General features: G+C 38.1%; 6 protein-coding genes across 7 annotated transcripts in view; 1 reads left to right on the forward strand and 5 right to left on the reverse strand.

Moving 5' to 3' along the window:
- Positions 1-628, forward strand: part of LOC112175288 (manganese-dependent ADP-ribose/CDP-alcohol diphosphatase) — a 2,626-nt gene extending 1,998 nt beyond the window's left edge. For both annotated transcript variants that reach the window (XM_024312963.2, XM_024312962.2), the window contains one exon: positions 1-628. This exon is cut by the window's left edge and continues 737 nt beyond it. In XM_024312963.2, the coding sequence (XP_024168731.1) occupies positions 1-286 (286 nt within the window). In that variant the 3' untranslated portion in view covers positions 287-628.
- Positions 629-1,422: 794 nt separating this feature from the next.
- LOC112175289 (high-affinity nitrate transporter-activating protein 2.1) lies at positions 1,423-2,439 on the reverse strand. The gene is made up of 2 exons (XM_024312965.2): positions 2,203-2,439; positions 1,423-2,036 (listed from the first exon to the last, which is right to left on the reverse strand). Exons 1-2 carry the CDS (start codon positions 2,342-2,344, stop codon positions 1,561-1,563), a joined length of 618 nt encoding a protein of 205 aa, XP_024168733.1. The 5' UTR covers positions 2,345-2,439; the 3' UTR covers positions 1,423-1,560.
- Positions 2,440-13,668: 11,229 nt separating this feature from the next.
- Positions 13,669-14,442, reverse strand: LOC112180808 (high-affinity nitrate transporter 3.2-like). Its single transcript, XM_040511321.1, has 3 exons — positions 14,307-14,442; positions 14,005-14,111; positions 13,669-13,893 (listed from the first exon to the last, which is right to left on the reverse strand). The coding sequence occupies exons 1-3, from the start codon at positions 14,440-14,442 to the stop codon at positions 13,669-13,671; spliced, it is 468 nt and encodes a 155-aa protein (XP_040367255.1).
- A 7,376-nt stretch (positions 14,443-21,818) lies between these two features.
- LOC112175452 (high-affinity nitrate transporter 3.2) lies at positions 21,819-22,738 on the reverse strand. Its single transcript, XM_024313132.2, has 2 exons — positions 22,600-22,738; positions 21,819-22,446 (listed from the first exon to the last, which is right to left on the reverse strand). Exons 1-2 carry the CDS (start codon positions 22,727-22,729, stop codon positions 21,935-21,937), a joined length of 642 nt encoding a protein of 213 aa, XP_024168900.1. The 5' UTR covers positions 22,730-22,738; the 3' UTR covers positions 21,819-21,934.
- Positions 22,739-41,163: 18,425 nt separating this feature from the next.
- Positions 41,164-47,291, reverse strand: LOC112180070 (high-affinity nitrate transporter 3.1-like). The gene is made up of 4 exons (XM_040511322.1): positions 47,065-47,291; positions 46,733-46,984; positions 46,590-46,653; positions 41,164-41,517 (listed from the first exon to the last, which is right to left on the reverse strand). The coding sequence occupies exons 1-4, from the start codon at positions 47,210-47,212 to the stop codon at positions 41,241-41,243; spliced, it is 741 nt and encodes a 246-aa protein (XP_040367256.1). The 5' UTR covers positions 47,213-47,291; the 3' UTR covers positions 41,164-41,240.
- A 1,539-nt stretch (positions 47,292-48,830) lies between these two features.
- LOC112180293 (high-affinity nitrate transporter 3.1) lies at positions 48,831-50,498 on the reverse strand. The gene is made up of 2 exons (XM_024318822.2): positions 49,873-50,498; positions 48,831-49,507 (listed from the first exon to the last, which is right to left on the reverse strand). The coding sequence occupies exons 1-2, from the start codon at positions 49,991-49,993 to the stop codon at positions 48,996-48,998; spliced, it is 633 nt and encodes a 210-aa protein (XP_024174590.1). The 5' UTR covers positions 49,994-50,498; the 3' UTR covers positions 48,831-48,995.
- Positions 50,499-63,799: the final 13,301 nt, after the last annotated feature.

A 63,799-nucleotide genomic window follows, 5' to 3' on the forward strand; every position in this document is an offset into this window, starting at 1 on the left:
GTGGAATTACGACAAAGTCATGGGTGTTATTCACAGATACAATTGCGTGAAGGTTTGCCTTGCTGGGCATGACCACAAAGGTGGTCACTCAATTGATTCCCGTGGAGTACATCACAGAGTTCTTGAAGCTGCCCTTGAGTGCCCACCTGGGACAGATGCCTACGGATATATAGATGTTTATGATGATAAGCTATTGCTTACTGGTACTGACCGGATGGCAAGCACTGACATGCAATTCAACCTCAATCAGACTTTCGAGAAAAACAGCATCAAAGGTTGTGATTAATTCTTCCGAGTCTGGTGCAGACTGTATGTAATGTTATTTTGACATCTGCGATTATGTACAAAGTTATGCACAAGCCTCAAAAGCCTCCGTCCCCTGCACATATTTGGGATTGTAGAAAAGCTATTCATGTTTCTGTAGTCCCATTGGAACGCCTCACAGAGAATTCTATGCCGGTCTGTTTTCTTGACACCACTGTACACAAGCATTTGTGATTGAACATCTTCGTCCTGATAGTTGTCAAAATAAAATTTTCCCATGAGCCTTGGAATGCAACTTTCTGAGCTGTGTATGCTTTTTTGGTGTTAATACTGATCAGTGAAACAAAATTTTACAATTTCTGTATGTTTGGTTGTTTGCTAATCTGAGTAGGTGACTTTAAGCAATCATCAAACTGAAAAAGCAATTGCAGCATGTTAACCAACCTTGATGTGGAAGCCTTTGCTAACAATTCTAGTTATTCATTTCCTTTATTTGAACATGTAAGAATGATAAAAATGCTTTGTGATATCGCCAATTAGCCACTTCTATACTTTACTCGGATTCTTAGGAAGTGAGATTGACAAAGATTGTGAACACCACTACTATACTCAGATTATTAGGAAGTATAATCTTGAACACCTTGCTTATTGTGAACATCCAAGCATTTAAAGAGCTGACCACTTCTGTTCGACCAAAAAAGATGGCCACTACTATACCATTCTGACTTTCTTAGATTGTTAACAAGTTAATTAAAATGCAGTAATGAGCCGACCTATACATATTTCAATATATTTAGCTTTCAATAATTTAGACTTTATAACCAAATCAATAGGCAATTGTTGGACATGGAGATCCCTAAATCTTTATAAACAGTCCCAATTTTTCAATGTAGGATTCATATTCTCAGCCGTCTGCGATTTTGGCTCCTTAGTAGAGCAAAGACCCATCATGGTAAAAGCCTTGTAATGTTGTTATATTTGCACAGCTGACCTTTATCTCTGGATCTCATACAGACAGAGAAAATGCATGATGAATGTACGCTAGCCTAACAAAAATTTGGGAACCAGAAAATCGGTGACCTTAGGCGACCGCCTATTAGACCAAGCACATGGCCAGCTGGTAATAATCATTACATATGCACAATTTTCACAGGCATCTTAGTGTTGCAATATTTATATCAGTATCTGATAGAAAGAAAATATCCATATCAAACACACAGGCAATATCCATATCAATATCTGATAGAAAAAAAATCAGGCAGAGCTGGCTTTTCCTTTATTCTGATTTCTTATCTTCTAAGCAACAAAGAAGAACAAAACGAAGACACTGAACCAAATCGACACCATCTTAGGCCTCTTGTGGCTTCCGCTAACCACAAATATATTGTAGTCCTTGTTCGGTCCGGTGCTTTGACCATAAGCCACCAGAACACCAGCAGAGTCGTTCACGTAGGCGCGTACGAAGTACGAGGCGTGAGGCACGTGGCGATCCAAAGTCGACTCGTAGTACTGCCACTTGATAGAGGCGTTGTAAGGTCCAGTATAGAACTCTATCTGGCATGTCTTGTCCTTGTCGAGGTCGTCCTCCGTCTTCCTCCCCGGCTTGCCCACTTGACTTACCGGCGCGTAGCAAAGCTTGATGTTGACCGTCTTATAGGCCGCGTCGGTACCAACTGGGAAATTCGTATTGTTCAGAGACCATACGACGCCGAGTTTATCTTCTCCGGCTATTATGTTTCCAACAAAATTTAACAACACTCCGGGTGTATTAACTAGAAAAACAGAGAAAAAAAATAAGTATAATAATAATAAAACTGTAAATTTCATGGATCATATTGAAAATTTAAAGAAACGTGATTGAAAGATTAGGATTTATTTTGGACAACAAAGCGCTGGAAATTTTTTTTATGGAAATTAGTTACATGCATACGTACGTACCCTGGTCTGGTTTGTGAGGCGAAGCAGAGACATTAAGAGTTTTGGGCAGAGAAGATAATAGAATGCCTCCATAAGCGGTTTCTGTTAAGCATGAAAGAAGAACGAGAAGAGAGGCCAAGAGCATCAGACCATGTAATGCCATCTGATAGTTTATGCAAGTTTCTGACTAATCCTTTTCAGTTGTATACTCATATTTATGTCACCCCGATGCAAAGTGCTTCTATTAATACAAATATTGGACGTATGGATGAACCAAGTTAGGCATTCTCAATGGGCGTTATCAAAAATAAAAAATACTCGTATTAGGGTCAAATATCTTTGTTTTTGATTTTCATTTTTCAATCCCTGGAAAAGTCTATCTTGGGTAAAGCGTAGCGTGTCATACTTTGCAGTTTGCACAGTTGCTTGGGGGGAATTTTCTTCAAGCTGACCTTTGACTGAAATCTTACACAACATAATTATACCCATCTCAAATAGCAACACCATCCATATCAATATAGACATATACAGAAACCCTTCAAAAAAAGAAAAAGAAAAAAAAAAGACATATATAGAAAGCGCAGGAAAGCATGGCTGAATCTTACATGCTTTCCACGGATAAATTTTTCACCAAGATTTTTTCCTCATCATGTTATGCACAATTAAACTGTTAGGATCACAATTAGTGAGATGGGTTATGTATTGGGCTTGTATGGTTTATATCTATTTGGGCCTGATAATTGTGTGGGGTATTGGGTCGGGTTATCATGCATACGGATCTTTAGGGATTGTTAACTATTCCGTTATATAAAGTCATAGCCGCATTGTAAGAAAGCTATCAATGAACAATCACAGTTGTTACGATCCCCGGGATCGAAACCGTGGAATGACATCGCAAGGAAAGGAATTAAAGGAAAGCTATAGAAAATAAGAAGATAAAAGATGATTGTTCATTGATAGCTTTCTTACAATGCGGCTATGACTTTATATAACGGAATAGTTAACAATCCCTAAAGATCCGTATGCATGATTGATAGGAGCATTTTAATGTGATATTTTAATAGTTAATTCCTCACATTTTGCTTAGTTAATTCCTTAACGAATCGATTTTTAACTCAATTTCTATTTTCTTAGGTACATTGGAGTAAATGATGGTGAAATGAGCATATGTCCACACTTACCTACAAATGGTGGAGATAAAATTGAAGTAAATGAGTAGGAAATCCATCATCATCATCACCCAAAAATATTCCATCTTTTAGGGTGTAATCATCATGTTTTCTCCATCATTTCTCACACTAATCCACCATCATCATCACCCAAAAACATTCCATGTTTTAGGGTGTAATCATCATGTTTTCTCCATCATTTCTCACACTAATCCACCATCATCATCACCCAAAAACATTCCATGTTTTAGGGTGTAATCATCATGTTTTCTCCATCATTACTCACACTAACATACTCCACTTTCATTATTTTTCTTCCACTCATCATTTCACTCTTCTTTTTCTTCCCTATATAAACACCTTCTCCTCTCATTCCAAAACATATTCCTTCATCCATTTCATCTCCTTGTCTCACCATTTCCTCTCCATTTCCCTTAGTTTTCATTTTCCCATAAATTCCTTCATCCATTTCATCTCCTTGTCTCACCATTTCCTCTCCATTTTCCTTAGTCACCAATTCCTTCATCCATCTCATCTTCTTTGTCTCTCCATTTCCTTTCCATTTTTCTCTCCATTCTCTAGTTCTTAGTTTTGCATTTTCAAGCAAGGAGAGGAGGAAGAAGAAGGAGCCGTGAAGATCATATTCTCCATCATCCACCTTGAAGGCTTGCTTCCAAGATTCAAGATCCAACCATCTAGCTCTCCATCTCCATCTCCACTCACGGTGTAATTCGTTCCTTTTCCTTGTAACCTTTTTGGTTTCCTTGTTTAATTTCGTATGAACTTGTTTCTAGTTAACAATAATGTTTAGGGCAAAGTTTAAGCCCAATTTCTATGTTTAAATAAAGTTTTCGAATTCTATAATTGTGATTCTAAGTTGCTTATGTGAGTTTGTTCGATTAAATTTGCTTTACAGAAAACTTTTATATGTTTATCTTATTTGGGTCGACACTTATAGGATTTGCATGTAATTGGTGCTAGGTTTAAGAACATGAAATCGACTTTTCGTTTTGTGTAACTTGAATCAAAAGTAGTAAAGGTTCTGGACAAGAATCGAATTTAATTGAAGAGGATTGCAATTAGGTGGACTTTTCCATAACTAAGTTGTACACTTGAGTTGATAGCCTTTCTCTATGTCTAATGCGTTGAACATGTCATGATTGACTAGCTTTCTAGGGCTTGATTGCATGTTTGATAGAATTAATCTAGGTGCTTTCGCTTAGGTTAATTAGCATTGAAAAGTAAAATATGGGAAATCATTTGCTTTCGAATATTTCACATGATCAACTCTTTTCACATGACTTGGAAGAACAATGTAGGGTTAATTCGAATTCAATGATAAACTTGGGTTTAATCTTTGTTCCTTATGTTTCATTCTTGTACATGTGTTTTTATATTTTCTTTATCTTAATTTTCAATTCTATAAATCCTAAACCCCCCTTATTTTTGTTCACTTGTATATATTTTTTCTTTATTTTATTTTTGTAAATAATACTTTATTATTTTAATTCTTTATTTGTTTATACAATTGTATATATTTTTATTCTTTATTTTATTTTTGTAAATAATACTTTTCTTTATTTGTTTCACAATTACAAGTGTACCCTCAATCCCCGGAATAGAACGATCCCTACTTGCTTATACTACTAACGACATTTCAGGGTTAAATTATGCGCGAGCGACACCAATTTTTGGCGCCGTTGCCGGGGATTGAAAAATTACTTGCTAAATTGTGTCATTTATTGTATATATTTGTTGTTTAAAAATTGTTTAAAACTTAGTTTAAATTAACTAGGATGTTATTTATATTATTGAACACGAATTTTAATTGTAGGTTGTAAATTGAGAGGAATAGGTGAAGTCTCTTTTGTTAATATTGGCCTAAACCCCTTACTGGTCCTAGCTCAGGTCCCTTAAGGTTGAGGGCGGCCTTTATTAACACAAGTTGAACTGTCTTCACACTTATAAACTTTTGCATCTTAGTAAGTATAGCCTATGTGGAATGGTGTCTAGGAAGGGGACAACGTTCATGACGGGTTTTTGAATCCAAAAGTGCTTGCAAATGGGCATAAACCACAATGTGGGAGTAGCTCATGCCAAAATGGATTTTTCCTCTCGTGTTCGTCCTCCCCCACCTGGCCATTTCAGTAAGGTTGCCCAAACGATTTGAAAGGGAGTTTGTGTCTAGGCGACTATACTTGGGCCGCACGTTCACTTGATTTACCGCTTGGAATTTGATTCGATATCAATAATGTTTATAACAAAAGAAATACTTGTGAATACTCTATACGTGTAAATTATTTTGTTGTCTCACACTTTAAACTTGTAAAAATACTTTTCACGTTTTATACTCACTTGAGTACTTAACTTGTGTCTTATGTACAATATACTTGTTAATTATACTTGTAGTTTGTAATTAATAGTTATACTTGTTTTTATTTTGTATTTCTTTGTTAATTATAGTTACTAACTTTATTTAATGTAGGTACCGTCTGGCTGCAAGACGTAAAATACAAGCGCTACTTGGGAGGCAACCCAATTCAGAATATAATCAGATTTGCTTTCTCTTTCCCTATTTCTTTTTATTTTTCATTTTTTCTCTATTGTTTTTATTTTAGGATTTGTTTTCGTAAATGTCTTCTATCTATGCTTACTTATTTCATTGCATGCTTTTAATTGATTACATTGAAGATAATGCAATATTTAAGTGTGGGGGAAGATATTTATATTTTTGTCTTTCATTTTGAGTTATATATTTATATTTGTCTTTTATTTTTGAGTCCTTTATATTTACAAAAAAAAAAATTAATAAAAAAAAAAACTGCATTCATTCAGTCTTATTAAATTCAGCTATTTACAAAAAAAAAAAAAAAAAAAAAAAAAATCCATACACTATACTAAGCCATGTCTGCATCTCCGTAGGAGTTGAGGCTGAGCTCAAGGGAAATGCGAGAGTCACCGCCATAGCCGCTACCTCCCTCGGAAGTAGTCTTCATGTTGCCAAAGATGTCCTCACCATGCATGGGGAACAGTGGAAGGGTTTCAATCTCCTGGTGATATTCTCCTCGTTGTTCCATGATCGATCCATCAACACCATATCCGACACGTGACCCAAAGTTTAGATCAATGGACCTACCATCATCAGTAGAACTAGTGGATCCAAAATTGAGATCGAGAGAGCCACCAACCCGAACGTTCTGAAATTCCTTCAACTTCTGCCTCTCACGAGCCTTGAGGTTCTGGAACCAAAAGAAGACGTTCTTGTCCTCGATCTGCCCATACTGTTTCAGATGAAGGCAGATCTCTTGAATCTGCTCTGGAGTTGGGTACTTAAAACCCTTATCATAGTAAAGGCCCTTGAGGATTCTTAGTTGAGGCGGTGTGGGAGCCCACCGGTTACTACTCCCGGCTGCTTGGATGCTTCCTCCCTCCTCGGTTGGTTGCTGGGCTTGTAATTCCATTTGTTGCTGGGTTTGTAACTCCATTAGTTGCAGAGTTCGTGGTTCCATGTTGATGAAGAAAAGATTTGAGTTTCGAAAGAAAGGCTGAAGCGTTGAGAGAGAAAGGCTGGAACTCGGAAGAATTTTCTTTTGGAGTGAACAGTCGCTCAGAATGCACCTATTTATAGAATGAGTGAGCAGATCTCCACCGTTGGATCGACGATCTCTGAGATTAAATCTACGCGTTGGATTAAAGTCACCCGAAAACACGGAAAAGCTGTTGGCTCGTGAAGGACACGTGGGGGAACCAAACTGATCTCGAGGAGCTGTGACAGATAAGCTACAGCCGAAAGCAGGTTTAATTGCCGTGAATCAAGGAAAAGAAAGGACGCGTGGGGGAATCAAACGAATCTCGAGGATCCGTGACAGACAAGCTATAGCCGAAAGCATGCCATAAATCCAGGAAAAGAAAGGAATATTTACACGTGGGGGAGTTTCTTGGGCCGTGAACTATCATAACTCTTCTCCTTCCCGGAGAAGCTTTGTTAAAACCGTGTGCCTTTTCAAATTCCTTCTACTTCCTCATGGCTCGAACCAAGGTTACCCCTCGCAGGGGCGTCAATCAACGCCGTGTTCTCTCTTTGGAGGAAGAAGGTCGTCAAGCGGCCACTAGAGCTGGGCTTACTCGTCCATGGGACCATCGTCCTATCCGTGAGCGTACCCGCAGTCCCCCTCCTCTGCCTCGTCGCTCTCCCAGACTGCATCCCGGAGAGTCTTCTTCCTCACCAACTCCTCGTGCTCCTCGGCCTATGGCCACCCTGGAAAGCTTGTCGGATTCGATTGATGATTTGCGTTCCTCTCTCCGCGATGGTATTATGGTGACAGATTGGAGAGTCAATTGCATGATCGATTACATCTCTGAGATGAACTGCTCTTTGATCCGCTGTCACACTGCAATAAACAAGCTTGCTCAGGAAGTCAATAACTTGCAAAGTTATCCTCCTGGGTTTCCTCGCAAGGACATTACTGCATCACAACATGAGGACCCGCCTCCGAAGGCTGAAACCAGCAAGAGGGCTGCCACTCGCCCGCAGACCGCTCCTCCAAAGGAGTAAATGGAGGTACAAGTCTAGGCTGAGAGACTTTAAACATTAAGCGCTGCATGGGAGGCAACCCATTTCAACCGTATCTGTGGAGGAGACTTCAAACGCAGATTTGCTTTCTTGAACTCTTCCTTCTATTTTATTTTCATGAATTTTAAGTTGTTTTAAGTTTCGTTGTGTTAACTTTCTCTTCTATGCTTGATTTATGCTTTGCATGATTTATATTTGTTTATACATTGAGGACAATGCATGAATTAAGTATGGGGGAAGGATTATTGCTTTATTGTGTTTTTAGTAGTTAGTATATAAAAAAAAAATGAAAAATAGTTGATGTTGGATTGTGTTTTTAATTGATGTTGTGATACACCAAGGTATATTGGATTAAACATAGTCTTGAAAAAGGGTAGCTGTTTCAGTCCCATTGCACATCGAGACTCTCTGTTCCCGTACCTAAGTGTTGAAATTAAATTAAATTGTAAAAAAAAAAAAAAAAAAAATTGTTGGTTTTAGAGTGTTTTTGTTTGTGTGTTTGAGTCTTAGGATGCTCCTAACGTCTAGGATGAACATGTCTCCGAATTCATGGCTGAAGGTTTTCACAATCAAAATAGGACTTAATTGAATTCTGTGGTTAATCGACATTGTGATGCTTGTATGAAGATTTGAGATAGGATTGTAACTTGGTTCATTAAGCATGCTAGGATTAAGTCTGATTCATTTGACCCAAGTGAGTTTTTGTGCTAAAATACTTTCTTTTCGAGTGCTTATTGATAATTCTAGAATTTCGTGGCTGTATTTGCAAAACCTCATCTTTCTTTGAAAATCCAATGATCATGTGCCATAGATTTTAATGGACTAGAGAGTACTAGAACTCGGCTGTTGTGACTGTCAAAACTTGTATGCCATAATATGCACTGATCCTGGATAGGATAGAAGGCATTAGGGTAACCACCAAAGCCAAACAAGCATGTGTCCCCAATTGTGCCCCTCGTGGGACTCCTTAGAATAAACCCCTTTGAGCCTACGTTGAAAACCTTTGTTTCATCACCCTCACTACCCTACCATGAGCTTAGTACAGGATATCTCTACCCTTGTCTTAAGGACTTAGTAGAGCATGACATAGTATGTAGGGGTGACGATGAAAGACAAGTATGGGGTGGGAAAAATCCAAGAAAAAAAAAATTTTGCCTTGAAAAAAAAAAGAAAGAAAGAAAGAAAGAAAAGCGGCAAAAGAGAAGAAAAATTGAAAAGAAAACTCTTGGGAAAATGTTGAAGTGTGGTTTTGGACTTGCAAATTTGTAGAAGGCTCAAAGTTGAAAATTATGCCTTTGTCCATTCCCATGTTGGTTAGAGTGAAGGTTTGGCCCAAAACAATGATATTTGGTCTACAAAAATGATGACATAAGGCGGTCCTTATATGCTCTGCTAGGTCCTTAGGATTTTTTTTGTATCCTTAATCTTCATTTCGAAAACCCTAGCTTAGCCCCATTACAACCTATTTTAAGTGCTGATTTGATCCTTGAGATGGGCAGTCTTTGGTTAGTGGAGTCAGTTACGCAGTCGAGCTTATGGTTTAGGTCCATTTGTGCACTTAGTCATTTCATGAGGTCTTTAAAAATTCTTCACAAAATGTGTTTATTGATGAAATATGCAAGCTGTTTGTTGCCTTACAATTTGTTCTCTTGCATATACTTGAGTGTGAAGGTTTTAAGCATAGCCATTTCTGAGAGAAAAATCGAGAGTATGCCCTGTAAGTTTGGATTGGACTTGTTCGAAACATGCTATCATTCACTGTATAACTTAAGTTCTCCATATCTTGCTTAGTCATATGAATGTCACAGGTTTATTAACCATGGAATTATCTTTGTGATTTTGATTAAGTGTTTAACGTGAAAGCCATGAGTTTGGAGTCTCTGAGACAACAGTTAGGAGCAATAGAGTCATTTTCTTGCTTTTTGTCAAGTCTTTGTTCTGTTTTGGATTTTTTTTTGTTTTGTTTTGCTAAGGGACTAGCAAAAGCTAAGTGTGGGGGAATTTGATAGGAGCATTTTAATGTGATATTTTAATAGTTAATTCCTCACATTTTGCTTAGTTAATTCCTTAACGAATCGATTTTTAACTCAATTTCTATTTTCTTAGGTACATTGGAGTAAATGATGGTGAAATGAGCATATGTCCACACTTACCTACAAATGGTGGAGATAAAATTGAAGTAAATGAGTAGGAAATCCATCATCATCATCACCCAAAAATATTCCATCTTTTAGGGTGTAATCATCATGTTTTCTCCATCATTTCTCACACTAATCCACCATCATCATCACCCAAAAACATTCCATGTTTTAGGGTGTAATCATCATGTTTTCTCCATCATTTCTCACACTAATCCACCATCATCATCACCCAAAAACATTCCATGTTTTAGGGTGTAATCATCATGTTTTCTCCATCATTACTCACACTAACATACTCCACTTTCATTATTTTTCTTCCACTCATCATTTCACTCTTCTTTTTCTTCCCTATATAAACACCTTCTCCTCTCATTCCAAAACATATTCCTTCATCCATTTCATCTCCTTGTCTCACCATTTCCTCTCCATTTCCCTTAGTTTTCATTTTCCCATAAATTCCTTCATCCATTTCATCTCCTTGTCTCACCATTTCCTCTCCATTTTCCTTAGTCACCAATTCCTTCATCCATCTCATCTTCTTTGTCTCTCCATTTCCTTTCCATTTTTCTCTCCATTCTCTAGTTCTTAGTTTTGCATTTTCAAGCAAGGAGAGGAGGAAGAAGAAGGAGCCGTGAAGATCATATCCTCCATCATCCACCTTGAAGGCTTGCTTCCAAGATTCAAGATCCAACCATCTAGCTCTCCATCTCCATCTCCACTCACGGTGTAATTCGTTCCTTTTCCTTGTAACCTTTTTGGTTTCCTTGTTTAATTTCGTATGAACTTGTTTCTAGTTAACAATAATGTTTAGGGCAAAGTTTAAGCCCAATTTCTATGTTTAAATAAAGTTTTCGAATTCTATAATTGTGATTCTAAGTTGCTTATGTGAGTTTGTTCGATTAAATTTGCTTTACAGAAAACTTTTATATGTTTATCTTATTTGGGTCGACACTTATAGGATTTGCATGTAATTGGTGCTAGGTTTAAGAACATGAAATCGACTTTTCGTTTTGTGTAACTTGAATCAAAAGTAGTAAAGGTTCTGGACAAGAATCGAATTTAATTGAAGAGGATTGCAATTAGGTGGACTTTTCCATAACTAAGTTGTACACTTGAGTTGATAGCCTTTCTCTATGTCTAATGCGTTGAACATGTCATGATTGACTAGCTTTCTAGGGCTTGATTGCATGTTTGATAGAATTAATCTAGGTGCTTTCGCTTAGGTTAATTAGCATTGAAAAGTAAAATATGGGAAATCATTTGCTTTCGAATATTTCACATGATCAACTCTTTTCACATGACTTGGAAGAACAATGTAGGGTTAATTCGAATTCAATGATAAACTTGGGTTTAATCTTTGTTCCTTATGTTTCATTCTTGTACATGTGTTTTTATATTTTCTTTATCTTAATTTTCAATTCTATAAATCCTAAACCCCCCTTATTTTTGTTCACTTGTATATATTTTTTCTTTATTTTATTTTTGTAAATAATACTTTATTATTTTAATTCTTTATTTGTTTATACAATTGTATATATTTTTATTCTTTATTTTATTTTTGTAAATAATACTTTTCTTTATTTGTTTCACAATTACAAGTGTACCCTCAATCCCCGGAATAGAACGATCCCTACTTGCTTATACTACTAACGACATTTCAGGGTTAAATTATGCGCTTGCCTTGAGCGCATCAATGATAACCCGACCCAATACCCCACACAATTATCAGGCCCAAATAGATATAAACCATACAAGCCCAATACATAACCCATCTCACTAATTGTGATCCTAACATAAACATGCATCATCAACAAAATCGAACTGACAAGTTGCAAATCGGAATAAACATTAAAATTACACGATGAAAGCTAGCTTGCCTAACAAAAATTGAAACGCTCAAGATCGGTGGCCTTAGGGGACGCCTATTTAGACAAACAACAGGTGGTCTCTAATGTTCCACAAGGATAGTTCTTCTCTAGAGATACAAGATTTTTCCTCATCAAGTTATGCGCAATTTTAAAAGAAAATCAAACTAAATAATTGTAAACCTTTAAAAAAAATTTAAGTAACAAATTTTACAAGTGTTATAATATCGTAGAAATTTAACTCACGGCAGATCGATCAATGGTTAACAATCATATTTAACATTACATAAGCCTCATAAAAATGAGGCGAATTGCTCAAAACAAAAGATAAACAATCAGGCAAAGCTACTGTTTGAACCCAAAATTAACATTTTTTCCCGACATGGGGGACTCGAAGAGATCCGGGCCAATATCTGTGGCCCAAGCTATATATTTCCTACAAGTCTGGAATATATTATTTAGAGGCTAAATAAGGCCTACTTGGAGGCCAAACAATTTTGAAGCAAATCTGGATATTCCTTGATTTACTATTAATTATCAAATCTTTGATAATTAATGATGACTTATTTGCTTGATTACCAACATTCCACAGCCATGCGAATCTTCATGTATTCCCATACAATTAATATATTCGCGAGGGGACGTAGCCTATGCGAATGGTTTATACAATTGCTTATGCATGGGTCAATTAAGCAAGAAATCAAGGGGTCACACATAGCCGTAATGGACGTGGAGCAGGTTGAGGAAGAATCAAGCATCATCGATGGCAGTAAACAAAGGGGTTTATATATATCATGTATGTATGGTGGTTCATGCATGGTGAGACAGTTAAGAAATAGCAAGGTGGCCCATCAACTGTTCGCTGCCAATAAGATGCAAGGAGTCATGGTCCTATACAATCAAGTTTGCTCGCGAACGTCAATAAGAAGATATATATATACAAGCTAATTGTATGCTGCGGGCTACAGAGTCCTCGCGACGATATATTTGCAATTAAGATACGTGCATACCCTACCGCATCCAAGAAGATTACGTCCAGGACTTCAAGAGGCAATTAATCCTTGCCTACATTCTAGCCACATACAGAGGATAATTATTACTTGTTGCTTACGGTAATTATCAAAACTATTTAGAGTTTTGATTTGATTCAAGGCCAATAACTGTGGCCTCAAATATAGTATTTCATTCCTACTTAGAGAGAGAATCTGCAGTAGCCTATATATAGAGGCTAAAGCGATATACGAGGACACAACTTTTCAATCAACTAATCACACAGATTATCAAAGCCTCTTCGGAGCAAACCTAACTGCAACCCAGTTGCAAACCAGCAAAGCAAGGGTGACGCCCTCGCAATCCAGCGAAGCTAAAGATACGCTTTAGCAAACCCGTGCTTTCTCCAAACTTTCCAATGATTGCTATGCTTAACCTACAACGTTAAGTATCGATTCGGTGAACGCAAGAGATCACAACCAAACCCCTTATCCGTAAGGCAAGAAGTCCTTTTCCGGAAGGCAAAAAAAAGAACCTTGTGACGAGGTTGGTGCTCTCCTCGTCCACAGCGTTTGAGAAGAAGTCAGGTCAAGGGATTCTCCGACGACTGCATCCCACGGTGTTGTCACGCCTGCGCACACACTCAAAAGAGACTGTTTGCAACCAGACTGATTTTGGAGCCAAACAGCTACTTACAGGATTGACTAATTTCTCTCTTCTTCTTTTTCTGATCGGAGACTTTTCCCCTTCTATACAACAAAGAACGCAACCAAGAACAAAACGGAGAAAGCACCGAAGCAAATATCGATCGTCTTGCGGCTTCCGCTGCTTGCCTCGACCTCAAGTATGTTGTAGTCTTTTTTCGGTCCCGTGCTTTGACCATAAGCCACCAGAACGCCGGCGGAGTCGTTCACGTAGGCGCGTACGAAGTATGATGCGATCGGCACGTGGCGGTCCAAAGTCGACTCGTAGTACTGCAACTTGCTAGAGGCGTTGTAAGGTCCAGTATAGAACTCTATCTAGCATGTCTTCTCCTCTTCGAGGTCGTCCTCCGTCTTCCTCCCCGGCTTGCCCACTTGACTTACCGGCGCGTAGCACAGCTTCAGGTTGACCGTCTTATACGCCGCGTCTGTCCCAACTGGGAAACTCCGATTGTTCAGAGACCATACAGCGCCGAGTTTATCTTCTCCGGCTATTATCAGAAAATTTAAATACCATGTCGTTCCGGGTGTTGGTGTAAATTCTCCAGCAAAAGAAAAACAGGAAAAACTGTTAATTCCATGGATCAAGTTGAAAAGTTAAAGAAACCTGATTGACAGATTAGGATATTTTGGAAAATAAAGCTGGAAAATTTGCATGGAAAATATTTACATGTATACGTACGTACCCTGGCCTGGTTTCTGAGCCGCAACAAAGACATCAAGAGTGTTGGGCAGAGAGGATAGTAGAATGCCTCCGTAAGCGGTTTCTGCCAGGAAAAGGAGAAGAAGAGAAGCCAACAGAATCCGACCGAGTGATGCCATTTGATAATTTTAGCAAGTTTTTGATTAATCCTTTCAGTCGTATGCTATATATTTATAGTAGGGGCGGAGCTAGCATAGTAGGAGGAGCCACAGCACCCCACGTTTGAGCAAAAAATTATTTTATACAGCTGGTATTAAATAAGTTTATATCCTGTATAATTTTTTCAAATTTGCCTTGTTCTTTTGCTTGATAGTTATCTTGTTAACATGAAATGATGCAAAAAAATGCTTTTACTAAGACCACCTTCTGTACTAGTCCGAGATTCTTCAGAAGTGAGAGTTAGGTGTTTGCTTCAGAATGAGATTACTTATTTTGCAACTTCATAGAATGTTTCTGAATCCATTTTAAGAGAAGACCGAATGTAACTAACTCTTAAAGTGGAGCAATATTAGGGTCAAATCCCATAGTTTATCATTTTCGATCTTCTAGTAGCAAAATGTAAGGCCTAGCGTTCGTAATTTGCGCACTCAACTGCGATCACTCGTATGTTAGGGGAAATTTCATCCTAGCTGACCTTTGAGGCTTTGACTGAACATTTAAAATGCAGAATATATATAATAAATGGTTGAATCTTAAAATGCTCCTCATGGAGAAGTTTTTCACTAGGGATACGTCATGAATTTTTCTTCATACGTTATGCACAATTTATATATACTAGGAATTGCCCCCGCGCGATGCTGCGGGTTTGCATGTTTTTTTCCTTCAAATTTCTTATGTAATAGTGTTTTTTAACAAATTTTGTATGTAATGCGGTTGCAATCATAAGCTAAGACACGTAGCTCAGAATTTTGTGTCTATAAATGAGATAATCATACTAAGGAAATGACGACAAATTTTGTGCTGTATTTTTATTGATATGCTTACAGAAGTTACAATTGTAGTAGAATTCGATCACTAAAGTGATGACAGAATATAAAGAGATCGATATGTACCAACAGCACAATTATGGGTGATTAAAAATATCATATGTTAGCTAAGGTCTCATACCCGTATCCTCCCAGAATCAAAGTTATCGAAATTGCAACATTTAATTACCATCAAAATCACTAACAATCACAAACATTTGTACTAATGTTGAAAAGATAAACTGAAATTGATACAAACCAAAGTCCCAATTTTGTTGACGTCAGATTTTTGTTTAAGATGAAATCAAAACATAAAAGATGATGGGGCACATGCAAAAGATAATTATTAGAACCCAGAAGTTATCTTGGCAATAACATAAAAATTGAAATCAAACACCGTCGGTAACCAAACAAAAAATTCAAACACCGTCTGGAAATAGAATTTTCTTGACAATTTATTACAAAATGTGCACATCAAAGCAAAGGGCAAACAACATTTCTCTCTCTCTCTCTCTCTCTCTCTCTCTCTCTCTCTCTCTCTCTCTCTCTCTCTCTCTCTCTCTCTCTCCTTCTGTAAGTGCAGCAAATAATACCAAACAACACTGTTAAGCGAGACGATGCTGATCTTAAAAAATCAGGGAAAGTAAATTGAAACAGCAAAATCCTTTGTCAAGAAAGTTTATGTTTTGAGAAGCAAAAAGTTCCTTTCCCTTCTTATTTTACTTTTTGGCTGATATTCAGGTATTCCCTTGCCAGTATCTTCTTTAATTCTCTTCAAGCCTTTCAATATCAGTAGAAATGCTACTCTTTCGTCAGTCAAACACGTTCGCATTACCAAACCACAGAAATCCATACTCCAACTATAAGCAAATTTCACTAACTCGACTATGAAAATAGACCAAATTCAGAGGCCAGAAAACAACATATAGCTGTTCTATTCTTTCAAATTCCCTTCAAGCCTCTCAATTTACATGAGAAAAAGACTCAATTTTAGTTTGACTATGATTGCACATTGGATTCTATAGTTTAGGTTTAATGCTCATATCCTTATAGTTTCTAATAGGTCAAATTCGTCCAAAACAGATGAAATTTCAGTTAAGTTAACTGAAAAGATGTGCCACTCAAAGATTTGGATAAGGACTAGATAGAATCTGGGGGAAAATATAGGAATTAAAGTTTGATTTCGGTAATAGAAAAGTGACGGCTCATTGCATTGTGTTAACAGAGATTGATGAATACCAATTTGACATGATTGCAACTTGGAAGTAATGGTAACCCTGTTGAGTTTTAAACTGTAGGAATTAGAGCCAAATTTTGTAAAAACACAAAAGTGAATTTGGCCAAAACAATTGTTGCTTCACAGCTTAGTAGCCTAAATATATACTATAGATGGTAAACCAACAACTCAGCAGTGGAAAAACTTGCTATTCCAATCACTTTCCAACCCGGATTGAAGGAGATGGGAGCTCAAGCCTGCTTGAAAGTTCTTATGCAAATCCTTTCACAGCTACCTAATTAATGAATAGTGATGGCTGAGATCTGCTCTGTGCTAGAGGTGCCAAAAGGGCCGGGGCGGCCCGGCCAGACCCATTTTAAGCGGGCCTAGCCGTGCTTCATACCATGCTTGGGCCGGCCCATTTATTATCGTGTCGGGCTCGTGCCGGCCCATTTACTTAAACATTAAGCCCGGCCCGAGCCCATATCTTGTCGGGCCGTGCTCGTGCCGGGTCAATAACGGGCGGTGCTCGTGCCTACCCACTATAAAGCACGATTTTAAAATCTTAATTTGAACAAATAAAAATTAATTTTATTTAACTATTTAGAAAATTAAAATAAATTAAGTTCTACAACGTTTTTCTTAATCTTAGCTTTTTAAGATTAGATTTCTAATAATTTTTTATATTCCACTATAAGAAAGAAAGAAAGAAAAAACTCAAAATATATTGTTTTTAGTATATTATTGTGAGATTAATCTTTATTAATATAATGAAGATTTAGTATCTATTATTCTTTCCTTCATTCTATAGTTGTATTATTATGAGATTAGATTTTATTAATAAACATATATTTAATATTTAGAAAAAATACTTATGTCAAAACAAGGATATAATGTTTTGTTTCATTATTTTGACAATATAAAAGAAAGCATTGGTGGAATTGTTATGAGATTTTAAATAAAAAGGTCTCATATTCAAATCTCATCATTGTAGTTTTTTAATATTTAAAAAAACAAAATGAAATTTTGTGTTTGTAAAGGGCCAGCCCACAATATGTCGTGCTCGGGCCGTGCTGGGCCCATTACAGGCTCGGGCCAGGCCAATGGGCCAATATTCTTAGGCCCAGCCTGACCCTTTATTCTAACGTGCTCGGGTCGTGCCGGGCCATTAACGAGCTTGGGCCGTGCCGTGCTCGTGCTTAGTGGCCCGTTTGCCACCTCTACTCTGTGCTCTAGCAAACTTTAAAATCCATTTCTTCAAATTCACATATGAAACCTCCTCTCTCTCTCTCTCTCTCTCTCACATATTCCTAGCCACCATGAATCTCTGCTCTCAAGCTCCCACTACCCACCACCTCAACCAAACTCCACCACCCTCTCAAAACCGGAGCAACTGTGATACTCCCACCTTCTCCCTAATGTTGGCGTTGCGCTCGTCTATGAACTTACCCAGCGGCGAGTAGTAGATCTTGTCAAAGGCCACCATGAGGAGGAGTACTGGATGCCCTGGATTGGCAGGGTCAGGTCGAAGTTGAAGAGCGCCGCCTTCTCGATCTTTGCGGCAAGGGACCGCGGGGCAAGGGTGAGGGAGGTAGCGACGACTAGGGAGAGGAATTTGAGGGATTGGAGGAGGTGGAAAGCATCCAGACAAGGCAAAACGGGTCGATCCGAGATCCGAACTGGAGAGAGATCCAAATGACGGATTCGAATCTGGAGCTACAGGAATCAGGGTGGGAGGAGTTGAGGAGAGACGCCCGCAAGATTGAAGGAGATCTTGACGTCAAGCTTTCTTCTTATGCTAAACTCGAAACTCGGTTCACACAAGGAGGAGGTTCATTTTTTTTTTTTTATGTAATTTGTTGGGGATGGTGGTGACGGCGGTGTCGTCGGAGATGAGGGGGTTGGAGAGAGAAACGTCATCATTTTGGGAGATGGGGGTTTGGTGGCAATAGCTGAAGCGCCACGATTAGGAGTGGGAGGCGCGGGTGTAGAGGAGAGAGACGGAGAGGAGGAGGAGGAAGGCGGAGATAATGGCACAGGTGTACACGCCCTAATGTCGGGAACAGATGCTTCTCAGCATTTTGAGGTGGGTTTTGGGTTGAGCGAATCGGGCTTCATCGAAAGTGAAGAGAGCGAGAGAGAAAAGTAAGAGGAAAAAAATTAGAAATTAGATTAAATATGAAATGTCCATTTTGCCCTTCTTGTGGGTTCAAAATCAGAAATGTGGGACCTCCTTGTCGGCTCCAACTCAGCGGATGACGTCACATTAGGCGCCAGATTCAAATTTTGGACGAGATTGAAGCAATTTGAGAGATCAAGGATAAGTTTGATTAAAAAAAAAAGAGGGACCAAACTGATGTTTGGCCTAAAGTTTGAGGGACTAAACTGAATTTAATCCTTTAATTTATTTACATCTACTTTCCTACAATTACTTTTCGAAGACATGTAAAGAAAATCATAAAAAACATCATAAGGGCGTCTGGATCCAATAAACAAGTTTTTTAGGATTCATATCCGTACGCATATTAGATCAAGGCATCAGGGTGACATCCTGTACTTTGATTTTATTTTTACTGTGACTTGTGATTATCTGCATCTCATAGATTTATCAATAGTCACTAGCACTTTCACGATCACTCTCCGAGTTACACAGTACCAACACTCTGGCTAGTAAAGTCGACTCGTGTAAAGTCCTTACATTCAAGGTAAAGAGAATCCCACGGTCGAGATCTATCATTCCTCGACCCACAATCAATTTATTAGAAGTTAGGTCAGCATAAGGTCAAGAAATCAAAACAAAATCTCGCTTGGCCTCCCAACCCAAGTTGGCACGCCCGCACACATGTCACGAACCCAGAAGGACACGTGTATTTCAAAGAAGACCTCGGCCGAGTGACAGATGAGCAAGACAAATTTTTGAGCGAACACATAAAAAACAAAGAAAAATTATATCTTTGTACCCTTGTCTCTTTATTTTGTAGTCAGAAAAAAAAAATCAATCACTTTGATCTTTTTCTTTTTCAAAGAAAAACTCAATTGTCACGTGGAAAGTTCGAAAGTGACATATTTTCAGTTTTTTAAATAATCACTTGCATCTAATTTTTTTTTTAATGGTTTTTTTTTTTTAATCAAACCCAAATCAGGCGTCAATATCATTCATCCCAAGCCTGAATGGCCATTACAGACCATTCCGCTGTAATCTATAAACAAATAAGAAGATGTGTTAGTACATACCCCCAGTGGTACATAGAACTTAGACCCACTCATTAGACATTTAATATATCGAAATAATATGAATCCTCCTTCGGTACTTCTCCAAAAGATTTGCTAGAAACACATAAAAGTGCATAGATCCCTATAAAATTAGAGAATTATTGAAAATAGACTAAACTACTAACATAGAGCTCCCTAAACAAAATAGGGAATTAAAAGAAAGAAAAAAACTATCTAATTAAACAGCCCACAAGGCCCAAGGGGAAGATGGCCCAAAGCCAAAAGGATGGACCCAAACCCCATCCCAATCACCGCCTCCCTACACAAGTTCGTTCAACGCACCCCCACTGCCGCCACACTACAAAGACCGCCCCCGCAACCACGCTGTCACGACTCCACCACACATCGAAGACATCACTGTAGCCCAGTGCAATAGTCCAAATCCAACCGGAGTTGGAAAAAAACTCAGGAGATGTTGGAAGACATCTCCCTCGATACCACTCTGCAGCCGCCGCATGGAGCAGAATAGGATTGGTCTCGGATCTAGTCTCACTGCCAGTCACCGCTCCTTAAGTCAATGCCCAAGCTTGTCATTGCTACTGTGAAGTAGTTAACTAGATCAAGAGTGACCCACCGCAATCACTTCCAAGCTATCGATTCCAAAAGTCAGGGAAATTGAAGTACCCATTTGACAACAACACAACAGCAATGCAGCAAAGTCGACGCTACCATCGGTCGCCACCGGATGAGGAAAATTAGGGTGATGTAGTTGCTCTCTAAGGGCTCAGAGAGAGAGATAAGGTTTTTTTTCTTTGGCCTTTTCCATTTCCTCAAAGAAAAGAAAAAAAAAAAATCAATTGTCACATGAAAAATCAATGTGTCTTAGTGTAAAATGGAAGCCACATATCTTTGCTTCAGCATTGTTATTTTGAATATGAAAACACATAGCTCTCTGCTAGGGTTGGGAGGGCGCCGCTCTTGGCCTCTCTGTACCTTTCTATATCATCGATGAAGTACCTTTCCAACACTGATCTTGGAGTCGTTGCCTTTGCGCATGGTTCACATTGTGTCTCCTAATTGTCTGTGGCTCGCATTCTTGCTGGCGAAGTCTTCGTGTTCTCATATTCTATCTTTTCATGGTGGCTCTTGTCAGGGTATGGAAGAGGTTGCGTTGCTTGGCTGGATCGGAATAATGCCAAGAGTTAGCCAACTCTGTCTAAGAAGGGTATAACTGAAATTGGATTTGAATGGTTCTGGTTCTGTTTTGGTGGGGTTGTGGCTAAGGTTGGCATGTCGGTGTGAATGGGGGAGAGTTGTTGGGGTTTGACGAGTCCCATATCTGGCCAGAATGGGTTCGGATAGTTTCCGGTCAGTGACAGAAGTGTGACTGTTAGAAGGCGATGGCGGCGCATCAGGCTGTTGATGGTGATGAGGCAGACTGGCGTGGGGGCAGGGTTTGGTGTCAATCAGATGGGGCTGAGATGGCAGTTTCCGACGAAGGGTGGTGGAGTAGCGGTCGGGGCCGAGGTCAGGGAGGGTTTGGGTGCCTAGAAATTTAGGTGTCCAAAGGAGTTTCCCGTGGGCCTGGCCCTCTACCTTTTTGGATTTCTCAAGTAAGGTTTGGGCCTATCCTCTTGAGACTTTGCAGTTTGTGTATGAATCCGATATTGTTAGGGTTCGCATTTGGGATCCATGAGACTTTTTATGGACCCTAAATATTTCTGCTTCTTGAAATTGGTGTTTTGGTTACGTAGCTAGAAAATTGTTTTCTATTCAACGTATTAATTTGCGTGGAGAAGGCAAGGTCAGTCACACTACCGCTGGTTGCCTTGATAAAAGGTTACACTCTATTCAACGCATTTTTTTGCGTGGAAGTATGGTCGACCATACTATTGGTACTGTTTTACATAGCCCGAATTTTGTCCGGTGCTTCATCAAATGCTTAATTGCATTCCTTAGTATTCTTACTAGGTTTTATTTCCGATGCTTTATTGCATCTAGAACTGTTCTTGTTACTTTATATTTTGATGTAGTTTCTACATGTATAAATTGAAATTTTTCTTGTTGTTATATTTAATAAAATGCCTGACTATTACTCGCCAAAAAAAAAAAACCACATCTTTAATAGGGCAATGCCATAAACGGAAAATAGGGCAAGACTAGCTAGTAGGCTACAATATTGAATTTTCCTTTATTTCTTATGGGCAGACTTAGCCCTTAATAGGCAACAAAAAACCCAACCAACAGCAAAGCGGAGAAAGAACCGAAGCAAATATTATCGAGCGTCTTGCGGCTTCCGCTGCTTGCCTCTGTTGGCTCAGTTGCGTCGACCTCAAATATGTTGTAGTCTCTGTCCGGTCCCGTGCTTTCACCATAAGCCACCACAACTCCGGCGGAGTCGTTTGCGTAGGCGCGTAGGAAGTACAAGGCGGCCGGCACGTGGCCATCCAATGTCGACTCGTAGTACGGCCACCTGCTAGACCGGTTGTAGTGTCCAGTATAGAACTCTATCTGGCATGTCTGGTCCTTGTCGAGGTCGTCCTCCGTCTTCCTCTCTGGCCGGCCCACTTGACTCGTCGGCGCGTAGCAAAGCTTCACGGTGACCGTCTTATACACCGCATCGGTTCCAACTGGGAAAGTCCTATTATTCAGAGACCATCTAACGCCGAGTATATCTTCTCCGGCTTTTATATTACTCGACATATACCATGTCCCGTTGGGTGTGTTAACTCCAGCAAAAGAAAAACAGAGAAAACTGTAAGTTCGTGAATCATATTGAAAAGTTAAAGAAACCCAATTGGCCAATTGAAATATGTGGATTTTTTGGACAATAAATAAGCTGGAAAATTTTCATGGAAAATAGTTACATGCATTCTACTTACACTGGTCTGGTTGGTGAGGGGAAGCAGCGACATCAAGAGTGTTGGGCAGAGAGGATAATAGAATGCCTCCATAAGAGGTTTCTGCTAAGCTTGAGAGAAGAAGAAGAGAAGCTAAGAAAATCCATGTCATTGAGACTTCTTTGCAAGGCTTAATTTGATCAATGCTTACAGTTGTGGGCTGTATATATAGAAAAAAAGGTTGATCCTGTATTGATGATCAACTACTATTTAATTAATATGAAGTTATCTTTGCATAATCAACAGGGCCCGTACAAAATTTGCTCATCTCATTCCCTATACGTATTTGGGATTGTAGAAGAAACTATCACCATCAAGTTAATTCCATATTCAGCTTTATAAAATTACAACTTGTAATGATGAATGCTTTTACTAAAAGTTAACCATACTAATTGCGGACTTGAAATTAAAGATGATTTATCGAGATGGCCATGCACTTCTGTACAATACCGAGGTTCGTAGCGAGTGAAAATTGAAGTGCGGGCTAAACGTCGAACAAATTAATGAGCTGACTTAATTTTGATAAAAATTAAGATGCCCCATCTTGCAACTTCATGGAATGTCTCTGAAACCCTTTTAATTTGCTGCGGAAAAGAGAAGAGCATAACGTTGAGCTCTTCTTATCTGTCAATCGCGTGTCCTCTTTGAGTGGAGCAATATTAGGGTCAAATCCAATAGTCAAACATCGATCCCTTGCCTAGTGGCAAAATCCATCGTGGGAAAAACCTGTAGTAGATCATAATTAACTTGCGCAGTTGAATTCAATAGTATATTGAGAGATTATTAAGAGAAATTGCAGGATTTCCAATCAAAATGACTTCTTTTATATCTTATTTATTAGTTTACTAATTTCGCTCAATTTTCAGTCCAATCTATTTAATAATGTTTAAAGAATGCAGTTTTTTTTTTAGGAGAAAACTAAATTACAATAAAAACACAATAAAAACACAATAAAAACTCAACTAATCAAAATTAAAAGCAGACAAAGCTGAGAACTTCAACTTCTTTAACCAAGTGGTAGAAGTAGTTTTTTGTCAAGTATTTTTAATTTTTGTTATTTTATTATTATTTTAAGGTCCATTAAAGGGTAGTGAAATGATATTCACCTTTCTTGTAGTCTCACCTCAAGTAAAGTCCCTTTGGTTGAGAAATTCGAATTGTAGGATTTCTCATGTTTATAGGGAGTGCAGTGTAACATGTCTAGATGGACTAGCTCCTCTTGGGCGTACCCTGGGTTGAGACAACACAATTTTGAGAATCCACCTTATTGCACCAACGACAGACTCAATAAGCATAAAAATGGTCTTTTAATGTTGAGACTCTGGTAGCAATCCAGTTGTTATTTAGCTTCCATGTTCAAAAAGATCTAATTAAAAAATGGATCCGGCTCCTCTAAAGTGAGGAATATGTTAATTTACTTCAATTTCATAAAATCTGGACTCTCTATCTAATCTAATGATCATAAAAATTAACATATCACTCTTTCATTAATTATTGATTTTTAATCTAAACCCTGCAGTTAACTATAGGCAAAAAAAAGTTTGGGATTTCTCATCCTTGATTTTCAACTCCTTGGTTGCCGATTACCTCATCTAACTGCCCAAAAATTTAAGTTATAAATGATCGAAAGCCAAAATCAAAATTTTCGAGCTTGGTTGAATAGAACCTATAAACATTCGCGTCTTCAATATAGCCTTTCACTAATAGCATCTATGACATTGCTTGCTTTTAAGGTCAAAATATATTGCAAATTGTAATTGGATCCAAAGTTCAACCTACTTAATGATAAACCTAGAACTGTTGTTGTACGTAGAAATAGACCTGCAAATTGGATCCAGAGCAGTTCTTTTGGTCTTAGCGAGCATCAATGTTTTACCCTGATAACCAATCTAGCTAATTATAAATTAGATCTGCACTTGTATAGTTATCGATCAAATTGTCCACAATCTTAAGATTAAACGGATGCTAATAAATCTGGACTCTCTTATTTCACTTATATCTTGAGATTGTGAACTATCGAAGGTTAGAGTAGGCTAAGGTTGTTTGTTGGGAATGGGAAGTGGTAAGTCTTATAGTCTTTTCCAACTCGAGAGATTGAAGTTCATTTGGCCTTAATTGCATTTGTTAATAATTAAGTAGATTAGATGGATGCGAATGACATGGCTTAAACTACAGAGAAAACTCTATATAAAGTTTACAACTGAATATTATGTGTTTGAATAAATCAAATCACGTCAGATAAAGTAATCGACAATCAAGCAGTTGAAAATCAGTGTAAACTAGAAATCCCAAACTTTTTTTTTCTATAGTTAACCGAGATTTAGACTAAAAACCAAAAATTAATAAGAGTGATGTAGATACCTCCACTAGCATGGCTTATTCTCTATGTCACCAAGCATAAACAACACTCTCTTAGTGGGCCCACAAGCCATGGTGGGGCCCAACCGCGACATACATTCTGTTGCCCAACATTCAATCTACCCTGTAGTAGTCCGAAGCGACCAAAACCACACCAGGAAGCAACCTTCCCGGCCTTGCCAAGTTACCTTCACAACAAGCTTTTCTACACTAGAAATGGGTTCTTGTCCCACATTGAAGAAAATGTAAAGGAGAGGGGCTCCTTTACCTATAAAAGAGACCCCTCATCTCACTAAGAAACCACTCCATTATATCTCTTGTAATCATGTTGGGCCGCAAGGTCCAAACACATATAGTGCAATATTGAAGTGAACGTAGTTTCCCACTAAGGTGGGAGACGAACCACTATACATTGTGTGTCTCTCTTCTCTCTCTTTCTCTCTAATATTAATTAGACTGTCACGGATTCTAACGTTAACAAGTGATGTGTCAATTTTCACGATCTTTAGAGGAGCCGGAGTATGTGTGGGGAGTATGTGAATACATGTCGTTGGTGAAGGGGAGGTTCTAAGGCTTCCAATGAGTAATGTGAACTTAGAAAATATGGTTGTAATCCGGAATATATATATATATATATATATATATATCATGTGAATATTTTGGTATGGGATTTCAGATTTGATTTTTTTTTTTTGGAAACGATTAAATCTTCATTAAGGGCAAAGCCCAAAAGGAGCAAAGAAAGGCCCAAACAAGCAAGTAAAGCAGATTACAATCCTCCTAAGTCGGAAGACGAAGGAGACCGGAAAGTAACCAGAAACAAAAGAAATAGAACCAGAAAGCCAGTTCCATTATAACCCCTCCGCGTGTGGGCAAGGCAAACTGTCATTTCTGAGTACCAGAGACAAGGAGGGTGGTGGCCTATCGGCCCATCTTTGAAGACCCACCGTCCGATTGGCAAGCTCAGCTGCAACATGAGCAGCTTGATTAGCTTCACGGGGAATCCATTCCCAAGATACATCCTAAAAAAGAGAGCTCTTCCTTCTGATTTCTTTGATGATGATGAGTAATCTCCAGTTCTTGCAATTTGCATTTGAAGTCAATTCTGATATTACCACTTTAAAGTCCAATTCCACTTTCACTTTTTTCAAATTTTTTTCAATTGCAAGGTTGACTCATAACAAAATCACCTCGGCTTCCGCATTTTCCACAGACACACAGTGAGCTTTCAACGAAGAACCACAAATCATAGAACCATGATGATCTCTGATAATGGCTCCAAGCCCGCTAGAAGAAGGTGGTCTCCAAGAGGCATCACAATTGAGCTTTACAAAACCTGGAGGAGGAGGCGCCCATACTCTTGGAGAAGACGAACTGGAGGTGTGATGGAGCGGCTTTAATGCAGTAGCTTCCAGGAATTGTAGAGCAAGGCTCATGCCACTCTTGATGGTGAAGGAAGGGGACACCGGCTTGTGCTCATAAACATATTGGCATCTCGACTTCCAGATGGCCCAACACAAGCAACTAACAATAGTAAGAACTCTTTTTTTCTCTGCTGCACATTTGATACTTAGAGAAAAACTTTGTAGCCATTGATCAAAAGTTGAAAAACTCTGTTTGTTAACTTTGAGGCCTAGAGAAGAACCAAACCACACTGCATCTACCCATGGGCACAGGAATAAGATGTGCTCAAAAGACTCTTCAAAATGGCCACAGACAGGGCATAGGGGGGAATTTGTCAATTTTCTTCGAAAAAGGGTGGACATAGTAGGGGCTGCACCATTTAACACTCTCCAAAGAAAACTCTTGATCTTTGGCAGAGTATTTAGGTTCCAGATTAACTTCTAAGACTTCGAATCAACCAAGTGAGAAGACCCACACTTAGGAGGGTTAGAACTTAACTGCTTGCAGTGGAACCAATAGTAGCCATATTTAACAGTATAGTGGCCGTCCTTGTTCCAAGGCCAAACAAGTCAGTCCTCACCCTCACCATCACCTAAGGGAACTGCCAAGATTCTTGGGACTTCTGAAGGGTGAATTAGATGCAAAATCCTGTCTAGTGTCCAAGCATGAGAGTCCCAATCAATAAGGGAATTGACCAGTTGTGGAGCATCCACAGGGATGTTGGTACTCGTTCTGATAGTATCACAGTTAGGAGGAAATAACCAATTTTTCAGTCCATATGTTAACAGAATAGCCATTGATGACTTGCCAGCATGTTCCCTTTAGAAGAGCATCCCTAGCTTCTATAAGACTAGACCATCCCCAAGAAGCCTGGTAACCTTTGGTAGCTGTTAGAAAGTTGCCCTCAGGAAAATACCTGGCTTTCAAAACAAGAGCCCAAAGGGATGTGGGGTTTTGAATGAGCCGCCAGCACTGTTTTGCCAACAGTGCAAGATTAAACTGTTGAAGGTCCCTGAAGCCCATACCTCCATCACCTTTAGGTAAGCCTAAGTATGCCCAACTCTTCCAATGGAAATTGTTTCCCTTCTCTGTAGATCCCCACCAAAAATTTCTCAAAGCAGCATTAATTTCATCGCAAATACCTTTGGGAAATTTGAAGCAGGCCATTGGATAGGTAGGAATTGCCATAGCCACAGATTTAATCAAAACCTCCCTGCCAGCTAGCGAAAGAGACTTTTCTTTCCAGCCTTCAATTTTCCTGTTAACTCTCTCTTTAATGTACACCAAGGCCTCTTTCTTTGAGCGGCCCCAAATGGTAGGGAGACCAAGGTAATTACCTGGGTTGCCTACTGCAGCCATACTGAGGAGCTCACATAGCAAGAGCTGCATCTGTAAAGGGGTGTTCGGAGAAAAGAACACACTTGATTTATCATAGTTGATCATCTGACCAGAGGCAAGACAATATTCTTTGAGGATTGAGTCAAGAGTCCAGCAGTTAGAGAGATTTGCCTTGACAAAAAAGAGGGCATCATCTGCAAAAAACAGATGAGAGAGTATCGGATAGCCTCTACTTAGTCTGATTCCAAAGAGAGAGTGATCCTGAACAGCTCTTGTCAATCGGAGGGAAAGAACTTCATTAACAATGAGGAAAAGGTATGGGGAGAGGGGATCACCCGACCTTAAGCCTCTGCTAGGGAAGAAGAACTTTCCCGGATTGCCATTGAGGACTATGGAGAAAGACACAGTAGACACACAAGCGATGATTAAGTTAACCCAAGCTTCTAGCAAACCCAAAATTGATGAGAGCAGCTTCTAAAAAATCCCACTCCACCCTATCATAGGCCTTGTTCATGTCTAGTTTAAGACCCAACTCATGGTTGCCTCCTTCTTTTTTCAACCGGAGATAATGATAGGCCTCGTGAGCTAGGAAAATATTGTCTTGAATCTGCCTTTCCGGAACAAAGACGTTCTGATTAATAGAAATTAACTGGGAGAGTATAGGCTTCAGCCGGTTAGCAAGCAACTTGGAGAGAATTTTGTAGGAATTGTTGCAAAGACTAATTGGCCTGAAATGAGTTGTTCTTTCTGGATTTGGGATTTTGGGAATTAGCACAATATGAGTCTGGTTCAATCCTTGTAAATTGACACGACCCACTCCAAAGTCTTTAGAAGTGTCCAAGACCACCTCGTTAACAATTTTCCAGTATTTGTGGTAGAAAAGGCCCGGGAAACCATCGGGTCCAAGTGCCTTTAGAGCACCTAGCTGAAACACTACTTCATGAACCTCCTCGATGGAGAAGGGACTAATGAGGCTGCTGTTCTGATCGCTAGAAACAATAGGCAAGACCCCTTTAAAAGCCTCTCCCCACTGCCTAGGACCTGACTTTGTGAAAATTTTCTTAAATTGGAGTTCGAACTCTCTTCGAATGTGGCTTTCTTCGACCACCCAAAACCCATCCTCATTTTGGACTTTAAGGATGCGATTCCGCTGTCTCCTATGAATAGTAGATAGGTGAAAAAATCTGGAATTAGAATCTCCAGTTTTCAGCCAATTAATTCTTGAGAGTTGATGCCAAAATTTCTCCTCCCTGACCCGTAGATCACCCAGCTTCCTGGTAAGTTCTAGTTGTGTCTCTGAGCTAGTGAAAGGCACAAGTGTTTGTAGCTCTTCCAACTGAAATAAACAGCTCTTTATCTCCTCCTTGTTACACTTCAGAAACTTGCTTTTGCTCCAAGCTTTAAGTCTATTCTTGCAGCGCTTAAGATTCAGGGACCATTGGATAGCATTAGGCAGGTTGTTGTGACATTTCCAGTAATCATCAATTAACTTAACAGGCTCATCTTCATCTGCCCAGTAGGCCTCAAATTTGAAAGAGGTCCTACGCTTCTCCAAAGCTGGGTTGGTGTTCAACAAAATATGGTTGTGGTCAGACCCAATACGGGGAAGATGTAAAAGACAAGTTTTAGGCCAGTTTAGTAACCAGTTCTCATTCACTAGAGCCCGGTCCAATCTTTCTTGAAGAACAATTACATCAGTTTCTTTCCGAGCCCAAGTGAACCTCTGACCTTTAAACCCTATATCCAGAACAGAATTGGAATTCATATAAGGTCGAAGAAACTGTCTTCGGTTTAGGCTCCAAGGAGCTCCTCCTTCCATCTCAAATTGGCATAGTAACTCATTGAGATCACCAATAACCAGCCAAGGGGTCTCCTCACAGTGACTTTGAATATGTCTAGAATTCCAGAAATCAGGTTTCTCCGTATTGTAGGGAGGACCATATAACCAAGAAATTTTGACTTTTGAAGTAGTTCTCGGAAGCTAAACAAGGGTATCAATGAAGTTTTTTGAAAAGTCAACAATATCCACTTTAAAATCAGATTTCCAACAGAGACTTAAGCCACCTGCCCTATTTATTGGGTCAACATTAAACCCCATACAGTAACCCAAACCTCTACGAACTCTATCCACAAAAGAACTACCCTGATAGGTTTCAGAAAGAAAAATAAAACTAGGACTGTGGGAGTGGGTAATCTCCCTAATTGTTTGCTCTGTCAAGGACTTCCCTAAGCCCTGACAGTTCCATGCAAGGCTCATCATTGAGACCTTGCAGCTGCATTCGGCCAGCCGCCACAGCCCCAGAGGTGGGTTGAGTCCTCCGTACCTTCGAGCATGTCAACAAGAGTGACATTGTTTTGAGACTCCTAGAAGTAAAGGTATCATAGGATGAGCGATGAACAACCAAAACCGTATCAAGTGGCTGAGTCAACAAGTTTTCCTCAATTTCAGTTCTCTCCTTACCCCTGCCTCTTCCCCCTCTTCCCCTTCCTCTCCCTCTTCCTAATCCTCCTCCTCCAGATAGGCGAAAACTAGGGCTAAGTATAGTCTTGGGTTTTTTGGTTGAGCTCTTCACTCCTACAGCCCCATCCCCATTCTTTCTAGGGCGTTTCTTTGTAGCTGGAACCACCTCAGCAAAGTTAGATAAGGGCTTAGCAGGGCTAATCTCTGAAGCAGGCAGCTCAAGTAATTTAACAGAACTAGACCGTGAGGTACCAGACTCATCTAGCAGATCAGTACAAGTTGGAATAGGAAAGAAAGGGTTGGCCTTATAGTAATCATCTTTGTTCTTGAAAGCCCAAGGGGGAATGCATTCTGGGTCAGTGATGCGCTTTTGGGAAGCACACAATTTAACCCTGAAATGTCGTTAGTAGTATAAGTAAGTAGGGATCGTTCTATTCCGGGGATTGAGGGTACACCTGTAATTGTGTAACAAATAAAGAAAAGTATTATTTACAGAAATAAAATAAAGAATAAATATATACAAGTGAACAAAAATAAGGGGGGGATTTAAGAATTAAAGAATTGAAAATTAAAATAAAGAAAATATAAAAACACATGTACAAGAATGAAACATAAGAAACAAAGATTAAACCCTAGTTTATCATTGAATTCAAATTAACCCTACATTGTTCTTCCAAGTCATGTGAAAGGAGTTGATCATGTGAAACATTCGAAAGCAAACGATTTCCCATATTTTACTTTTCAATGCTAATTAATCTAAGTGAAAGCATATAGACTAATCCTATCAAACATGTAATCAAGCCCTAGAAAGCTAGTCAATCATGACATGTTCAACGCATGAAACACATAGAAAGGCTATCAACTCAAGTGTACAACTTAGTATGAATAAGTTCACCTAATTGCAATCCTCTTCAATTGAATTCGATTTTTGTCCAAAACCTTTACTACTTTGATTCAAGTTTACACAAAACGAAAAGTCGATTTCATGTTCTTAAACCTAGCACCATTCATATCAAAACCCTAAGTGTTTCGAACCACATAAGATTAAAATACAAAAGATATCTATAAAGCAAATTCAATCGAACAATCACACATAAGCAACTTTGGAATCACAACATAAGAATCGAAATTCTTTATTCAATCATAAAATTTCAGAATATAAACCTTGTTCAAACATAAATGTCAACTAAAAACAATTCTCACGAAACTAAGCAAGATTACAAAGAAAGAGGTTGAATTACACCGTGAGATGGAGATGGGGATGAAGGATGAAACATTATGGATTCTTGAATCTCGAAAGCAAGCTTCAAGGTGGAGGATGGATGATGATGCTCACGGCTCCTTCTTCTTCTTCTTCTCCCTTGCTTGAAACGTTGAATGCACTAGAGGATGGAGAGAAAATGGAAAGGAAATGGAGAGACAAAGAAGATGGAATGGATGAAGGAATTGGTGACTAAGGAAAATGGAGAGGAAATGGTGAGACAAGGAGATGAAATGGATGAAGGAATGTGTGTGGGAAAATGGAAAGGAAATGGAGAGACAAAGAAGATGGAATGGATGAAGGAATGTGTGTGGGAAAATGGAAAGGAAATGGAGAGACAAAGAAGATGGAATGGATGAAGGAATGTGTGTGGGAAAATGGAAACTAAGGAAAATGGAGAGGAAATGGTGAGACAAAGAAGATGAGATGGATGAAGGAATGTGTTTTAGAATGAGAGGAGAAGGTGTTTATATAGGGAAGAAAAAGAAGAGTGAAATGATGAGTGGAAGAAAAATAATGAAAGTGGAGTATGAGAGTGGTTTGTAAAATATGTAAAAGATGAGGTAATGATGAAAGCAAAGCATGAAGGTGAAGAAATGTGGAAGTGATGATGATCTTTTAGAGTAGAAAAAATGTATCCAAGGAAAAAGAAATGCTTTCTTCATGTGGGTGGGAAACATGAATATGTGGTGTTGAGCTGTTTTCAAGTCAGTTTCTGCCCCTTTATTCCTTCAATTATTTCTCCAACAAGACTTCATTATATGCCTTCGACTTCTTCAAATGAAATTATCCACCATGAGTGTAGATTACTGTGGTAAAATTTCAGAATTTCTTGCCATGTGGTTGGGCCGGAAATGCTGCTGGACCTCTTACAGGTCCAGTTTTCTGGTTTTGCTTCTGTAGAGAATTGGGCTGATTGTTTGAAGGCCTTCCACTCATATTTTTCTCTGGCACTCTTCATAAGAAATGATCCTTTGGGTGTCTAGAATGGATCTGGAAGGTTTCAGCTCATTTGAAGTTCATTTGGTCAGGCGGCCGCTCCTTCTTCTTTGCTTGGCTTGGTTTCTCCTAGCCGGAGTAGGAATATGTGTAAAATTGATCTTTTAGTACATTTCCATTTTTCTACTCCAATGTACCTTCATCTTTGCTCCCCTTGGTGTTCGCAAGCTCCTCTTTCCATTTATGAGTTCATTTCCATATTTAGCTCGGAGGTCCTGAAAATAGAAACTAATAAGAAAATAGAAACTTTCCTAAACTGAAAAATAGAAACTACCGAAAATGGAAACTTACTAAAAATGATAAATAGAAACTATAAAAATAGAAACTTTCTACAAATAGGAACTTTCCCAATCAAAGAATGAAAACTTTCCTAAACAGGGTTTTAATAAGGAAATAACGCAAGAAATGTAGGGAAAAGCAAGTAAAACGTCGCATTAAAATGCTCATATCAGTCAGCCCAGTTGCCTTCATGTATTCTCAGCCCATTCAAGGCTCTGTTAACACTGCCATTTCTGAACATGGACACATGCGCCTCAGTATCAAACATGCTAGGTCCTTGTTTTGTGAACCTAGGTCTTGGTATCACAACCGGGGATTGAGACACATCAACTTTTGAAAACACTGACTGAGAGGGGTTGTCTCTGTCACTATTTGTGCAGTGTGCAACCAGAGTACTGTCACCATCCATCGAGACCCCTTCCCTAGTATTCAAACCTCCTTTCAAGCTGACCGGAATCTTGTTCAGGCAAAAAATCCCGGAGGTTGAAGCATATGGAAATTCCAGAGGAAAGGAAGCTTGCGTGTATACTGGCTTTTGGGGAGGGTCAGCCACCAGTGAGCTATCATAGATTACCCCCAATTTGGTAAGCAATGGATTCTTCTGGTGCCTGCAAGAAGAGACCATATGCCCTAAACGTCCACAGTTGTAGCAAAAGTTTCTCAGATTCTCGTATTGCAGACGGATTCTAAAGGTAGAAGAACATGGTCTTGGAAGTTGGACAAACATAGTAATTAAGTGGCCTCCTAGTATCAAAATCAATCCTCAATCTCAGAAAGCCCATGTTTCCTACCTTCAAAGGATCCTCGATTTCAATTACTGAGCCAAGGATATTTCCCAGTTTTCTTCCATTATTGACCGAGAGCTGGTCCAGCGGGACACCATGCGCTTGTACCCAATATGCGGCCCGGTTTGTCTAAATATCATCTATAGAATGGTATCTGGGCCAGTGTCGGATTGAGAAACAATAGCCTTTAACATTCCAGGGACCATCACCCATCAGCTTCCGGGCTAGTTTTTCCGAACCCACCGTAACACAGTAAGTTTTCTTCTTAACTCTGATGATTCGAATTTGGCCTAGGGTACGCCAGATTCCCATGAGGGTAGCTTTTACCCCCCCCCCCCCCCCCCAAACCAGGTTCTTCATCAGCTATAAGAATTCCCAGTAGGTCAATGCCATATTCAAAATCAAGGAAGTTAGCATTTTGCTCAAAGGTGACTGACATTGCCTCAACAATCTCCTCATCCTCAAAGGGGATTTCATCATGTGTGTTAGAAGAAGCAGCCATAATAAAAAGGAAAGAGAGATGTTGGAGAGGAAAGATCCCACATTGGAAAAGTGACAAATAAAATATAATTTAGAAGTTGGTGGATCTCATCCAATTGTACCGAGACCTTTTGTGATTAAAACCCAACACCTATCGGGTGGTTAAGTTGGGACAATATCGGTACAATGGTGGGCCATGTGTTACGTCCCGAACCGAACCAAGAATTTGCAATTTACTTTCGTGTCGGACGGTAATTGTTAAATATTTTCAATTTTGAACCTTTTTGGGTGTTTTAGTGGCCCTAAAAGTTGACTTTTTATTCGGGTCAAAATTTGAGAAAATGTTCTTCACGAAAGTTGTAGGGGACGTTAAACCGAGCGCGTACATATGTGGTTCATAAAAATCGGACTTCGTTTACGAGAGTTATGGCTGAAATTGTAAAGTTACTGTTCATGGTAACTTTTTGATATAAAAAGGAAATTTACCCGGGTAGGTTTCCATTTCCAGAAACCCACCCAGCCCTTTCTCTCTCCTCTCCCCCGATCTCTCTTTCTCCGGTTCGACCCATTTTCTTCCCCCTCTGATTTCCGGCGATTCCGGCCACCACAGGGCGTGCCACCGGTCACCAGAGGAGCGCCTCCTCCCTCCGAGCACCCCAGCAACCTTGGATTTCCACGATTTGGCCGGAAAACCACGGATCGAATCAAAACCTCCTCCGGCTGCAGTCTGATACTTTTGCCGATTCCCGGCTATTCCGGCCACCTCCGGTCCCCATCTTTCTGTCGAAGGTTTGGTTTTTACCACTGATCATTTCCCCTATGGCCTTGTATCATAATTTGAAGTGTAGAGGCCGGATTGAATTAGGGTTCTTGAATTTTCTGGGTTTGTGTTCTTGGATCGATTTCGACTGTTTGTAGTTGTTATTTGTAAATGTTGTAGTTATGAAGTTGAATCAGTGTGTTGAGTAGGTGTTGTACCTGAAATTTGGTGGCCGGAGGTGGAGGTTGGCACCGGCACGTGAAACCCACGCACCGCCACTGTAGGTGGCGCGTGAGTTGGCGTTTTGGCCAGAAATTTCGACTTGTTGTTACTGTAATTAATCGATTTTACGTCTAGTTTATTAATCGTAGCTTGGAAATGGATTTGGAGGTGAATTGGATATGAATATTGGTGTTTGTTCAAAGAATGGTGAAATTGTTAATCGAATTACGAGGAATCCATCCATCGGATTTCCTCGGTTTGGCCTTTGAGCCATACATTAAAGGAATAATATTATTGAAGAAGATTGGGAGGAATTGGACAATAAAGTGGATATTAGGGTTGATTTTAATTAATCCAATTTAATCTTCCAACCCGAAATTTAAGTTACGAACGTTCTATTGTACAGGACGTGAGGAGGATTCCCTCGAGGAGGGTTTGGAGCGACTGCAAGCTTAGCCGTACTTTGTGAGTGGACGTTTGTTTTAAATAAGTGATGCATGCATATATTTATTAAAGCTTATTCTATTTAGTTAACATGTTATTTTCCGAGCATATAAAGTTGATTGCAAATTATCTCATGGATTTGCTTTTAAATAATGATTCTCATGAATAATTATGATTTTTACCGGTTGTGAGCTTCGGTTATTAAGTTGTTATGCTCGGATTCGAATTTATAATTGATGCTGATTTTCGACGAATTGATTTTCGATGTGATTTTCGAGATTTATACTGTTTATATTATCTTTGTAATCGTCGATTTGTGATTTCTGAAAGATTTTCGAAATGGGATTTCGATGGAATAAATTCTTGTTCATTTATTCGATTTTTGGCATTGGGAATGCCTCATTGACAATCTACTTATTTCTTTAGCGTGTGGGACACGCTGTTAATTTATACGACTCTTTGAGTATTTCCGGGTACGGTTGGGAATCGTACCCGTGTTGTCTTTATACGTGGGACATGGGGAAGCTTTATTGATTTATCAGTTTTTAACCACCATACCCAAGGTCGTTATATATATATTATATTACTGGCTAGCCTATTAGTACTCCTCCCTACTTACTATGTGTTCGTAGGTGAGTAGAGGAGAGCATGGGATGCTCAAGAGTGTGTGACACTCCGACCCGAGCCAATAAGGCTCCCTTCTTTCGTATGGTGAACGTCTTTCCCCATCTTTTATTATGATTTGACTAGCGGGGCTAGTCCGGTTTATTTTATCCAGCGGGGCTGGAATGTTTTGCACGAGTTGTGAATTTAAAGAAATACGTTTTATAAACGTTGCATGCATCGAGACTTTATATTATAAATTGTGGGAAAGTATAAATTTATATTCATTTATACTTATTTATTTTGTCCACTCACTCTAACGTTTTTATGTACTTTCCCCCTGGGCCCTTTGTTTTCAATTGCCCAGATCACTGTGTTGCTGACCGGCATAGGAGCGGAGGCTAGTACCACCTTTGTCATCCATTCTCAGTAGGTTATTGATTAACCTACTCATTGTATATTATTCCGAGTCTGTTCTTTAGATTGCTCTGAATACTTGTTGAGAGTGGATTTATACATATGTTTAATTATGTGTGTAAGAGAGTGGTTTATTTGGGAGGTTGTTGAACATTTGAGTTGCCGGGTTGTATTTGTTTAAGATGTTTTGGTTGTGAAGGTTGATGTTTTTATTTGGAATATTTTGGATTGTTGCTAGGAAGCAGGGTGGCTTCAAGCATAGAACTTAAATTATATTGAGGAGTGTTTTCAGCAGGTTTAGGGTTGCCCATTTTTAGGGGAGGTTCTGTCGAATTTTCTCGAAAAGTGGGTCTCGCAGGTCCACCTAGGACTTTAGGAGGGTAATTCCGGGGTGGGTCCTGACACCATGGGCCACGCTTGTAGTTTAACATAGTATCAGAGCGGGTCCTTCTCTAATTGGGTCTCAACGTAGGCACGTATCATGAGCCCAAATTGGGGTTCCCTGTATTGCCATCAAAATTACCAAGTGTCCAATGTGGGCCTTGGATTGTATCGACCAAGTCTCTGATATGAGACTTGTGTCCCAATTTCCAATGTGGGAATTGGATTAATTAATTTCACATGCAGACCTAGAGTTAGGTTGCACGTGAGGGGGCGTGTTGGAGAGGAAATATCTCACATTGGAAAAGTGACAAATAAAATATAATTTATAAGTGGGTAGATCTCACCTAATTGTACCGAGACCTTTTGTGATTAAAACGCAACACATATTAGGTGGTTAAGTTGGGACAATATCGGTACAATGGTGGGTCACGGACCACGCTTGTCACTGTTTAACAAGAGACTGTGCTCTGAAAATAAAAGAGACAAAAAGCTCCAGTACTAAAACCACAGAGGGTTGGGGCCCTAACTCAGGGAGTAGGTGAAAAGGAAATAGTGGCTAATAATTCACAGATACATAAAGGTTGAACAAAGAGCAGGGGCAGATCTATTCACAGACTAGGACGGGCTCAAGCCCGTCCGAGATTTTTGGGCCGAAAAAAAAAATTAGATCTATACTTTTTTTTTTTTTTTTTAATTGGGGTTTGTACTTTGTCCAGACAATAGAAGCCCAATAGCCGACCCAATCACCCGAACTAACTCCCCAGTTCCCACTCTGAGTCCCGACTCCACTCATCGTCTCTCGCACAGGTCAGTCTCACTCTCTCCCGGCCACTTCCTCCTCCTCTCGCCGCGACTCCGCCTGCGGCTCAGCCAGTCAGCCGGTCCTCTCGAATCCCGATCCACTCGTCGTCTCTCTCACAAGTCAGTGAGGTCACAGTCTCACTCTCTGTCTCTCTCCCACAGCCGGCTCTGCTGAATCCCGATCCACTCATCGCCAGTGCTCCCACTTCCTCCTCCTCTCGCCGCGACGCCGCCTGCGGCTCAGCCAGTCAGCCGGCTCTCCCAGTGTCCCGATCCACTCATCGACTACGGGTCTACGGCCTATAAGCCTATTCGAAGTTTCGAAGTTCGAACTGGTCCTCCTCTCTCCCACTTCCACCTCCAGTCCTCCTCTCGCCGCCTGTGGCTCAACCAATTCTCCCTTCTCCACTTTTCTAAGTTCAATTTTGTTTAATTGAATCAATTCAATTTGGGGCAATTTATAGGGTTAAGGATTGATGTGAAAATGTGAAATTCAATTTTGTAGGTTGTATTGGATTGAAGTTTAAAGTTTTCGTGGATTGAAGAATGGAAATCAGGTAGGCTTTAGATTTGTGGGCAGATTCGGTGACTTGAAGATTTGCACCTTTTCTAATTCAAGATTCGCTGCTTTCTTGGTGTTTCTTTGTTTTAATGTCTTGTTCATGTGTGCATCTATGTATGATCTTGTGCAGGATGGAAGTACTTTGGGACTCCATTATTAGAGTAGCTACAATCTACTGCTTTCCAAGCTACTTTTTTCTTTTCTTTTCATTGTGGCTTTTATTTTTGTTAAATTAGTTATTATGAAAAGTAGTTAATTCAAAGTTAATCCTATTATTAGAGTTAGATTTAGTTAATTTAGGTTCTTGTATTGCATTGCACGTTTATTTTGTTATTGATTTTGTTTTTTAGTTTTGTATAGATATGCATTTGAGGGGTAAGGCTCACTACGTCCCTCCCTGACTAGGTGTACATTTTTTTTAAATTAATAAAATTATCTCGCACCGTCGAGATTCTCCATTATATATATATATATATATATATATATTTTTAAGAAATCCAAGTGTAGACACCAAAAATTTAATGAAAATAAATTCATTAAATAATTCGGTCAACACTCAAAATTATGACTGAACAAATTTAGTCGGCATGTGGGTCCCACAAAATGTCCACGTGGCTTGTGAGTCAGCAAAATCACACAGACTCAGAGAATGACACTTGGCGACACATGAAAGGCCCGACGGCAATAAATGAATTTGCTCCGGCTAAATCAATTGATATTAAAGCGGATCAATCAAATTAAATAAGTTGATTCCAAGTCAAATCAAGTATTAAATCTCGTCTGCTGATTAGATATCAATTTATAATCAAGACGGCAATCAGTCATCAAATTAATTTGCTGATTCCTTAAATAGTCGTGATTAAATCAGCTAATTAACGCTGATTGATTTGATTATGTTATTAAGGAAAATGTGATTAAAATCAGCCATTAAATTGATTGGCTAATTCCTTAATGATCGTGATTAAATCAGTTAATTAACGCTGATTAATTTGATTACGTAATTAAGGAAAATACAATTAATTACGTGTCATCAAGGCGTTCCAAATTGAGAGAGACGCCGACACTATAAATACCCCCTCTCAAATCAAGAGAAGGACTTCAGCCAGAAAAGAGAAGGAAATACTCTCAAAATTCATGAAGCCTCCCAAGCTCGTGTGAAGAACCCTCAAGCTGCCAAATAGCCGGTTCATCACCAACCTCAAGCCAAAGCACTCGTCACGTGTCAACTCTCGTGACTATCTTCCAACTCAAGATCAAGCGTCGAGCCCTTGAGTGAAATTCATCGTCGGAGATCGAATCAGAGGATTATCAAAGATTGTAACCCGCACTTGAATTAATAAATATATTATTTTTGTACACGTGTCTGTATCTTGCTTGCTTTCAGATTTTCGTGTTTACACCAAGCCCGCCCAAGATTTCAATCCTGGATCCGCCATTGACAAAGAGGGAATCTGGTAATAAAGGAAAGCAGAGAGAAGCTCAAAGTCAAGGATCTAACTCTTTTGTAGGCCCTTAACTCGCAGGTGGAGAAGTGCCAAAGCGCAGAGAAAGATTGCTCCCTTCTTGGGTGACAAGATGGGCTCGACCTTATTGTTTCTCCATTACCCCTTAACTACCAGATAACTGACCTGAGAAGAAGAGACTCGAACCGCTCTCCATGTGTTCAGAAATGATATCGATTACTGATGAAAGTATCTCGGCCCTAGTAATCAGAGTCAATGTGCATGATATTGTTTGATAATATAACAAACACCTAAAGATTATTCTATCTTGTTACTGGAGTTTACGTTAAAGGAGAGGGGAGCGTGGTAGCACAAGTTCTTCAATTGGGCACAGCATCATGGCGAGAGATATCATCAGTTCTTCCTCCCTATCATTTAGATAGGGTGTAGAATGTATGTGCGTATGGAGACATGCATTGGTCAGCCTAGCAATGAATATATAAGTACAGGAATTAAGTACAACAACAAGCAGTTTTATATGTTCTTTTGACCTTAAGAAAGAAGCTCTCCTCTTCCCTCGTCACATGCAAAGGTCAAACAAGCTTGGTATTGAGGATCGAAACTTGGACTTTACATACTTAAACTTGCTGACTCTAAAAGGATCTGTAGCCGTTGTAGATACTTCATCGTCAAAAGGTATAGATAGAAGTATTGAGATATGGGTGTTGAAAGATCAGAACAAAAAAGTGTGGACGCGAGATTATTACAGCATAAATTATAACCATATATGTAAATCACTTCCCAAGTATGTGAATTGAAGGATGCTAAGTGTGGTGAATGGGAATATGGCATATTTTTCATATATATAGCAACAGTGTTGATTTAATCTTTTGGATCTAAGATGTGGTTCTATGAAACTTGTAATAGGTCCATTTGGGAGTTGGAGCTGGGATGTTACGAGCATCTTCAGTTACACCAATAGCTTGATTTCCTATAAAATTTATGGAAATTTAGATGAAGCTGATGTCGGATTTATTAGCAACCTAGCTAGCTAAAAAGTTATGGCAATTATATGATCGAAGGTGAAGGCTTTAGTTTAACTGGGGAGCACATGCGTGCTGCGAAGACTGAGAAGGTAATGCACAAGGCTTCAGTTTAATTACCAGAATGTAGAAGATAAAGTGTTTGATTGTACAAGTATTCTGTGTGTGTGTGTGTATATCGATCTGGGTGTCTCTTATCAAATAATAATAGAAAAATAAATTGATTATTATATGGATCTAACATAACTCTATATTTAGAAGTTACTATATCCTTCATGTCCATGGATTTTGTATCCTCCATCCTGTTATTTTGCTCATCATGGTATGCACAAATTCATCAAGAAGTCTCAGCACTTGCACAATTGTGATGTGAATACCAGTACTAATGCAAATGATTTTGAAACTGAATGCTGAATTTAACACAACTGAAAGTCATTAACAATTGTCAATCCTTACTATATATATATATATATATATATATATATATATATATGAATGTAACACATCAACGGTTAACAATCATAAATGATAACAACAAACAATGTGAATGTACCATGGAGTTTTCCTTCACATCTGATTATTAGGTAGGCTTTGCCCTTGTCTTCTCAACAACAAAGAACCCAACCAAGGACAAAACGGAGAAAGCACTAAAGCAAATCGATACCACATCAAGCGTCTTGTGTCGTCCGGTGATCCCCTGGACCTCAAATATGTTGTAGTTTTTCTTCGGTCCCGTGCTTTGACCGTAAGCCACCGCAACACCTGCACCGTCGTAAGCGTAGGCGCGTACGAAGTACGAAGCAGAAGGCACGTCGCGCTTTATGGTCCAATCTATGTACTTCCACTTGCTAGCACTACTAGCAAAATAACAACACACACGGATTTACTGTAGTTAAAAGCCACAGATATCCGTGTGCAATAGAAATACTGACAGAAATCCGTGTGAAATGAGCATAATGGGGCCCACAATAATTTATACAATAACAATATCAACGGATATCCGTGTGAATAAACAACAGTCACAGATATCTGTGTAAAAACTAAAACATTTTCACACGGATATCTGTGTGAAAAACAATTCACACGGATTTCTGTATGTATTATAAATTAGTTTATTTTGAAATCATTAATTTTTTATGTTATGTGAATTATGGAGGGACGGATTTCCGTTACAATAAGTATTTGATACAGATTTCTGTGTGAAATGAGTAATACACACGGATTTCCGTGTGAAAATGTTGAAACAGTAATCCGTGTGAAAAAGCCAAAAAGGAGACTACACACAGAAATCCGTGTGCATAAACAATAGTAACTGATGTCTGTGTAAAAACTAAAACCTTTTCACACGGATATCTGTGTGAAAAACAATTCACACGGATTTCTGTATGTATTATAAATTAGTTTATTTTGAAATCATTAATTTTTTATGTTATGTGAATTATGGAGGGACGGATTTCCGTTACAATAAGTAGTTGATACAGATTTCTGTGTGAAATGAGTAATACACACGGATTTCCGTGTGAAAATGTTGACACAGTAATCCGTGTGAAAAAGCCAAAAAGGAGACTACACACAGAAATCCGTGTGCATAAACAATAGTAACTGATGTCTGTGTAAAAACTAAAACATTTTCACACGGATATCTGTGTGAAAATAACAATTAGCTACAAAATTCCGTGTGAAAAAATATAGGTGCCTTAACCCTAAATACCACATAAAACTAATATGCTCATAACCGCTCATTCGCAACTTATTTTTTCGATCTGTCAGCTCTCATACTCTCATGAATATGAGGTATACCAAATAATGTAAAAATTTTGTAAAATTTATCTTCTTGTGGTTTAACTCCCCTTAGGGAAGTATCGATGTATATAAGGTTAACCACTTTATTTGATATTGAAATAATGGCTTTAATTTGAGTTAATTTTTTTACACCATACCTATTAATACGCTATAAATACCCATCTCAAATTTATTAATTTTCAATTTTTATTTTTTGGATTGCACAAAATTCTTATATGTCTACTAATGTGGTATAACTAGTTTATTAGTTATAATGAAAAGTATACCTTCCATAAGCAACAATGCGTAGGAAATAGACTTTATCAAAATCGACCGTAGGATGTTATCATGATAAGAATAAATGGTTGTGTTCAAAATTTCAGCTATTTTTGTCGTCGTTTGGGTTTCGATCTAGTAGGTCAACCCTAAACTTTAAATACTACATAAAACTAATATGCTCATAACCGCACACCCCTAACTTTTTTTTTTGATCTGTAAACTCTTATGCTCTCATGGGTAGAAGCTATATCAAGTAATGTAAAAATTTCTGAAATTTTATCTCCTCAAGGGTCGGCTCCCCTTAGGGAAGTAGAAGCTTTTAAAGGGTTGACCAGTTTTTGGTACAGACATCTGTGTGAAATGAGTAATACACACAGATATCTGTGTGCAATGTTAACACAGAAATCCGTGTGAAAAGAACAATAAGCTACAAAATTCCGTGTGAAAAAGGAGACTACACACAGAAATCCGTGTGAATAAACAACAGTAACTGATGTCTGTGTAAAAACTAAAACCTATTCACACGGATATCCGTGTGAAAAGAAAAATTAGCTACAGAATTCCGTGTGAAAAAGTATATGTGTATATAAAGTTCACCACTTATTTGATATTGAAAGAACGGCAGATTGAGTTAATTTTTTTACACCGTACCTATTAATACGCTATAAATAGATGAGTAATGTCAAATTTATCAATTTTTTATTTTTATTTTTTGGATTGCACAAAATTCTTATATGTCTACTAATGTGGTATAACTAGTTTATTAGTTATAATGAAAAGTATACATTCCATAAGCAACAATGCGTAGGAAATAGACTTTATCAAAATCGATCGTAGGATGTTATCATGATAAGAATAAATGGTTGTGTTCAAAATTTCAGCTATTTTCGTGGTCGTTTGGGTTTCGATCTAGTAGGTCAACCATAAACCTTAAATACTACATAAAACTAATATGCTCATAACCGATCGCTCGTAACTTATTTTTTTGATCTGTAAACTCTCATGCTCTCATGGGTAGAAGCTATATCAAGTAATGTAAAAATTTCTGAAATTTTATCTCCTCAAGGGTCGGCTCCCCTTAGGGAAGTAGAAGCGTTTAAAGGGTTGACCGGTTTTTTGTACAGACATCTGTGTGAAATGAGTAACACACACGGATATCTGTGTGAAATGTTAACACGGAAATCCGTGTGAAAAGAACCATTAGCTACAGAATTCCGTGTGTAAACAATAATTAACATGACTAGTTATATATTACCGAGATATATATCAGTAGTAAATATATATATGTATCTCACACGGATTTTCGTGGCAAATTTTTTCCCGCTCACTTTTTTGAACAAATTCAATTTCCCTCCCCTAGTAGTATTACACACGGATTTCCGTGGATTACTGAGGTAAATACACACGGATATCAGTGGTAAAGGTAAATGTATTTCACACGGATTTCCGTGGAAATTCCTCTTATAACCAGCAAATTGATCCAAATCTGAAGCTATTGAGTTACTGAAGTAAATTCACACAGATATCTGTAACAAATGTATATGTATTTCACACGGATATCTGTGTGAAATATTATAAACACACAGATTTCCGTGCATCACTGCTACTTAAAAGTTAAAACTAGATTGGGTAAATTGAAAAGCCTCCTCCGAATCGAATTCTCCTCTGTCTCCCTCTCTCTCATCTCCTCCACCCACTGCCCCTCCCCCACCCTCTTCTCCGCCTCCCCCTCTCTCTCATATCCCAGCTCCTCTTCTCTGCCTCCCTCTTTCTCATCTCCAAATTGTTTTGGTTTAATGGAGGACAGAGGAACTAGATCTGTTTTCTCTCTCCTCCGACACCCACTTCCGGTCACCACCGTGACTCACCTCCACCATCACAGACCTCACCGACCTCTGACGAGTTTAACGCAGCCTCCTTGACTTCCGGCAACAACCCGTGATGGACCCTGTGCTTTTTCTCAAACCGACGTCGTCTTACTTGGAAAACGGAGGTGAGCATCGATATATTCTGTTTTCATTTTGTTCTTCCATTTATGTCGAAATCAGTCATTCTGTTTTGTAATCATTCTTTTCTGTAATTGTGTTACTAGTTTGGATTTCATCTATTTCTGAATTTGAGTGTCTTATGGATTGAATTTTGGATTTGGTTTTCGCCTTTTGGGTGTTTATAGGCAGTACTCCTGGGCTCGATATCGAAGTACTCCCTGAATCAGGTATAATTTTCGTTAATATCTTTGGGTTTTATACTTTTGGTTCTCTTCAGTTGATTTGATGATTGAATTGGGTTGTAGAAGTTTAAAAATCCAAACATGATAAATGTATTTCAGCAGGGGCCCTTGTGTTATGCTTCTTTGAGAAGAAGAGAGGGTAAGTAATGGCCTTGTCCTTGATTTCTTTTTCCAAGGGTCGTGTAGGTGTTCGATTACTGTCTAGGATTGCCTTTAGGCTTTGCTTTTGGTTTAAATGCAGAAACTTTAAGGTAGATTTGGTGGATATGATGAAGATAATGAGTAAATTGATAATGGGTATTGATTTTCCAAATTCTTGTAAGATGACTTCTGATGGTAGTGGATGTTTCTTAGGATAATATCTGTGTATATTAAAATATTAAGCCAAGCTCATTACTTTTATGTTAATTTGAGATGGAGAATATGAGGATCAGTGCTTAACATACTTAATGAATTGCAGATACTTTGAACTAGTCTTGTTGGTTGTTAGTAAGAATAAAGAGTGAGAAGTGAACCTGGTTTAGCGAGGGGTAGTAAATTGATAATGGATTTTGATTTTTCATCTGTTTAATTGTTTAGATAGAACTAACTTATCTACATCAAGCACTGGAACTAACTTATCAATTATTCATTTTAGAGGTTATGAGTGCGATGCAATGCCGCTAGGCACAAGAACTTTGCAAGGGATAATATTGCAGCATCTTTTTTTTTTTTTTTTTTTTCTGAAAATATGGGTTGCAATTTGGTTGTTAAGTTGCAATGAAGTTGTGCTATTAATTTATTGATGGTTGATTGTAGTGGGCAGCTATATACATCTTTATTAGTCATAACGTTTGATTCCATTCTTCATGGAATTTTTATGGTGCAGATGGAATCTCAATTGTCACCAAGTTGATGAGGAAAAAGATTATGAAAGCGAAGTTCAGACTTCCTCCACTCTCAGATGCAACACCAGCACCTCAACACACCCGCTCATTGTTTTTAGGAAGTTTCTTTTGCACATGTGGTAAAGGAACTAATGTCCATAAATAGCTTCTAGGATATTGTATTTCCTTTTGGATTTGCAATTAAGAAACTATTTGTATGTGATGACTCTATGAATATAAGTTCGCATATTCTTTTCTTAATTTATTGTTATTTTATGAGTTATTGATCTGATTGTGTCAACTTTAATTAAGTAATACAGAACATAAAGCATAATAAGAAAATTAACGAAATTGGTTCCTAATTAATTAGCAGATTTTTTATTTTTTTTTATTTTTATTTTTTTTATAAATGCTATTACTTTTACACACAGAAATCAGTGAGAGTTAGGGTAAAAGAATTTGACACAGAAATCCGTGTGAGATAGGAAGTTATTCACACGGATTGCATTTCATTACGGTAATTTATATTCATGGAAAGACAGTGGGGCCCACGTCTAATCTTCACACAGATAAAATAATCCGTGTGAGATAAATATATATTTGACACAGAAATCCGTGTGAGATAGGTAAACATTTGCTACAGAAATCCGTGTGAAATAGAGTTGTTCACACGGATTTCGTTCCATTCTGGTAATTTATATTTATGGAATTATAGTGGGGCCCACGTTAGTATTTCGCACGGACAACATAATCCGTGTGAGATGAGCATTACCCCCCCTCCAAACCACACGGTAACACCAATCTGTGCGTGCACTGTGTGTAAAAGCTATCACACACTGAAATCAGTGTGAGATAGTCTTATTACCCACAGATTAAAATCCGTGGGTAATTGTTGTTTTGCTAGTAGTGTAGAGCCGTGTTTGTATGGTCTAGTTTCTATCTTGAACTGGCACGTCTTGTCCTTTGCGAGGTTGTCCACCGTCTTCCTCCACCCGCGGTCCACTTGACTCACCGGCGCGTAGCACAGCTTCACCTTGATGGTCTTGTACCCCGAGTCGGTGGTTCCGGCTGAGAAACTCTGGTTTAGACGCCATGAGATGCTGAGTTTGTCTTCTCCAGCTTTTAACGTCCCACCAAAAGTCCAACTACCTTCCGCAGGTTTCATAACTGTAAAATTCATGCATTGAAAGTTAACCCACTTAAAAAAAAGATCGGATTTTCGACAAAAAGCTGAAAATTTTACATACCCTGTTCTGGTTTGTGGGGTGACACGATCATTTCTAAAGTGTTGGGCAGAGAGGAAAAGAGGACGACGCCATTTGCATCAGAGGTTTCTGCTAAGCATGATAGAAAAAGAAGAAGGGAAGCCAAGACAATCTCACTACGCGATGCCATCTGAGAATATTTTTGGAGGTTTCTACTTGATTTCTGTGAAGTCTGAATCTCTGTATGTATAAACAATCATCAAGCGCAAATTGCACTTCAATGCAGCTTGAGCTGCATGTGAACTAGTAGGAGAGACGACTTTCAGACATTTTTTTCTCTCCACTAGCTAGCACCGCATTATTTTCAATGCTTTTGAATTCCTTTTCACTATTCATATTTTCAAATTTAACTGATGAATTTCAAAATAGTTTTCATTAATGCTGTGCTCCTTTGCATTCTCTTTTTTTTTTTCTTTTTTTTTTAAAGGTCAAAAGAAGGCACCAATGGAGATGCCCCCAGAATTTGTTAGAGAAAAAAGAGAACAATAAGAAGAGGATTGAGGACGAAGCCAAACACCTCGTAATAAAAAAAAAACAAATTATACATGCTAAGAAAATATAAACCAGCAATGAAGAAAATCTTAAAGGATTTAAATTATGGCCGTTACTCAGTCGATTTGAATCGGTTATAGTTATTACCAACTTCAAAATCAAAGCCTTCGGTTTTAAAATTGAGCTACCAATTACCAACCAAAATTTTCAGTTTTTAATCATATCTGCCAAAGTATTTCAGTTTTCGGTATACTAATTTTTAAACACCTAATTCTTTGTAATATAAATTAGAATGAACAGTCCTAGGTTTTTCAATTTTATAATAGTAAACTTTGTATTCATCTACTAATTATAGCTTTCTTTTGTACATATGACATCAAGTTTTAGCCATTTTCAATAAAATTAAGTTATTTAACCATCTTTGACCAGTATTCATCTACTCCAAGTAGAATATGTAGTAATGCTCATACTATTATGAAAATATTTATGTTTATTTCTTAATATACATGTATGACTATGTGTATTGAAAATCATAGTATATATAGCTAATATATAGATAATCGATAGATTCAGTATTTACCAAAATCAAACCAACTTTTTTCGGTAATTTTTTATTCAGTTTTATCACTCTCAGTCACAAAAAAGTCGGTTTAGCAAACCTAAAACTTCGGTTAGTATTCGATTTCGACACACTAGCTAGAACATCAGCAGCTAAATATAGCACTATTTCTAAAAATTAAATCCTACATAAACTAATGTGTTAGCATCAAATTTCTATAAATAAATAGAAATCATCTTTGATAGAATCACTAGTGCTATTGACGTTATTTATAATTAATTTATATATTCTCATAAACTCGTAACTCTGTCACACGAGATACTAATTTATCATACATGAAAAATAGTACTTATCAGTTATCACATCAATAACATTGCATTGACTTCAGAAGGATCAATGCTCATCATACACACCAATATACTAATTTATCATACATGAAAAATAGTACTTATCACATCAATAACATTGCATTGATTTCAGAAGGATCAATGCTCATCATATACACCAATATACTAATTTATCATACATGAGTACTTATCACATCAATAACATTGCATTGACTTCAGAAGGATTAATGCTCATCATACACACCAATTCAATACTATTATAGAGTCACCTTCTATTCTAGCACGTCGACATGATATTGTACTAATTATAGTTGGCATCTCTTCTTTTCCAAGTCACACTCAACCCACCATGGCACCAATTTGATCACACTTTCAACTTCTCATATATAGAAACATGGTAATGCATAATTGCTTATGAGAAAACAGACACTATGATCATACAAAGCTAGTGAAGGTACTACTAGAACCAACCAAACATTGGTGGACTCTTTTGATTCTCATTCTCATACGTAGACCTAGTTACCAACACTTCTTTTGGACGACTTTGCCCTCGTCTTCTCAGCAATGAAGAACCCAGCCAGGGCTAAAACCGAGAAAGCGCTGAAGCAGACGGAAACAATATCAAGCGTCACGTGGCGCCCGGTGATAGACTGCACCTCAAACAAGTTGGAGTCCTTCTTAGGTCCCGTGTTTTGACCGTAAGCCACCGCCACCTCGACGGCGTCGTAGGCGTAGGCGCGTACGAAGTACTTGGCGGTGGGCACGTCACGCTCGACTGTCCACTCGAAGGTCTGCATGGAGGCGTTGTACGGCCTGGCGACGATCTTGTGCTGACAGGTCTTGTCCTTGACGAGGTTGTCCACTGTCTTCCTCCACGCGCGGTCGACTTGGCTCACCGGCGCGTAGCAGAGCTTCACTGTGACGGTCTTGTAGGCCGAGTCAGTCCCAGCTGGGAGGCTCTGGTTCAAACCCCATGTAACAGAGATTTTGTCTTCCCCAGCTTTCAGGAGTGTTCCATTTGCCTCAACTGCAAAAATCAATTCAAGAATTAAAATCAAAATTCAAATTAAACAACACCCAATTGAAGATCAAGGATTTGGGACTAGAAAGTTTGGAACTTTTCATGGAATTTATAACCGCATAATTAATCCATGAACTAAAATAAAGAAACAGTCAAAACCCACTTGAAAAACAAGGATTTTTTATTTTTTTGGCAAAGAAAAAAAAAACAAGGATTTGGGACTAGAAAGTTTGAAACTTTCATGGAATTTATAACTGCATAATTAATCCATGAATTAAAATGAAAAATGAAACAAAACCCAATTGAAAATAAGGATTTGGGACTAGAAAAGTTGAAAGTTTGAAACTTTTTCATGGAAATTATATACATACCGTGTGAAGCAGTTACAATAAGAGATTGTTTCAGAGTGGAGAAGAGAACACCATAGGAGGTTTCTGCTAAGCAAGAGAGGAGAAGCACAGAAGCCAATAGAATCCCAGCACGTGAAGCCATCTCAGTCCTTTTGGTCGCTTTGAGTTGCGGAAAGGCAGAGAGAGAAAGAGAGAGACTATGAGAAAGTGAGAAACTGATCCTGAAGATGCTGAGCTGATGATTAACGGGTACTTGGGGAACCCTTTTTATACAAAGTACAAGGCAAAGAAAAAAAATATAAAGAAATGAGAAAAGGGGTACGCAGAAATAGTCAAAAGGCCGAAGTTTAAGCTGGATTGTGGGAGATTAAGGACAAAGGCAACAAAGGCATTACGGAGTGTGGAGAAATAATGTACAGCATGATGAAAATGGCTCTAAAGGACCCTGAAGGGATGGTTTTGTTTGAAATTTTGGATTAGAGTATTATGACCAAACAAGGTTTTTGGGCTGCTTGTGTTTAGGGTTTTGTTTAATGGTTGACTCTGACCGCTCTGAGTAGGTTCAAATTTGTTTAAGGTGTACATATTGTGGTGGATGAGAAGATAGAGGGTCAAGATTGGGACTACTTGCCTAGCTGCTTGCCTCATGCTCATTCCTCTTGATTCTACACCCGAATATATTTCATTTGTTAAATTCTATGCATTTGTCCTCTAATGTTTTGGAAAGGGCAAAAGGAGAAGGCCACAGAATTGGGAAGCAAATGAAGTTTCGACGGTTATACAAAGAAAATATCAGCAGTTCTCAACCTTTGGGATATGCTACTGCTAGCCCCTTCCCTTTGCAGAAATAGGAATTGACCCCATTCATCTAAGCTGAGCTGGCTAGTATCAAGATGCCAGCACAAAATGATTTTATAGTGCCAATAAATAGTCAACTAAGATAGAAGTACCAATTTGTTGGAACAGTGGAGTAGGTTAGAGTCCAAAGGCAAAGCAAGCCAACTATGCTTGCATAACTCTCTTGTCTAGAGGAGGCTAGCCTCTAACAAGAAAAATTTAATGCTAATCAAACTACAAGGATCATAGATTATATATAAAGGAGATTGTAGTTTAAAAGATGTTCTTCTTTTCATATATATAAAGGAGAAGGGATTCAAATGCATCAACATCAACAAACATTTGTATATGAGAAATCCGAATATAGATCAATAGAGAGTCGAGTAGTACATAATTTGTGAAATGTACGTGCTTAAAGGAATATTACGACTTGAGTATTTAAGATGAAGTCAAATATAGTAGTTAGGATAGGAGAAGAGGTGGCTAAATCAAGTATGCATTTATTGTTAATTAGTTTGTTATTAGTTTATTATAAAATCACACGAATCATTACGTCCGTACATTTTCCTTTTGGCTCATGGATGACTAAATTAAGATAATATTGACATCTATGGATTGTGAAAGTGCTTATCCGATTCCTGGTCCACCATTTGTATCACAAAAAACACAAGAATAGCATTGAACTTAGTTCCTCGAGTTGTAATATCAGTCATCGACTGTCAAATTGAGCTCTTTTTGGATATATCGAAAGAGGGAGTTAATAGAAATAGAGAAAAATGTTGAAGAATGTCGACATAATGTGTGCCTCTACAAATTAGGGTTTAGAGTTGTAATAGGAAAATGTTATAGATATTCAATTGTATTCGGATTCTATTACTTTTTGAGTACCTTGTAACTCCCTATTTAAAGGGCTCCTATTATCAATAATAAACACGATTACAATTCTTCTACTGTTATAAAGTAGGGAGAAAATAGAGAGAGAATAGTAGGGAGGAAGTAGAAGTATCTCATTCAGTCTCATTAGCCTCCTTTATATAGAGGTAGGGTTTACATCAAAGTACACAACTAATGAGTATTTACGTGGACAGCCATATAGATAATAATATTTACAACACTCCCCCTTGGATGTCCACCAATGAATGATGATATTGGACGCGCTTATTGTTGCCTCGTTAAAAACCTTGCCAGGTAACAAAAACTCAGTGGGACAAAAATAACCATGGTCGAAGGATAAAAAGAGCACAACGCGCATATGTCCTAGGTAACATGCTTCTAGATGCTCCCCCTGATGAGAATCTCCCCCTGATTGTTGCAAGCCTTAATTATGTGTGCGATAAGCTACATGTACCATGTATAGTGGTTTGATGTGTCTATCACTGAAGTGAGACCACGTGTGCTTTGCATATAGGGGCTCCTCACAAATTTTCATACCTGAAAAGGTTAAGCAATACCAACAAAGCTAGACGATTTTCAATAAGCCTTACCTCATATGATAAGGTTAGAAATAATCTCATATGCTCAAATTCATACACAAAGTAATAGCTAAACAATATAAAGAAATTGACACATTTAACTTTGTATAGTTTAAAACATTGAAAAAATCATCATGGCATACCTAGCCATACACATCAATATCTTTGTGTATTGATATGTCTCATATAAGCTTCTTCAAGAGCTTTAAGTTATTCATAACTTTGCGAAAGTTAGAATATGTTGCAACATTATATTCATAATTCGAATTCAATAGTAGTCTCTTCATAGTACTCATTAAGGCAATTTAGATCTCGTTGACTAGAATGAAATGAGTACATATGAGCTAGCTTTAGACTCTTTGATTCCATGAGTGAGCTTCAGGCTCTTTCAACCTTTCATGGATTTGCATTTGAAGCATTCATGTATTTGAATCCCTTAAGGATTTGATAAGCAATGCGCTTATAATGACACTTTGCTTTTAGCAATGTGTCTTTAAGATATTCATAATATATGATAACAAGGTGCCATAAATCTCTCGTCAATATAACAACTATATGCAACACTGTACTTATAGAAAATTGTCATTCATATAAGGGAAGATATTCATAATCTCATGTCTCTATAAATAGACATTGTGTCATAGTGATTTATCTTCACTTTTGATAAATACCCTTTTGTACCATGTAGGGTTAAAGGTCCAAGTATTTCATCACTTTTCAAATATTCAATTTCATTGGAATTGTCTCTTTCCAATTTGGCCAATAATATACTTTGTCGACATTCATGGTGAAACGTGGTATAGCATCAATACAGCCCTTAATGATTTTTCTTTGGTAGCTACCATTTGTAAATTATCATTGATGATCATTAATCATAGATCCCACACATTCTTACGTGCATGCATTAGCTGTAATAAGCTTATTGATATTGGGTACCCATGCCACTTCTGGGGCATATATTGTCACTTCTAGGACAATCATCTCTCATAGATGAGTCATGTAGCGAATGTGGATCTTTTTACTTATAATCTCATGTATGAGCATTATAGGGCTTGTATAATATTCCCTGTTTTGGGAGCTTAAAACTTTAGACCTGGTGGATACATTCCACACAAATTCACGTTGTTATTCAAATGACAGTACTCTTTCCTCCTCCTAACGGCAGGAAGACTGTCTTATTATGACATGCGCAAAAGATGCGTTTAAATATCTATCACTTTTTTGAAGTGAAGATCTTCATTGGTTGGTGGCAAACCCAAACCAAATTTTAGGTCAAAACATGTTTTCTCCATTAGCATCAACCATATTGATTTATTATTGTATCACTAAAACATCATTTCCTAATGGCGTACCTACACCCTCTGTATGTGTAGCCATATTAGGAGCTGTGATATTGTTTAATGATATTCTGTTCAGGAGAACCATGTCAATTGGATACATTTGCAACCCACAAATCAAATGGAGTCTACCTTGTTTGTATTAATATGGTTGGTCTCAAGGACTTTAACCCAAGCATCGACTTTGCATTTAGCATATAATTTTGTCACTTTCTTTTATCAATTCACTAGTTTTGATATTTCTTGAAGTCAAAATGAGACGGTGGATAAATATCTCACACCAATTCATATCGTTCTTCAGGAACAATCTTTCTCCCCCTCATGGCAGGAGGATTGTCTCATTAAAGTGACAACTAGCAAATATGCGGTAAATAAATAATTTGCTTGTGTGTAAGGTTAGCCGTCATCAAAACTTGTAAGTGATGCCACGCAACATGGTAGACAAAACATGATGTAACCAGTGAAGCCAAATAGTGTATTTGGTTCAAGGAACTTCAAGTTCATGATATCATATGCCTTAGTTTACTGTAAAAAATTCGATACAGTATATATCTGATGGCATAAAGTCTTCTCCAACCATATAGGAGGTAATTAATGCAATAATATTTCAAATTCGGTAACATGATAGTAGCTCATTTGGAGCCATAGATCAAGATCTACAACTCTTGATATGGTTGTTACCTTAGCTTCAGTAAACATTAATTGTGAAATACTGATAATTGGAATGAACCAACTTCATTTTGAACTGCTGGCCAAAATGATATACTCGAAAATTTCGAGTTAAAGACTACAATCCATAAGATCAAGTAAGTTTATCATGTGAAGAACCTCAAGTTCTGTGTCACATATAAATGTGTAGTCATAAAGAAGAGGGACTTCAGGCCCTCATATAATTGGAGATCCAAGAAACTTGAGGTTTCAATTTTTTTCAATTTATAACAACCTTTTAAGGAACATCAGGTTCCTTCATAATCAGATTAAGAAATATTTAGTTTCAATGAAAACTCAAGAGGTTACAATAAATCTGAGGAATAACACAATAATGCTTTCAACTTTGCTTATTGTAAGCAAAAGACATCAGGCATGTGAGATGAATCTCAATGTTCTTACTAGTAAATGCAATTTAATTTGACCAGTGCCCTTTCGAAAGTGGCTTGATAATCATCCACCATATAGTGTACCATAGGCGACACACACCCAATTTACAATTTCCTCACATATGTGGATGTTAGGACAATATTTACATTGACTCCTGATTTTTCTCTTGCCATGATCTACTTCTGGTGGCATTTCATGGTATAGCCATGTCAATCGGCTTTCTTACTATACAATGAGATCTATGAGACAGGGAGATTATACATCTCTCGTAATATTGGAGGCACAGAATGCAAAGGGACAATAATGTGTGCTCTTCTGGAGCCATCAATCAGATATGTAAGATCTGAGATGATTGTTATATTAGCCTCATAAGCATAACCATGCATAAAATTGCATTGCTTGAAAGTCACTCAAAACATAAGTTTGAAGATGACAGAAATCAAATTTGTAAGAATTGAACAGTGGATCTCATAGGATATACACGAAGCTTCTGGTCCGTGTTATACAGGTAAAACATGACGTTTAATTATTGTGTTGTTGTTTGATGTACATTAACATCAAATGCATTTTGAACTTCTAGCCAAAATAATATACTCGAAATATCGAGTTCAAACTTCATGACCTTAACTTATGAGTGAAGGACTTTAGATGGTCATCTAGTTAGTTTGATCATTGAGGAACTTCAAGTCCTCACCTAATTAAGGATCAAGGAACTATATGTTCTGATCTCTTTTAATTACAAAATCCACGATCACAAATTTGGGGTATACTCATACTCATTCGTCATAAACCAACAGTTAAATATCTGCTTACTTTTAAATTGGTGTCAATATAATTCCCTCAAAACTTCAGGTTTGAGGTTGACTGAGATTAAAACTCTTCGATAAATTGTCCATATATCCACTCGAAACTTAAGGCTCGAGTCTGCACAATTAGAACTTCAGGTTCTAAGGTGGAATTCTTTAAGCAGACATAAAGAAGAATATATCAATCGACATATGAAAATTACTCGAAACTTCTAGTTCGAGTTGACATAAAGTCAAATAAACTATGAATGAATTATATGTGTAATCGAAGCTTCAGGTTCGAATATTTTTTTCTATGAACTGCAAGTTCTAAGATTTCGTAATTTGAACTTCGGGTTCAAATAAATTTGGTGCTTAAAACTTCAGGCTCGAGGTAACTAAAGTGAATCTTCAAGTTCACTTTTATACTCAAAGCTTCGGGTTTGAGTTTTACTGTTAGAACTTTAGGTTCTACTATGAAATTTTGAACTTCTGGTTCAAAAATATTACATTCGAAATTCATATGTTCGAGGTATAGGACTGCTGGTCCGTATGAGTAACAAAAAAAAAATTTAAAAGATAAGTACATAACAAAGTAGGAAAATTGCAGGGAAGAAAAATAAATAGATAAACCATACAATAAAATTAACTGTGGAAACTTCTGGTTCTATTAATGAAGAAAATACACAGAACTTCTAGTCTGCTTAACTTCACAAAATGATCATCTTTTTTCTCTCCTCTAATCACACAAGTACATAATTTTATCTTGTGGAGAACGTACGTAGCTTCTAGCTTTAACCAAGTGTTCAAAATTGAACTTCAAATTCACATTGTCGTACGGAGGAGGGAACCCCAATACTAAAATAATTTGAGGAACTTCCGGCCCTCTTATAATTATTGGGGATTAAAAATATGTGAGTTCATATACCCAATTATATAACTCTAAGGATCTTCTGGCCCTCGTAATTGTATAAATTTATGAGACTTCATATCGCAATTTTTCCACTAAACAATCTTTAAGGAACTTCAGGCCCTCGTGTAATCATATAAAGAAAATATTTTGATCCCATTGAATTTACAATGGTCATTGAAATCCGTCTATGAGCAATAAAATCATATCATACGTCCTTACCTTTTGAGCATACTTATGCAAATAATCGTAGGATTGTATAACCTGGATATCAAAAAAAATATTGATCCGCCTTTGGGAGTTACTGATCCTGCCATAAATTGAATCAACATAGATAGTGGTCATCACTCTCATCACGTCAAGATTGCTTCTCATATTAATCAATTCATAAATACATGTCCAGATGACAACATAAGACATATACTAATACTTGTAATCATGAAATATATGACGAATTAGGATTGATGCCTAACGACAATTGAAGGAAACACACAAAAAAGTCTTATGAGTGTATACTGACAAAAAACCCCAAAAAATGCTATTAAATAGACAAGTAAAAACTAATGCCTCTATTGCACCTTATAGGATAATACGTTGGGTTTTGGTTGCAAAACCAAAAATAAAGGAGAGAGGCATGATTATTGACAAAAAAAATTGAGATTGTCAGAAAGGAAAACAGGTATGATTCTATTTGCGTGATCAACCAAAACTTTCAGCAATTATACTCATATATGAGAAAAAGAATATATGTATATCAGTATATAAAGCAGGAATCGATGGCACCGTAATGTTTATATATAAGATTAAAGCATAGATCATAGATCATGAAATAAACTCATGAAATAAAGCAGGAATCGATGGCACCTTAAGAAATAAACTGATATGCATAAATGACATAGATCATGAATAAACTCATAGATCATAAGTTATAGTTAATAGCAACAACGTTGCACCATAAACTCGTAGATCATCATAGAGTTTTCAAAAAATAATAGCAGAGCATGCTGATAACGTGTTATAAAGTAGGGAGAAGATAGAGAGAGAATAGTAGGGAGGAAGTAGAAGTATATCATTCAGTCTCATTAGCCTCCTTTATATAGAGGTAGGGTTTACATCAAAGTACACAACTAATGAGTATTTACGTGGACAGCCATATAGATAATAATATTTACAACATCTACAACACGTTATCAGCACGAGTTCTAACCCTAACCCAAAAGAAAAAAAAAACCCTAAAAACTCTCTCTCACAAAAATCTGCCGCAGCCTCCCTGGCTGCAGCCCACTGCCGCAAGCGCTGCAGCTCCTTAGCCGCAAGCCTACTGCAGCCCCTGCTGTCACAGCCTCCTGTCGAATACCTCCTGCAGCCCCTGCTGCTCCAGCCCCCCTGCCGCAGCCTCCTTGCAGCCTACCTTCCTGCGTTGCTGCTGCCGCAAGCCCTGCAGCTCGTGCTGCATCCTCATGTTGCTACCCTGTGCTCGCCCTTGCGTCGCTGCTTCCTGCTCGCTGCACGCTGCAGCTCTTCGCCCAACGTCCCCCACAAGCCTCGTCGCTGCTAACCCACACGCAGCACGCCTACAGCCAAAGCACGAAGCACGCCAGCCACCTTGCGCATCCTACCGGCAGTTCCTTCACCGCTCCTCTATTACCTAGTGATTGCCTTCTGCCAGCGAAAAAAAACAAACTGCAGATATCAAAGCCTGGGCAGAGAAAAAAGAAAAAAAAGGAAGCGGGCCTGGGCAGCGGAAAAAAAAGAAAAAAAAAGAAAAAGGAAGGGAGAAGGGCAGCCCATTAACTGCCAATTTCCGGCAATCCTAATTTAGCTACATGCCTGCATCAACACGCACGTGTATAAAGAATCGTGAAGCAAAGCTTCAAATTACCAAGTAAGTTTTTATGATTAAAATTCCTGCTTTCTTGTCTTTTAAATTCCTTTATTTAGCTGCAAGATTTGTATAATATGAACATGGTTTAATTTCAAGTATTTAATAAGCGGAATTGTGGGGATTCACGCTTAACAAACTAAGAGTGTTCGTAACCAATGAACTAAGAGTGTTCATAATAAACGAACTAAGAGCGTTCGTAACCAATGAACTAAGAGTGTTCATAATAAACGAACTAAGAGCGTTCGTATGAACTAAGAGTGTTCATAATGCTTGGACTAAGAGCGTCCGTAAGCATCAAATTGTGACTATATTAAAACATTATTGTTTGGTCTAATCCAATTATTCTTGGAAATTGATTTATTGGTAGCATAGCTCGGAAATCTTATTATTATTAGTTTTCGTGGAAGTTTAGCTCCGAAACTAATTCATTCTTGTTTCACCCTTTTTCAGGATGTCAAACTTGAACATACTCGATTTTGTTCCATTGGATTATGCAGGCAAAAGATACATATTGTGGGCTCAGGACGTTGAGCTCCATCTTATTTCCCTTGATCTATTGCACACAATCCAAGAGCTTTGTTCTGAAGGAACTGCTCCAGACCCTCAAACTGAGATTGACAACTCCAAGGCACTTGCCCTAATGATGAGTTATATGGATAGAGACCTCCAGTTTGAGTTCATGAATGAGGATAGCACCATAAAGCTTTGGCAAGCGCTTTGTGAACGTCATGGCAATGTTCGTGACTTCATCCTTCCGAATTTAGAAGCAGAATGGAATGATATTTGCTTCTCTGATTTTGATACAGTCATACAATTTTATTCGGAAGCTCTCCGCATCACAAGAATGATGCGCTTATGTGGCAAGACGATCACAGAAGAACAATTGATTAAGAAAACCCTCAATACCTTCCCTGTCTATGCTATGAGATCCTGTGATTTATTTCGGACTCATATAAGAAAACCCTTAATACCTTCAATACCTTCCCTGTCTATGCTTTCAAAAGCTTATTGAAGCTATGGAAATTGTTGAAAGGCAAGACAACGAGCTTGTCAGAAGAGAAATTGATAGGCTTCGAGATAGCTATCCAGAGCATCGTCTCATGGCTAGAGAAAGTAGCCATAGACGTCATGATCCATATGATCGAAATGCTCATGAAGGTAGTCTCCAAAGGCAACAATCACGCCACCGTAGGAGCCATGATTTTGAGGGACTAAGGGTTGGAAACCATAGAGCCAACGTTGGTCATGGTCATAATCTTCTAATGCCTCAGGTCCTAGGGACCATGTACATTGCGCCAATGCGCCTTAATCAAGGGAGAATCCTCTTCATGGTATCTATTTCTAATATGGAACGTCTGATCAATGGGCCTGAGTTTGCAATGTACCTAAGAAGGTAGCTGCCTCACAGTAATCAAGACATCGAGTTCAAAAAGACTTTAAATTTGGCGATGAAGACAAAATGCTGCAGATTTTTATTTCAAATAGTCTTTTATTTTTCCAGGAATTATGTAATGGCAGTTATGCCTTAAATCAATAAATGACATTTTGTTTTAACTCTTTCTCACTTGGCTCACCTAATTAAGTATGATGTCTAGGAAAGTAATTGAGATTAGTGGTACTTAAGAGAGCCTCGCTCCACCGACATTTCTTCCTACTTTCCTAGTCATATTTGATTAGAGTCACCGAACGGATTGAGTGACTACAATCTGTCTAAGTTTGACTTTTATTTTTGGATTAGACTTTGGTTAAGAAACTTTGATGTAATTATTGGCTATTGGCTATTAATAAAGTGTCGATTCTTTAATGTCTTGGACATACCTTAATTCGAACTTTATTTGAAAGATATAAGAGCCAATGGTTTTCATGTGGAAACAAATTATGAGAATGGACAGAGTTCCTTTGCATCACCTCTAATGACTACGGACATAAACGAGTATTAGAGAAACTTATGTGTCGCTCTAGTGGGTTGTATGCAACCACTATTCGAGTTATTGAATCCAACCATGTCATGAGAGACGACTTATGGGATTCTGACACATATAGGCTTTGGCATGATGATCCGTGTATTAAAGACTTTACAAGGACATCCATTTTCATAACAAAGAAAAGTAAGAACCAAGAATTGGTTCGAGGAGCTGCACATGCACCTCATGGCGCCATGATTTTGCTATGACAGGCCACACATGGTTGGCGCCGCCTACCCCCTACGGCAAATACATGGCATTGACACCATAAACCCTAATTCAACTCCTCTCCCTGCTTCTCAAGTCCATTGTGGCTTAACCAAAACTTTCATTGGTTGATTATAAGGCCCATGTTTCATTTTGTAAAGCTTGTTATTTAGGATTAAGACCATCCTATGCAAAGGAGATTGAGGAAATAATTCCATTCTTACAAAGAATCTAAAGGGAATTCTGTGGATTTGATCAACCAACTTGCGGACCGTATAGATGTTTTATGGTGTTGGTTGATACGCAAACACGCTGGTCACGTGTTGTGCCATTATCCACTCATAATGCTACTTATACTACACTCCTAGCACATAACATATGGCTACGGGCTCACTACCCAGATCATCCCATTCAGTCAATTTGACTTGATAATGCTAGAGAGTTTACATCGAAAATTTTCGATGACTATTGCATATCATTGAGTATTGATATCAAGTATCATATTCCCATTTCCCATGTACACACCCATTTGGTCTGGCGGAAATGCCACCATTAAACGACTACGATGGTAGCCCGGACTTTGGTAATGCGCACCAATATTTCCGCTTGGGTTATGCAATATCGCATGCAGCTATGCTCATTCGCCTACGACTCATAGCATCCACTCAACTTTTATTTGCGTTACAGCTAATGACTGGGTTCGAGTCTAAATATCTCGTACTTATGCATATTTGAGTGCGCGGTTTATGTGCCAATTGCGCCGCCACAACACATCAACATGAGTCATTGCAATGAATGCATATATATATATATATATATATATATATATATATATTTGTGTTGGCCATAGGCCTCCAACTATAAGTCCGCTACATACAACCCTTGACAGGCGATCTCTATTTCTCTGGATTTGCGAATTGTCACTTTGATGAGACAGTTGATGTCGCGTTTGGGAAGCGCGCAATTTAACCCTGAAATATCGTTAGTAGTATAAGCAAATAGGGATCGTTCTATCCGGGGATTGAGGGTACACTTGTAATTGTGAAACAAATAAAGAAAAGTATTATTTACAAAAATAAAATAAAGAATATAAATATATACAATTGTATAAACAAATAAAGAATTAAAATAATAAAGTATTATTTACAAAAATAAAATAAAGAATAGAAATATATACAAGTAACAAAATAAAAAGGGAGGGGGGTTTAAGAATTATAGAATTGAAAATTAAGATAAATAAAATAAAGAAAATGTAAAAACATATATACAAGGGTGGATCGCAAGGAACAAAGATCAAAACCACATCCATATGCAAGAAATCCAATTACAATTCCTATAGTTGATTTTAAATGTCATGAGAGAGGAGTTGATCATGTGAAACATTCGAAAGCAAATGATTTCCCATATTTTACTTTTCAATGCTAATTAACCTAAGCGAAAGCACCTAGATTAATCCTATCAAACATGCAATCAAGCCCTAGAAAGCTAGTCAATCATGACATGTTCAACGCATTAGACATAGAGAAAGGCTATCAACTCAAGTGTACAACTTAGTATGGAAAAGTCCACCTAATTGCAATCCTCTTTAATTAAATTCGGTCTTTGCACAAAACATTTACTACTTTGATTCAAGTTTACACAAAACGAAAAGTCGATTTCATGTTCTTAAACCTAGCACCAATTATATCAAAACTCTAAGTGTTTGCAACCACATAAGATTAAAATACAAAAGTTTTCTATCATACAAATTTAATTAAACAAACCCACATAAGCAACATAAAAATCAACATATAGAAATCACAACTTTATCTCAAAACATACAAACGGGCTTTAAACTTTGCCCTTAACATTATTTGTTAACTAGAATTCATAGTTCTACAAATCTAAACAAAGAAAACCAAAAGAAATTAAAAGGAAAAAGATAGAATTACACCATGAAGGGAGTGGATGAAGAAGAGCTTGAGACGTTGATCTTGAATCTTTAAAGCAAGACTTCACTATCACGGCACAAGGTGGATGATGGCGGCTAGGAGGCTTCATGGCTTCTTCTTCTCTTCTTCTCTTTGCTTAAAAATGTAGAACTAAGAACTAGAGAATGGAAAGAAAAATGGAAAGGAAATGGAGAGACAAAGAAGATGGAATGGGTGAAGGAATTGGTGTAGGAAATGGTGACTAAGGAAATGGTGAGACAAAGAAGATGAGATGGATGAAGGAATTGGTGATTGAGAGTGAGAGGAGAAGGTGTTTAAATAGGGAAGAAAAAGAAGAGTGAAATGATGAGATGAAGAAAAATAATGAAAGTGGAGTATGAGAGTGGTTTGTAAAATATGTAAAAGATGAGGTAATGATGAAAGCAAAGCATGAAGGTGAAGAAATGTGGAAGTGATGATGATCTTTTAGGGTAGAAAAATTGTATCCAAGGAAAAAGAAATGCTTTCTTCATATGGGTGGGAAACATGAATATGTGGTGTTGAGTTGTTTTCAGGTCAGTTTCTTCCCCTTTATTCCTTCAATTATTTCTCCATCAAAACTTCAGAATGAGCCTTCGACTTCTTCATAAAAAATGTTCCACTATGAGTGTATATCATCCTCACAAATTTTCAGAGCTTTATTCCATGTGGTTGGGCCGGAAATGCTGCTGGACCTCTTACAGGTCCAGTTTTCTGGTTTTGCTTCTGTAGAAAATTGGGCTGATTGTTTGAAGGCCTTCCACTCATATTTTTCTCTGGCACTCTTCATAAGAAATGATCCTTTGGGTGTCTAGAATGGATCTGGAGAGTTTCAGCTCATTTCGAGTTCATTTGGTCAGGTGGCCGCTCCTTCTTCCTTGCTTGGCTCTGATTCTCCTAGCCGGAGTAAGAAAATATTCAAGGTTGACTTTTTAGTGCATTTTCATTCTTCTCCATCATTTCTAGGTAATTATGGACGTAACACTCATTTCTTCTTCATCTACTCCAATGTACCTAAAAATAGAAATTAAGTTAAAAATCGATTCGTTAAGGAATAACTAAGCAAAATGTGAGAAATTAACATTTAAAATATCACATTAAAATGCGCCTATCGAATTCCCCCACACTTAGCTTTTGCTAGTCCCTTAGCAAAACAAAACAAAAAAATCCAAAACAGAACAAAGACTTGACAAAAAGCAAGTAAATGACTCTATTGCTCCTAACTGTTGTCTCAGAGACTCCAAACTCATGGCTTTCACGTTAAACACTTAATCAAAATCACAAAGATAATTCCATGGTTAATAAACCTGTGACATTCATATGACTAAGCAAGATATGGAGAACTTAAGTTATACAGTGAATGATAGCATGTTTCGAACAAGTCCAATCCAAACTCACAGGGCATACTCTCGATTTTTCTCTCAGAAATGGCTATGCTTAAAAGCTTCACACTCAAGTATATGCAAGAGAACAAATTGTAAGGCAACAAACAGCTTGCATATTT

Source organism: Rosa chinensis, chromosome 7 (genome assembly GCF_002994745.2).
Source record: "Rosa chinensis cultivar Old Blush chromosome 7, RchiOBHm-V2, whole genome shotgun sequence".
Taxonomy (NCBI): Eukaryota; Viridiplantae; Streptophyta; class Magnoliopsida; order Rosales; family Rosaceae; genus Rosa; species Rosa chinensis.

Excerpts from the sequence above, each read along its gene's own strand:
- LOC112180808 (XM_040511321.1), bottom strand. The coding sequence starts at position 14,442 with ATGGCATCACTCGGTCGGATTCTGTTGGCTTCTCTTCTTCTCCTTTTC. Across the intron at positions 14,112-14,306 it reads GGCTCAGAAACCAGGCCAGG|CCGGAGAAGATAAACTCGGC; the intron begins GTACGTACGTAT and ends TTCTGATAATAG. Across the intron at positions 13,894-14,004 it reads TGAAGCTGTGCTACGCGCCG|TACTACGAGTCGACTTTGGA; the intron begins GTAAGTCAAGTG and ends AGCAAGTTGCAG.
- LOC112175289 (XM_024312965.2), bottom strand. The coding sequence starts at position 2,344 with ATGGCATTACATGGTCTGATGCTCTTGGCCTCTCTTCTCGTTCTTCTT. Across the intron at positions 2,037-2,202 it reads GCCTCACAAACCAGACCAGG|TTAATACACCCGGAGTGTTG; the intron begins GTACGTACGTAT and ends CTGTTTTTCTAG.
- LOC112180293 (XM_024318822.2), bottom strand. The coding sequence starts at position 49,993 with ATGGCTTCACGTGCTGGGATTCTATTGGCTTCTGTGCTTCTCCTCTCT. Across the intron at positions 49,508-49,872 it reads TATTGTAACTGCTTCACACG|TTGAGGCAAATGGAACACTC; the intron begins GTATGTATATAA and ends TGATTTTTGCAG.
- LOC112175452 (XM_024313132.2), bottom strand. The coding sequence starts at position 22,729 with ATGACATGGATTTTCTTAGCTTCTCTTCTTCTTCTCTCAAGCTTAGCA. Across the intron at positions 22,447-22,599 it reads CCCTCACCAACCAGACCAGT|TTAACACACCCAACGGGACA; the intron begins GTAAGTAGAATG and ends CTTTTGCTGGAG.
- LOC112180070 (XM_040511322.1), bottom strand. The coding sequence starts at position 47,212 with ATGGCATCGCGTAGTGAGATTGTCTTGGCTTCCCTTCTTCTTTTTCTA. Across the intron at positions 46,654-46,732 it reads AACTAGACCATACAAACACG|TGTGTGATAGCTTTTACACA; the intron begins GCTCTACACTAC and ends CACTGATTTCAG. Across the intron at positions 41,518-46,589 it reads CCGTGTGGTTTGGAGGGGGG|TAGTGCTAGCAAGTGGAAGT; the intron begins GTAATGCTCATC and ends TTATTTTGCTAG.